The sequence below is a fragment of the Equus przewalskii genome, unplaced genomic scaffold (genome assembly GCF_037783145.1).
Source record: "Equus przewalskii isolate Varuska unplaced genomic scaffold, EquPr2 ChrUn-10, whole genome shotgun sequence".
Taxonomy (NCBI): domain Eukaryota; kingdom Metazoa; phylum Chordata; class Mammalia; order Perissodactyla; family Equidae; genus Equus; species Equus przewalskii.
Window position 1 is genome coordinate 1780743 of NW_027228747.1, and position 64762 is coordinate 1845504.

At 45.4% G+C, this 64762-nt stretch overlaps 2 protein-coding genes across 8 annotated transcripts; both read left to right on the top strand.

Moving 5' to 3' along the window:
- Positions 1-9083: 9083 nt before the first annotated feature.
- Positions 9084-21065, top strand: PGLYRP4 (peptidoglycan recognition protein 4). 4 transcript variants are annotated; one of them, XM_008539505.2, is made up of 9 exons: positions 9084-9469; positions 10031-10125; positions 11068-11175; positions 11593-11794; positions 13151-13269; positions 14563-14715; positions 15946-16144; positions 19109-19227; positions 19809-21065. In XM_008539505.2, exons 2-9 carry the CDS (start codon positions 10077-10079, stop codon positions 19985-19987), a joined length of 1128 nt encoding a protein of 375 aa, XP_008537727.1. In that variant the 5' UTR covers positions 9084-9469; positions 10031-10076; the 3' UTR covers positions 19988-21065. The 4 variants fall into 4 exon arrangements, with proteins under 4 accessions (XP_008537727.1, XP_008537728.1, XP_008537726.1 ...); XM_008539506.2 differs by having other exon boundaries at positions 9097-9480; positions 14563-14670; XM_008539504.2 differs by having other exon boundaries at positions 9125-9480.
- A 6823-nt stretch (positions 21066-27888) lies between these two features.
- On the top strand, positions 27889-41724 carry PGLYRP3 (peptidoglycan recognition protein 3). 4 transcript variants are annotated; one of them, XM_008539509.2, is made up of 9 exons: positions 27889-28400; positions 29655-29725; positions 30355-30450; positions 32688-32889; positions 35042-35160; positions 36108-36260; positions 37535-37733; positions 40159-40277; positions 40945-41724. In XM_008539509.2, the coding sequence occupies exons 3-9, from the start codon at positions 30402-30404 to the stop codon at positions 41121-41123; spliced, it is 1020 nt and encodes a 339-aa protein (XP_008537731.1). In that variant the 5' UTR covers positions 27889-28400; positions 29655-29725; positions 30355-30401; the 3' UTR covers positions 41124-41724. The 4 variants fall into 4 exon arrangements, with proteins under 4 accessions (XP_008537731.1, XP_008537729.1, XP_008537732.1 ...); XM_008539510.2 differs by having other exon boundaries at positions 28044-28336; XM_070607536.1 differs by having other exon boundaries at positions 28072-28388.
- Positions 41725-64762: the final 23038 nt, after the last annotated feature.

Genomic DNA, 64762 nt, shown 5'->3' on the forward strand with positions numbered 1-64762 from the left:
AGCAGACTTCAAGATAAAAATGACCATGAGGGACAAAGAGGGGAAATATATAATGATAAAAGGGACTTTCCACTAAGAGGATATAACACATAGATACAGGTGCACCTAACACAGGAGCACCAAAGTATATAAAGCAACTATTAACAGACCTAAGGGGAGAAATTAACAGCAACACAATAATGATAGAAGACCTCAACATCCTATTTACATCAATGGATAGATTATCCAGACAGAAAGTCATAAGGAAATAGCAGATTTAAATGAAACAATTAATCAGGTGGACTTAATAGATATATATAGAGAGAGCATTCCATCCAAAAAGAGCATAATACACATTCTTCTCAAGTGCACATGCAATATTCTCAAAGATAAACTATATGTTGGGAAACAAACAAAGCAACAATAAATTTAAGAAGATTGAAATCATATCAAGCATCTTTTCTGACCACAGCACTATGAAACTAGAAATCAACTACAAGGAAATAGCTGGGAAATCCACAAATATGTGGAGACTAGACAACATGCTACTGAACAACCATTGGATCAATAAAGAAATCAAAGGAGAAATAAAAAATACCTAGAGACAAGTGAAAATGAAGATACAACATACCAACTCTGTGGGATGCAGCAAAAGTGGTTATAAGAGGGCAATTCATAGCAACACAGGCCCATCTCTACAAACAAAAAAATATTTTAAACTACACCTAACAGAACTAGAAAAAGAAGAACGAACGAAGCCCAAAGTCAGCAGGAGGGAAATAATAAAAATTACAATGGAAATAAATGAAATAGAGACTAAAAAAACAGTAGAAAGGATCAATGAAACTAAGAGTTGATTCTTTGAGAAGATAAACAAAATTGACAAACCTTAAGCCAGACTCACTAAGAAAAAAAGAGAGAAGGCTCAAATAAAATTAGAAATGAAAGAGGTGAAATTACAGCAGATTTTGCAGAAATACAAGGGATTATAAAGAATAGTATGAAAAACTGTATGCCCCCAAATTGGATAACCTAGAAGAAACAGATAAATTCTTAGACTCATACAACCTCCCAAAACTTAACCAAGAAGAAATAGAGATTTCTTCTATATACAAATAGAAAAAGAGATCGAAACAGTAATCCAAAACTTCCCAAAAAACAAAAATCCAGGACCAGGTGGCTTCTCTGTAAAATTCCACCAAAAATTCAAAGAAGATTTAATACCTATCCTTCTCAAACTATTGCAAAAATTGAAGAAGATGGTCTTCTTCCTAACTCATTCTGGGGCCAACATTACCCTGATACCAAAACAGGCAAGGACAGCACAAAGAAGGAAAATTACAGGCCAATATCTCTGATGAACATAGATGCAAAAATCCTCAACAAAATATTGGCAATCCAAATACAGCAATACATTAAAAGGATCATACACCATGATCAAGCGGGATTTATACCAGGGACACAGGGATGGTTCATCATCTGCAAATCAATCAACATGATATACCACATTAACAAAATGAGGAATAAAAATCATATGATCATCTCAAAAGATGCAGAGAAAACATTTGACAAGATACAACATCAATTTATGTTTAAAACTCTCAATAAAAAGGGGGGAAAAGGAAAGTACCTCAACATGACATAATAAAGGCTGTATATGGCAAACCCACAGCCAACATCACACTCAGTGAGGAAAAACTGAAAGCCATCCCCCTGAGAACAAGAATAAGACAAGGGTTCCCACTCTTGCTCTCTTATTCAACATAGCACTGGAAGTTTTGGCCAGAGCAATTAGGCAAGAAAAGGAAATAAAAGTTATCCAACATGAAAGACCTATACACTGAAAACTATAAGACATTATTGAAAGAAGTAGATGATGACATAAAGAGATAGAAAGATATTCCATGCTCATGGATTGGAAGAATAAACATAGTTAGAATGTCCATATTACCAAAAGCAATCTACAGATTCAATGCAATCCCAATGAGAATCCCAATAACGTTCTTCAAAGAAATAGAACAAATAATCCTAAAATTTATCTGGAAAAACAAAAGACTTCAAATAGCCAAAGAAATCCTGAGAAAAAAGAACAAAGCTGGAGGCATCACAATCTTGGACTTCAAAATATACTACAAAGCTATAGTAGTCAAAACAGCATGGTACTGGTACAAAAACAGACACACAGATAAATGGAACAGAATTGAAAGCCCAGAAATAAAACCACACATCTATGGATAGTTAATCTTTGGCAAAGGAACCAAGAAAATACAATGAAGAAAGGAAATTCTCTCAACAAATGGTGTTGGGAAAACTGGACAGCCACATGCAAAAGTATGGAAGTAGACCATTATCTTACACCATACACAAAAATCAACTCAAAATGGATTGAAGACTTGAATGTAAGACCTGAAACTATAAAACTCCTGGAAGAAAATATAGGCAGTATATTCTTTGACATCAGGCTTAGAAGGATCTTTTCGAATACTAGGTCTCCATGCCCTTCCAAGCAAGGGAAACAAATAAAAAATAAACAAGTGGGACTACATCAAATTAAAAAGCTTCTTCAAGGCAAAAGAAACCATGAACAAAACGAAAAAACAACCCACCAACTTGGAGAAAATATCACATATCTTACAAGTGGTTAATTACCAAAATATATAAAGAACTCATACAACTCAACAACAAGAAGAAAACAACCCAATCAAAAAAAATGGGCAGAGGATATGAACAGATATTTCTCCAAACAAGATGGCCAACAGACACATGAAAAGATATTCAAAGTCACTAATTATTAGGGAAATGCACATCAAAACTACAATGAGATATCCTTTTACACCTGTCAGAATGGCTATAGTTACCAAGACAAAAATTAAATGTTGGAGAAGATGTGGAGAAAAGGGAACTGTCATGCACTGCTGGTGAGAGTGCAAACTGGTGCACCTACCATGGAAAACAGTATAGAGATTTCTCAAAAAATTAATAATAGAAATATCATATGATGCAGCTATCCCACTACTGGGTATTTATCCAGAGAATTTGAAGTCAACAATGCAAAGAGATTTATGCACCCCTATGTCCATTGCAGCATTATTCACAATAGCCAAGACATGGAAGCAACCCAAGTGCCCATCAACTGAGGAATACATAAAGAAGATGTGGTATATATACACAATGGAATACTACTCAGCCATAAAAAAGGACAAAATTGTCTCATTTGCAACAACATGGATGGACCTTGAGGGAATTATGTTATGCGACATAAGCCAGACAGAGAAAGACAAACACCACATGATTTCACTCATATGTGGAAGATAAACAAACACAAGGATAAAGAGAACAGAATAGTGGTTACTGGAGGGGACTGGGGTTGAGGGGTGGGCAAAAGCGGTAAAGGGGCATGCATGTATGGTGACGGATAAAAATTAGACTACTGGTGGTGAGCACAATGCAGTCTACATAGAAATTGATAAATAATAATGTACACCTGAAATTACACAATGTTATAAACCTTTCTGATTTCAGTGAAATAATTGAAAAGAATAATATGGGAGTCTGGGTGCAGCTATATGGGAACTGTCTATACTGTCTTCTCAACTTTCCCATGAATCTAAAACTGTTCTAAAAACTAAAGTCTGTGTGTTTAAAAAGTGACCATGTATTGTGTACTCACAACATGCCAGACACTGCTTTACACACACCCACATTTAATCCTACGCCCTGTGGCATGAATACTAATAGGACGTCCATTCTGCACATGAAGAAAATGAGTTTAGAGAGGTTGAGTAACTTTTCTAAGTGTCAAACCCTAATTTGTCTGTTTTCAAAACCTTTGTCTTTATTGTAATTTTTTTTCCCTAAAATGAGGAGAGTTTTTTTGTTATAAAAAAATACATGCTCTTATTTTGTAAAAAACATAATTTTTGGTAAGTGTAGACAATCTTATATCAAACTCTGATCTTTCCTTCTAGTTTTTTCCTAATACAGTCAATTCTTGAGTAGCCTTTTTGAAAATGCACCCCCTCTTGTCCACGCACCCCACCTCCCCTGAAGCACTGTGTGGAAAGCCCTGTGCCAGGCTCAGGAACAGAGAAGTTATCTGCAGGGCCATCCATGGTGACCATAAAGTTCGATTCAGGATGAAAGTAAAATGGGGTGGGGGAGCAGAATAGGATCCGCAGTTGGCAGGAGTGAGAGGCTGGACAGGGCTTCATAAAAAATGGGAGTCTGCGCTTGGGGATCCCATGCTGGCAGTGGGTTCCCTCCCATCAGAAGGCCAAAGCAGGCCCCATGGTCCTAGGCTAGCCCAGGCCTGGGCATGGCCAAGGCTGATCCAGAGCTGACTGTTGCTGTCTTGATACATAGGTGCCCCAACCCCCTCCTAGCCTTCTTAGTGCCAGCCAAGGCCAGAGGTTGGGATGAGGGGTGGTGGGAAGTGGGTTCTTCTCCCTGGAGAAACTCAGAGCCTCCTGCTAGGGCATGAATTAGGGTAATTTTCCCAGTTCTGGACAGTGACCCTGCAGGTTGCCATGGGAAGGAAAGGGTCTGATTTCCTCAGCTGCGTTAACCAATAGGCAAACAAGCAAGCAGGCAGAGGCTCCCACAGCTCCAGTCCTGTCGCCACGCTCCTCCCCCAGGCCCGGGACCAAGGGTGGCTCTGTGTCTGTCCCTTTTTCTGCAGGAGTCCTGCCCTTGTCCTTCAGGGAAGTGTGCCCCTTCTAAGTTGTTGATATTAAGTCAGGCGCTATAACCGGTATTGTACCAGGCACACAGTGGGGCTTCCCCAGTCTCTGTATCCTTTAGTCTATGGGACCCCGGTTGAAAGCTTACAGCGGAGAGAGGGGCCGAGAGCTGGGTTCTAGTTATAGCTCTGCCAGCCTTGCTGGGTGGGCTTTGAAAGTCACTTCCATATCTGGACCTTCATTTTCTTATCCATTAAGTCAGGGGTTTGGATCAGCTGGCTTCTAAGTTATTTCTAGTGCTGACTCCTGGTTTGATGGAACCTTGGAGAGCTCCACAAAGACCACAGCCTGGTGGCTCCAGGGCTCTGACTCTCCATTTACCTGCTACTCCCCCCGCAGATGAAGTCAGGTTCCTCCTCCCCACAGGGCAGCTGGAGCCTGGGGCCCAGCCCCTTCCAGCTACAACCTGCTGCCTCTTCCTCCACTCTCTCCCTTCCTCCTTGCTGCCCTCTTTACTTCTGCCCCGCCAAGAATTCCCAGATGCTCTTCCATGCAGGTTTCTGGAACTGGACTCCTGACCACAGCCCCCCTGGCCTCCCCTGTCCTCCTGCTGCCTAGTCTGTGTCTCTGGTGCATTAGAATGGCTCAGAGAAATTATTCACGGGTAACTTCAGACCACTGTCCTGCACCTTTGGGCTCAGCCTACACCAAGCCTTGACCACCGCTTTGCATCCTCGGGCTTTCACTGACGTCTGTCCTGAGGTCTCTGAGACACCCTGCTCACAGCAGCCGGTTCCCTGCCCCCTGCTGCGCTATTCTGGCATCCACAGTGAGGCCCCTCCAGTAACCTGGCTTCCTAGATCCTTGACCACAGTGTTCCCAAGTCTAACAACTCTTCCTGCCTCCTCCTTGGCTGGCTTCTCCCACAACCCTCATGATTTCTGGGAGACTTTACCTTCCAAACAGAAAAATCTGGTGTTCCATTTTCTGTTCCCTGGTTCTGTTTTCCCAATCCTTCTCCTGTTCTGTCTTTTGCAGAAACTGGTTTTTGTTCTCATTATGTTCCCGAGGTTCCAGATCCTTCCAGAAATTCCTGGAAGAGTATCTCGGTATCTCGCTGTTGGCTTCCTCTGCCTCTCGGGAATCCCTTTGAAGTATTCAGGCCCTTAAAGAAAATAAGGGGCTTTCACATACGTTACCATGCTGGCATTCTAACTCCTAGCCTTTGGGTCCACCTCCCTCACAAGGTTGTTAAGTCTTTGAGAGCGAGGGTTCTGGTGTTTACTCGTCCCTGGATATGAGAGACATCTAATAAACGCTTGCAGCATAATATGTGGGTGACTTGGTTTTGATGGAATCAATGTCTGGACTATTGTTTCCTGTAATTAAGAAGTTGTGCAATAAGGTAGAATGCAGAGAAGGTAAAAAAGGAAGTGAGGAGGTGTGAAGGTGATAGGGAGATGGAGGAAGACTCCTGCGGGTGAAAGGCAGCCCTGGCATTATCAGAGTGCGTGCTGCCCCCTTGTGGCCACCTGCATCAGGACAGCCTGCGGCGTTACTGCCTTCTCAATCTTTTCGTTATGGACTCTTTCACGCTTGAAAAATTATTGAGTATCCACGGAGCTTTTGTTTATGTGGGATACATAAACAAAATAACTGTTACATCTTTTAACATTAACAATATTAGAAATATTAAAATTTTACAGTACTTATTAATTCACTTAAAGTAGTAAACCCATTATATATTAATGCATTTTTTAAACGAAAAATAATTATATGCTCCCAAAAGAAGCTACTGAAAAGAGTGACATAACTTTTAAAATTTTTGCACATCTGTTTAAAAGAAGACAGCTGGGTTTTCATATCTAATTCGGCATTCAGTGTGTTGTATATGTTGTTTCCGTTGAAGAAATGCAAAGAATCCAGCCTCATACAGATACGTAGTTGGAAAGGGGAGGAATATATTAATAGTCTTTAGAAGTCATTGTCGGTAGTCTTCTTTGATAACCCACCAAAACTCAGCAAGTGGAAGTTTTTTAAAGATTAGTTGCAATATAGAATCTGAAACCATATCAAGGAATCCTTGGGGTCTATCACGAAATTTGAAAGCATCTTTTATCCGGGCGTGATTTTATAACTTCACCTATTGGTCATTTGGAAAACACTGTTTAACTGAGTTATCCACATCTTCCAAATGCAGACACATTTCTCTATCTAACATGTACACACAAAATCACATTTATTAACACCACCATTGATCACGTCAGAAAAGTCTTTAAGCATTGGGAGGCTGTCAACTTATGGTAGTAGACACAAATTTTCCAAAATTCTAATCTATGCTTGAAAGCTCCAATTTTATTATGCTAACAAATCTCATTTGTTGTTTTCCTTAAAGTGAAGTTTCACTCTGTTCATTTTTGAGAAGATGTCTGCTACCTGTACCCTAGCATGAATATCCACAGTTGGGCTATTATTTGTTCCTTCAAGTAAAAAGTATGTTCCATGAAAAAAGTAGCTAGTCCAGCTCTGTTGACTCCATCACACAAGTGCTTTTCCTTGAGACGACCATGGTTGAGGTCTAATAAAATGAACACTTTTCACTACTTCATCAAGAACATTCTCAAATAAAACTTTTTTTTCTTTTTGGAAGAATCCACTGTGAGGAATGCAGTGATGGCTTGCACAGTTTGGGGTCACCACCTTGGCTCTTGCTAAGACACTCGCAGTTTTACCCACTGTTGATTTTGTGTCACAGTGTAAGTATCAGCAGTGATGAAGAGGAGGACCCGGGGAGTCTTGGTTTGCAGGGAGCTTCCTGTGGTGGGTGGTTCAGGGTATACTGTTCTGGAAATAGCGTTGACCTCAATGGCCCAGGTTCCCCGGACCACTCTTTGAGAATCACTGCCTTAGGCGATGCATTACTTGAAGCACACATGTGTGCCCACCTGCTTTTCTTTTCCTTTCCTTCTTTTCCACAGGAGACCTCTTGGAAGAAGCCAGCATGCTGTGGAGCCTCAGGCCCGAGTGAGGAGTGAGGTGGGGATGCTCAGGAAGGGAGCTGCTCTGGCAGAAAGAGGTGAGAGAGGGCTGGGGAGGGTGAGCAGGGCCTAGTCATTCATAACCTAGCAGGTCCTGTTAGGATTTTAGTCCTAAGTGCACAGAACCAGAGAGGGACAGCCACACTGAACTCTTCCTCCCTTCTGATGCCCTCATCCAGAACAGGCGTTTGCCTCAGGGAGCCTCTCGGCCTGTTAGTCCCTAAGAATTTGTTGGTCTCGGGATGGGGCCCCAGGTTCTACTTGCTTTCTCTTCACTCAGAAAGCCACCACCCAGTCTCTCCCTGCGCTTCCTATTCTCCAAGCCTCTCTGCAGAAGGGAACCACTCTCCTCAGCTCCCTGACTTGATGCCCCGAAGCCGAGCCCCTAGGCCTTCTCATTGTTAGAGTTTTACTACCAGGCAGGATGGAGAGACCGCAGAGGCATGGAAAAGCAGAGCAAGTCACAAGGTTCGGGAATGCTACATGTGCCTACAGAATTGGTCCCCAGGCTTCAGTTCTTCATCTCATCCATCTCTGTCTCCAGGGCTGCCCCACTTGCACCCTTGCCCCTGGACAAGCTCACGAACCTCCCTGCTCTCCTCACACTGCTCCTGGGCCTTTCTTTCCAGCCCTGGGCCTGGGTGGATCAACTCGAGAGAATAGTAGGCTGAACTGGCATATTCGAGGGGTCCCTTCGAGGGGGCTTTTCTGGGGACTCTGGGGCTGAGGGTGAGACTGAAGCTCCACTCAGGGCACCCTGTGTGGATTTGGGGCATTCCCTCAGAAAGGGCCATCCAGCAGTCTCAGGAGGCTGTCTCCCCCATGCTGGGAGGTGAGAGCCCCGGCAGGTCCCTGTGGAGGCACATGGCCTACTGCACGTGTGGAAAGTGTCATGTGGAGTTTCCCCTGTGGAGATTCAAGGACTCAGGGAGACCAGAGCTGCAGACTGTGGAACATGTTGGGTGATGACGCTAATGTGGCATTGAGCTGGGAGTGGGCAAGGGGCTGGAGATCCTGGTTTGTAGGAAGCATCCTGAGTGGGTGACAGAATGATGCTGAGCTGGGGGTGGAGGATGAATGGGCCAGCCGGCCACAGGGTCAGAATAAGTTCTAGTGGTGACGACACATTGTGTGCTGCCTCCTGGAATGTCCCTTTCTCTTGCTCTGCCTCCATCCTGCCCCTGCTGGTGACCCAGGTGGAAGGGGACGTGTGGGGCAGGGCGTTGGTGAGTGACCTCCACCCACAGTCTTCGCACTCCTAGAGCAGATCTGTCTCCACAGGGAGCAAGTCTCCAGATGTTGGGACACTACCCCAGGTGCCTCAGGCACCTCCAGGTTGGCCGGGCTTCCAGAGGGCTGGGGACGAGGAAGGAGCTCAGGGAGCATTGGGCAATCTCGTCCTTTCCCAGGGAGGAGGTACCTGGGCTTATTCACAGGGCGAGTCCCTTGCTCTCAGCCTGAGTCTGTCTCACTGAGTTCCTCTCGGCGGTGTGGACAACACTGGCTCGGAGCTTCAGAACTCTGCCCTTCTCTTCTTCTCTACCTTTCGTTAGGGATCCTGGGCTTTCCCCTTCTCTCTGGAAAGCCAGAGCCCCAGTGTTCCTTCCCAGGGAGGGAGTGCCCTCCAGTGCGCGGGAGAGTGAAGGCCAGAGGAGGCTGCAACTGGAGAAGGGCAGGGCCAGGGCCAAGTCTGTAAGGGAGGAACTGCCAGCCAATGAGGGGCGAGCCGCCTGCACCCTGACCTTTGAGTCTGGGACAGCACGGGACCCACAGGTACTTCTGGGGTGAGTGTGAGTGTGTTTCTTCTTGAGAAGCCCTCTCCCATCAGAGGGACAGGATTCTGCCAGGTGGGGTGTTAAGATCAGGAAATGTCCTAGGCCCCAGACCTGGGGCACTCCCAGTCCTGTACTCCCTCAGCTCACCCTGTCCCCCCCTGGGAAGGAGTTCTCTGTACTAGACCCATCCATGTGCCTTTGGATTTCTTGGTCCTGGTATTCCTGGATCTTGCAGTCTCCTCTTTAAGAGTGGGGATCAGCGATCCTACATTGCAGGGTTAGTGTGAGGATTAAATAAGACTGAATGTGCCAATGTCCACACAGGCCTTGCACATAGTAGGCACTCAATGAAATCAAGTTGCCCAGGGAAAGAGGATGAGGGTGTTTCCCCATCCGATGACCACCTGAGATGTGCTGGGGACCAGAGAAGCCTGGCCAGGTGCTGGCCTCCAGGAGACCCACAGTGTGGCAGGGAGCCAGACAGGGGTGCTGTGCAGTAAGATGGCTGTCCCATTTGAAGAGTGATCACAGGTGGGTTAACTGTCAGCCTCTCTTCCAGGGCTGTCTCTACACTCTCCCTGTCGGTGTCCTGGGACCACGTGAGGATGCTGCTGTGGCTCCGTGTCTTTTCCGTTCTGGGTCTCGGGGTCTGGGGTAAGTTTTCCTTCTTAGATCAGAGAGTAACTGAGAAGGATCATCCTAAAGTCTCATAATAGGAATTCTTTAAATGCTTGCTCTCTCTCAGGGACAAAGAATAGCTTTGCATTTAGAACTTAGGACTGCGAGTCCATAGACTGGGGTTCAAATCCTTGCCTCTCCTCCAGCAAAGATTTCAAACAAGTTATTCAACTCTTTCACCCCTAATTTTCCCACATGACAATTCAGACAAAGTTATGATCTCCCAAGCTTGTTGTGAGGGTTAAATGCAATAATGCACATGAAAGACTTTGCATTTGGGCAATGGGAACAATGATCTTATTTGTATTATTATCATGTCAACCAGAGTCAGCCTATGACTGGGGTTTGTGCTTGTCACTAAGAAAAAGTTCCTTGGGGGTAGGATGTCATTCCCATGGTCCCTCCCACAGGAGCGTGGGCATAGCAAGTGCCCCCCAAATCTATCCCCTCCAGAACAACTGACTTGGTTTGCGCAAGTTGTTCTGATCCCTTCTGCACATAGTCTCGCCTGTAGCTTCCATTAGGTAAATCCACACGAGAGAGGATGTGGTGGTTGAAGTGTCTGGATGCATTTCCAGGTTGGCTGTTTTTTTTTTTTTTTTTTTTTTTCGCCGATTGTGTGTATAGATACAGCTGATGAGTAAAGGACAATATTTCCGACTCCCTACCCTTGGCTATTTGACTGTATTCCTGGGGGATAACTTAGGGTTGGTGTTGGAGAAAACCACGCCACGTGCTGCTATTGGAGGTGGTCCTCTGGTCAGCCTGGAGGTCAGCCTCCTGAGAGGGCTTGGGGATCTGGGAAGGCAGACGGGTTGTGGAGAGTAGGTGGCCACTTCTGGCCTGAGCCTGTGCCCCTGAGATGGCTCATTCTAGGGCTCTCTGAGGATTGATGCCGAGTGGAATATTCCTTTGCAGGTGATTCCCCCTGGGATGCAACACGAGCTAAACGCATGTCAGAGGGGCTTCGGTACCTGTTTGGCAACATCACCCAGCTCATTGAAAAAGGCAAACTCGGTGTCAATGGTGAGGAGGCCTGAAGACTGGCTGGAGTTTCTCATGTGATCAGAAGTGTTGCTCAGATCTGACAGCCACTTGTGGCTGGGATGGGGGCAGATGGGGCTGAGATGCAGAGAGGTGCACTGGCAAACCACCTGCACAGATGGCCATGGGCCTTGGGGGCTGGAGGTGGTGCTGGGAGGGATCCGAAACCCAGGAAAGGGAGAGGTAGCCTCTGCACTCACAGGTCCCCCAACCTGGGGGCGAGTAGAAGTGAAATGAGGATGTGGAAGTGAGAAGAGGAGGGCTGCCCCCTGGCTGAAGACCTCTTCCTAGGGCTCTCTCACCACCATGGGGCAGACACAGTCTAGAAGGCTTGTATGGCCCAGGGGCCTAATGCGGCAGCAATGGGACAAGATGCACTCCCCTGTGATTCTGCTACAGATATCTCCACTGTGGTCTCTCGCAAGGAGTGGGGGGTGGAAGCTGTTGGCTGTGGCACACACCTGACCTCTCCAGTGAATTTTCTTGTCACGCACCACGTCCCTGGACTGGAGTGTCACAACCAGACTGTCTGTAGTCAGAGGCTGCGGGAACTGCAGGCCCATCATGTGCACAACAACAGCTGGTGTGACGTGGCCTACAAGTAAGAGGCTGGGCTGGAGGCACGTGGAAGCACGTGGTCAAAGCTTCTCCTTAGGGTGTTTCTCTCATTCCTTCTTATCACTGTTTTCCTCATTTTCCAGTTGAGGTTATATGGGGTTTGTAGTGAATAAAACAGTAAAAAACTCTTTAAAATTCCAAATCCTTTGGAATTTTTATGAGGTCCTTGACTCTGAGATCTCCTAAAAGGAAGCAAGGAAGGTTAAGTAATAACTATACTTTCTGCTTGCCTCTCCCCTGCCACACAGCACATGGCAGGTTACCAATGACTTCCATGCGCATGAGTGCGTTTGCTCCACCGACGATGTGTGAGGTTGTAGGGCAGGTGTTACTGTCCCCATGCTGTGGGCGATGGGACCAAGCTCAAAACTGGTTCTTTGCCCATCGCCTGTCCCACTACACTGCACGAAGGCGCTTTCACCTGGGTGAGGCATCTCATACCCCAGAGGTCACTCTCGTAGACCATTTTGGTGCCTAGGACCACATACCCTTGGCCCATCTCTGACTTCCGCTAGGGTGGATAGCTCCTGTGCGTGGTGATGGCTTTCTGCCACAAGTCCCCACTGCATCTCTCTCTTTTCTGCTTCAGGCTTTCATTCAAGACTCTGAGAGTGAAGGGGAGTTAATGCCCCCCGGGGAGCAGGAGTTGTATATAACTTCCTTAGACCCAAGTCCTTCTAAGGGGCAATTCTAAGGTGCATACACACGGTTACTTGGAAGGTCACGTGTCGGCAGAGGGACTGAGACCCAGGTGGCCATGGTGAAGCCAGCTCAGTTCCACCCACTTTGTTCCACTCACTCTCCTTGTTCCCTCACTCTGACTTCAAGGGATCCCTTCCTGAATAAACTTTGGGCATCCGTGTCCTTGTCTGAGGCTCTCCTTCCTGGGAAGTCTATGTAAGACAGTCACCCTGGCAGGGAGAAACCACATGAACAGGCTGCGTGGAGATTACACGGGCAGTATGCATTTTGGAGGAAGGAGGAGGCCATGTTTGAGGAAATGTGAAAGCTGAGAAGAAGCTTACATTGTGTGGTTGGGTTTGTGTTAGTTACTGTGGAGGCTCCAGGACCTCTTCTCCTTCTGAGTGTGCAGGATGACTTATATAAAACCCTGGCATTTGAACAAGGGAGGGAGGTGGGGAGCATAGGGGTGGGTGCTTCTGAATTCTCAGGATGAGTATAAGTGACTTGGTCTTTCCGTCATCTGGGATGAGTCCATGCCAATTCTCTTTAGGGAATGTGGCTGGAGCCCTTCTCCCTTTGGAGGCTGGGTAAGTGGTTCCTCTTGCAGGGATGTGCCATGTGCCAGCCACTAAACCTGTATTACCCTGCCCCACAGCTTCCTGGTTGGGGACGATGGCAGAGTGTATGAAGGTATTGGCTGGGACATCCAAGGCATGCACACCCAGGGCTACAACAACATCTCCCTGGGCTTTGCCTTCTTCGGCACCAAGGAAGGTAATGGTCATCTCAGCTGTCCCTTCTCGGAAGAGTTATCTACTTCTTTGTCTCCAGACTGTCTCCTCACCCTTCTCATACTTCCCTGATGATCCACTCTCTCCTGGAATTCTCCTCTCCCCTGACTTCCATGAATGGCGTTAGTGGTCCTCCTCCTACTGCTCTGGGATCCCTCTGCGGCATCTGTAGCAGAATCCTTTTCCTCTGGCCATCTCACAGTGCAGGTGCTAGCCAGTCTTCTCCCCACAGCCTTATTCTCCTCCCACTCTCATCTTGGAAGGATCACTTCAGCTCTCACTTTTGTGTCAATGACTATCACATATTCCTCTCTAGCTCTATCACTTCTGTAGCGCCAGGCTGTGCTTTCTTATTTCCTGCTAGGAGCCTCTCCTTCCATCTTTCTCACTCCAAGATTTTCTATGCAATTATTAAAAACCACTTGAGGGCTCTGATCCCTGAGTCCCTTCCGCTTTCTTCTAGTCTCATTGTGGCCCCACTCCACCCTCATCCTACATACATACTCCAGGACCATCCATTGACTTTCTGCACCCTTGACTGGTAACAAAGCTCTTGCACATCTAGTTTCTCATTGTCCCCTGACAATACCCTTTGAGATGGTCCAGAGAAATTTCATGGTCACTAAGACACAAAGGTACAGCCTGAGTTTCAGAGAGGTGGGTGACCCAGGTGACACAGCTGTAAGGAGAGGAATCAGAGCATGAGCCTATATCTTCCATTTCCATCTCCAGGGTGGTTTCCAGGACACCAGAAGACTCTTTGTGTTCAGCTTGGTTTGTTTTCATGACCACTCTTTGCCTCCTGGGCATCACCTTGTTAGCTGTGGAACCTTGAGCATGTTATTTCCTAGAGGCTCAAGTTGCTCTTTGTGAGCGATGGGGTTAACAATAGAATCTACCTCAGAGGGTTGTGGTGTAGATTAAAGAAGTTAATGCAGGTAAAGAGACCAGCATGTGCCTGGAAGGGCCTCTACTGATGGGAAACCCTGACCCGGTCAGGTGGGTGCCCTTGAGCATGACACCGCCTTCCAGCTGTTCCACAGAGACAGAGAGAAAGAGGATGAATGAGATCTTGGTGGGTCATTGGGAAAAGTCTTCGCCTTGGGCCACCGAGTCTCTGTCTAAGTCGGTCTTTGACTCTCAGGCTTTCCGACCTGGGGGATGAGCCTATTCCCCTGCAACAGCTATGCAGGGGTTGGCAAGGCATCCCATCCTTTCCCACAGCCCCCTGAAACTCAGGCCAGACCAAGGTTTCCCACAGATCACCTTTTTCCAGGCCACAGTCCCAGCCCTGCTGCCCTGTCAGCCATGGAAGGCCTGATCTCCTCTGCTGTCCGGAAGGGCCACCTGTCATCTCTGTATGTTCAGCCACTTCTTGTGAAAGGTGAGGACTGCCTGGCCCCTCTGCAGAAGGCAAGTCCAAAGAAAGGTAAGGCCTTCAGGCCCGCTGGGCCTCCCTCCAGAGTCCCCGCCACCAACTTCCAAACACCATGGGAGTGACCCTTCCAGTCAGGCTACCATTGGATTCATTTTGACAGGCAAATGGTCACCTAGCTCTCTGAAACTTTAGGACTGGCAAACCTCGAGTGGGACCTTTCAGGTCATGTCTTTATCCTTCATATTCCTAGAATGATAGAGCCATGCACTATCTCTGGTGTAATATATGTGCACTCACTTCTTCAATCATTCAACAATCATCTACTGAGCACCTGCTAGTCACTGAGGATATTCCAAGGAAGGAAAGACACGGGAACAGTGGCCCCATGGAGTTTCAATCTAGAGGGAGAGAAGGACAATAAAGAAATAAACAAGTGAAATATTTGGTATGTTTTATAGTGAAAAGTGCTGTGGAGGAAAAAAGAACCATGGAGAGGGATGGGATATACGAACACACAAGCACAAACGCACATCTTTCTGAACACAAAAACTAGAACAATGCTGATAGACTGAAGTGCTTAAGTCACTGCTTACACTGAATTCAGAGGAAGATTTTAACATAATTTAGGTAATAAAAAGCAGATAAAAGGTAGATTTTGGGTTTAACACGCAGGAACATCAAAATCAGTATAATTAATGAGCACTTACAGCCTTTTCTGGGGCTTAATAAAGTTGTAAAGAAAATTAACTCTATTATATTAAAGCTCTGAGTAAACTTGATCTCTGCCTTTGGATTGGTGCCATCTTTCAATATTAATAACTGCTTACTTTGAAAGAGAATTTTGTGGACTATAAGTAACTTTCAAAGACATGTCTTCAGATGAAAATTCAGCTGATTTCTCCAAAAGGCTCTGTTCCACTTGTACACATGCACACACACACACACACACACACGAGACAATCCTGCAGATAAATAAGCACACCATGCTCTTGGAATAAAGCATCCATGTCCCCTCAGGATCAACATTCCCACTGTCCTCTGGGTTCTATTTTTTGGGTTATAACCCACAGGTTTATGGTTCCTGCCTCTTGAGTCCAATCCCTCTATGCAGACTTACGCTGTTCCCAGATGGGCTGTTCTGAGAGCTGCTGGGATCTCTTGAATTCCACAGTCAGGGTCAGGTCAGGATGCCCAGAGGGTGGTGAGGATGTTCAGTAGTAAGGTGGTGACAAGGGTGGGCAAAATGAATCCTCACGTCCATGTTTTCCTGCCCCACCACAGCTTGCCCCTACATTGTCCCTCGGTCTGATTGGGAGGCCAGGGAGACCCACTGCCCCAAGATGAACCTCCCGGCTAAGTACGTCATCATCATCCACACCTCTGGGAGAGTCTGCAACATGTCTGATGAGTGCCGCCTGCTGGTCCAAGATATCCAGTCCCTCTTGATGGACAGATTCAACTCCTGCGACATTGGGTATAAGTAAGTCAACCTGAGGACATGAGGGCTTCTTTTCCATTGTGGGCAGACCCTGAACCTCTGAAAAGGAGGGGAAAGGGAACTAACATTTACTGAGTGCTCACCATACGAGAGGTGCTCCATGTATAACCACGTTGATTTCTCACACAACCCTGGGTGGGTCCTAGTTAGGATATAGCTAAAGGAGTGGTCATTCCTCTCGAGCATGTTCTCCAGTCGTGTGTCCTTTTTAAAGGTCATATATTGACATGATGGAGGCCAAGGCTCTGCTGAAAAGATATTAGAGGAAGTTGTATGCATGCAAGACTGTTAAACCTGTAGAAAGGATAATCTAAAGGTTGTGCCTTTTTCCTGTAATAGCTTCCCACTACTCAGTGGCTCAGGCTCTGCCCCTCAGTTTGGCCACAACCTGAAGTGTGTCTCCTTGGTGCTAGACTGTTCCTCTGCATCTGGGAGCTCTCAACCTTCTTGGGAGAATATCTTTCCTGTTTCAAGGCAGGGGAGAGACCAGATAATACCTTTTTATTTCTCTAATGCGAAGGCCTGTAATTCTTTAATAGAGAAGGCACTAACCTAATGGGAGAGTAGAAACTTCTTGAAAGATGCTCTCAGAGCTTGTGGATAAGATGTCTGGGATTGGATGCCATCTAATGTACAGAAACAGTCACACTGAATTTTAAGTGTTAGGATGGGCCACCACTGGCCCAGATGGCATAATGGTGCACAACAATCAAAGAAGCCCTTTCCTAGGGCTCTTCACGGCTTAGCTGGTGCAGCTGGACTTTAATCCCTACTTGCCCCAAAGCCAGGCTCCTCTGTGCAGGGTGCAACCACCAACCTGTGCGCAGAGACCCTGCCTTAGATGGATTTACCATTACTTGGCATATGCTTCTGGGCTGACTGCCTCTCCTCTCTCTGTTCCCATTTTAGTAACAACCCTTTGAAGATAGGAGAAAACTTTTTCTCCAGGATCTATCATCTATTGGAGCCTACCACATGCTTTGCTAGATCCTGCTATGCAGAATTTTTGCAGAATTGCTCTCTTCAATTAGAGTGGATACCTGAGAATTGACTATAAATTTGGAAATCCAACACTGGAAAATGATATAGGCTGAGGGAGGTCCTTTCCCTTTTCCCATTCAGGTTTCAGAGGGCAGTTTCCTGTCCCTTGGCTTTGGCCTTTTGTTGTGTCCCCTGTATCATAACTCAGTGACCATGCTGTTTGCTTACCTTGAGATGGTCTGCAGTCAGGAGAAAACACCCACTTGGTATAAATTAACCCACTGAGAACATGATTGAGTGCCTGCTCTGTGTGGACATTAGGCTCTGCTCTGGGGACGCCATCAGGTGTTGCTCAGATATGGTCCTTACCTTCTGGGCTAATAGTCTGGTGAAAGAGAAAGATAATTACACAAATAAATCCTAATAGAGTCCATTAGGGGTTATGATAGAGGATGCACAGGGTGTAAACAGGAAGCGTTTGAAACACTCATTAGGTTTCTGAGGGAATGGATGTAAAGGAAGCGCTAGGGCAGGGAGTAACGTATCAGCTGGGACCTTAGGGATGAGTGGGAGCTGGTCAGAGGACAGAGGAGTGTTTCAGGCAGAGGGAAAGGACCTCTGTGGAAAGGCCTGGATGCAGAACTGAGCATGGTGGCTTTGAGGAGCTGAGAGAATTTTATCATGATAAAAATAGATGCCAAAGAGGGGTATGGTGAGAAGTGAGGCTAGGGAGGAAAACAGGGGCCTTATCATGAAAGATCCTGTCACTTAAGCTGGGGGGTTTGGACTCTGTTACAAGGGCTGAAAGCAGCAGGGTTTGATATAAGATTTGTATTAGAAGGCCACTCACAACTTCAGGAATGGAGAGGAAAAGGGCAAAACTGGTGGTGGGGAGATCAATCCGAGGACTGTGCAGCAATCCAAGCAAGACAGGTGGTGATATGGCTGGGGGCTGGCAGCTGCCATGGAGAGGAGCGGAGGAATCTAAGAGGTCAATGAATGTTGGTGGTTCATGAAGAGGGTGCAGGGGTCAATGAGGGAGAGTGGTTGGGAGAAGCAGTGGGTGAAGCCGGTGGTTGATGCCTGTATTTCTGGCTGGGGCTGATTAGAGGATGGGTGGTGGTGCCTTTCACCAAGATGGGGGTCCCAGAAGGCAGAACAGGTGGGGAAGAAGGTGGGTCCAGATATGGACAAGTGGACTTTCCTGAGTGGCAACTGAAGCAAAGGTAGCGGATGGGTTAGTCCTGGGAGATCGTGTCGAGTGAGAAGAGGAGAGGGCTTAGGGCAGCATCCTGAGGAACCCCACATGTACAGGAAAGGGCACAGGAAGACGAGGTGCAGCGAAGTCTGAGGCGCAGAAGCCAGAGAAGAAGACAGCTGGGAAAGTGCAGTGGATGGGAGCTGAGGGGAGAGAATGCTTGAGAAGCTGCAAGGGAGGGGTCTGCAGGGCACATGTAGAGGGATAAGGTAAGGTACCATCAGAGAAATGTGTTTTATACTTAGTCGTATGGAGGTCACAGGTCACCTTGGGGGAAGCAGTTCCATAGGTGAAGTGTGAAAGGCCAGGTGGCACACTGTCATCCTTTTTTCTTCATAGACTGAGAGCTACTGGGGGCAGCAGTGGTGTTGGAGCCAGATGGGCTCATGAGAGTGGATTGGCGGAGATTCAGGAATTTCGAGAACCAGTTGTTAAATCATTGGTAGCCCGTAATCAGCCATGCTGGGAGTTTTACACCAGAGAAATCAGCAAAGGCTACAAATCTGGGCTTCTTGCTCTTCCATCTCCCCCGTGTGAGCTGGTTTGCTAGCACACTACTGGCAAGGACTCTGTCTTTTTTACAATCCAGTGCTTAGAATTCAATAGCTAATCAACGTTTGATGAGTAAAGGCATGAATGAGTGAAGGAAACAATCCCAGAGTATCTTTCTTTCATGCTGATCTCCATCTCCCCTTGCTGTCCTCTAGCTTCCTCGTGGGCCAGGATGGTGTCCTTTATGAAGGAGTGGGCTGGAATGTCCAAGGCTCCCACACTGCTGGCTACAATGACATTGCCCTGGGCATCGCCTTCATGGGCACCTTCTCAGGTAAGTGGATGCTTTGGGCAGTAGTGGTCATTGTACAGTCACACATCATTTAACCTCAGGGATACGTTCTGAGAAATGCATCCTTAGGCAATTTTGTCCTTGTGTGGACAGCATAGAGTGTACTTACACAAACCTAGATGATATAGCCTACTGCACACCTGGGTTATATGGTACTAATTTATGGGATCACTGTCGTATATGTGGTCCATTGTTGACCGAAATGTCATTATGTGGCTCACGACCATATGGTGTTTGAGGGAGAATATCTGACACGGAAGACAACGATATCAGACTCAGGCATCATTTTAGTGCTTGCAAATGCTGGATTTTCCCAGCTTAAAATTTGATGTAATAATTGTGTATATTATCTCAGGCTCTGCTCTTCTGATTCAGGAAGAACTTTGGTGCAGAGGAATCTGAAATCTTGACTTGGTTTTCTGTCTGTCCCTATAGAGTAGCTGGCAACAGTAGATATGCTATCTTGGTGGTTTGGGTGGGTCGGGGAGGGATCTAGGAGTGTGTCTTGTCCCGGGCAGGGTGCTCTGGAATCCTATAACTGACTGGCCAGCTGTGTTTTGCAGGTACCCCGCCCAATGCTGCAGCCCTGGAGGCAGCCCAGAACCTGATCCAGTGTGCAGTGGATGAGGGATATTTGGATCCCAACTACCTGCTGGTGGCACAGAGTGATCTTATCAAAACCTTGTCTCCTGGGCAGGCTTTGTACAACATCATCAGCTCCTGGCCTCATTTCAAACACTGAGGGAGCCCCTGCTCCTTCTGAGGCTGCTCCCTCTGCCACCCGGCTTCTAGCCGCCCATGCTTTCACCCTCCATCCTAGCTCAACTCCTCGTGTCCCCTCCCTGCCACTACCCCTCCTGTCTTGGGTTAGTATGGTCCTCTCCTGCTGGCATCCTCCAGCATCCTCCAAACCCCATAGCTGGGCATTCCCAGCCCTCTGAGTCTGGGCCCAGCCTTCCTCTCTCCTCATCTTCCTCTCCCCTGGGCACCCACCTCCTCAGCCAGGTGAGAATCTAGGCTGGTCCACGTTTGACTTCTCATTCCCTTTGCTCACACCCCTCTGCCTGGTGTGCCTTCCCCTGCTGTCTGCCTGGCAGCCCCCAACCTCACCCATGAGCCAGGTCAATGCCCAGCCCCTCCTCTCTGCCCACATGCTGACTTGTCATATTTGGATGCAGCCCTGAGTTCAGGGCTCAATTTTTTATAGACGTGTCTGTTCTCGCCACTGGATTGTGAGGTCATCCGGTTTTATTCCTTTCTGTGTCTTCAGTTTTTCAGCAGTATCTAGAAGCCAGTAAGTGTGACAGATGTTTGTTGAAGAAATGGATGACGAAATGAATAAGTGGATCAAGTCCCTTGCCAGTTTCCTCTGTCGTCCCCTCTCTGGGGATGCCTTCCTGGACAGTCCCCCATCCCACCAACATTTTCTCTGTTCCTGTTCCCTCCCAGTCCTGGGCCAGAGCTGGCTTTGGTTCCTTTTCTGGAATGTTTGCTGTGTCTCTAGAGTTCTGTGTCCCTGTCCTCTCTGAGCTTCTGAGGGCAGGGACGTTGCACTCCTCCAGGCCCACGTCCGGGCTGTGTTCACACAAGTCAATCCAGTGCCTGCTGCCTTCTCTTGCCTGCCAAGCCCTCTGGACGTTGGGCTGAGCGAGGACCCAGAGTCATGGGATTCTGCAGCCCTCCCTGCCCGGGCTCTTCAATCTCTTATTGGAAGCAGAAGATGTGTTCTTTGTTTTTTCTGGGTCTTGGTCTGGAAAAAGGGGTAGGAGAGACAGAGGAAAACTGATAGGATAAATAAAAGGAAAAAAATTGTGTATAAAGAGCCATAGATTTTGACCACACTGTGGAAGATCTGTGTTTCTATTCTCCAGTCATGCTGTGATTCCCTATTGAAGGGATTTACTCACATGTTCCCTGAACACTGCTCCTCCATCTATTTCTTCCTGTCCACATGCTCCCCTCTAAATGAGCAGAATTTCAAGCAGTATATGTATTTCTTGCTTTGCCTGCATGATAAGATGTCTCCTATGGGCAGTGGCTAATGGTTTGGCCTGATGACCAAGGACTGGAAAGAGTAAGATTGGACAATCGGTGTCCCACGTGAATGCTCATCAAAAGGTATTTGTTGCAGAGCAGAGTCTTAAAAATCAGGTGAATAAGATGATTTTAGTCTATTTCACTAAACACCTGGGTACTTGCTCAAGGGACTCATGTGGCAGAGATGAAGGCTATACCTGGGCTCAACAACAATGAATATCTATTCGCTAAACTCATCTGGCTACCACTTCTGTTGAATGTCAAACCTGCCAGTGGCAGAGGCCAATGATGAGTTCCCAATTGAGGCTGTTACCTGGGAGGTCCAGCTACCGCCTGGCAATAGGCTGATTACCTTGTGGTAGGTTTAGCGGCCAGGACAGATACTTGATATGGATGTGCCACCTTGCACGCAATGCTTCTGGCAGCACCACCACCTGTGGACTTCTTGAACACCTTATTCACAATGATGGAGTCTCACACACCATTGTTTCTGGCAAAGATAAACGCGTGACAGCAAAAAAGGCATGGTCGAAGATGGTAGCCCTAGAATAAATTTTGAATGTCCCCAAGCCCTCCCATAAAAAGACATAAAGCAACTAGGATAGCAAAACAAATGAAAACCCACAGGCAAAATAAACTCAGCAGAGTGACAAAGTCTCTTCACAAACCGCAAATACAAGCAGGTGGGGACAAACCACCAAGAGCCATAAGATCTATATGGTACCGGCACCTGTGTAGGAGGAAACAGAGGAAACAGCAGGGGGCCCGATGGATCTGAGAACCTCAAATAACCAAGAGGTACTTGCCCAACGGGTTAGACAGCTCAGCGGCTGAGATCAGGATGGGTTTACACACTCCAGCGGTGTGTGCCAACAAGGGTTCTGTGGTGCATCTGCGGGACCTGGAGCAGTTGGTTCCTATGACCCTCGACACCAGCCAGCCAAGGCTCCCTTCTAGAACCAAGTCCCACAGGGGAGAACACCTGGGAGAGAATCTAATACAGGTCATGGATAAGAGATACAGAAGAAAAGAGGAAGATTCAGATAAAAGGCTGGGAGAGTCAAACTCAGAGCTCTCTGAACAGAAGCCGCCACATGCTCGAAGACTTGCTTGACAAGAATGACAAAGAGGGAGCTCTGGAGCGATGAGATTAGGAAAACTATCCCAAACCATACATCCCCTTTAAAAGCTCAGGAAAACTAATTTTTCCTAATTAAAACTAATTAAAATAAGCAAAAGAAAAGAATTGAGGTCCAACCTCATATCAAGTTATTATAAGACAAAAAGAGAGTCAGGCATAGAAGAGGTCATGAGGGTGGGGCCCTCATGCTGGGATTTGTGCCCTTAGAAGAAGAGACACCAGATCGCTTGCTCTCTCTCTTTCCCCGCTGTGTGAGGACACACTGAGGAGGCAATTGTCTACCAGCCAAGAAGGGAGCTTTCATCAGAAACTGACCTTGCTGGCACCTTGATCTTAGACTTCTAGCCTCCAGAATGGTGAGAAAATACATTTCTGTTGTTTAAGTTGCTCAGTCTATGGTATTCTGTTAAGGCAGCCCGAGCTAAGACATCAATATATCTTAATTTTTATTTTTAAAACTCCAGATATTTAAATAATCGTGGCTGATTTAGTGGAAGTACAAAACTAAAAATCATGTGCAGGCCCTGTGAAACGTGTCTCCAAGAAGTCAGGTGCAACCTCTGCTCTGAGGGTAGCTGTTGGGGTGCTGGTCCAGTGTCCCCCTTCTGGCCCTGAGCTTCTTAGGGCGGAGAGCTTGTCTAGTTCATCTCTGTATTCCAAGCACCTAGCCAGAGCTAGGCACTAGGTGGCTTAGTAAGTTTTGTGATTTTTGGAGTCCATTTCAAATATAACCCTCTTGGAGAAGACTTCCCTTCGCGTCCACCTACCCGACCCCTGGACCTGCATCCTTGGCAGAAGACGCCTCCAGCTTCCCTTAACACTGTGCACCTCCTTCTATTAAGCCAGACTGCCTAGCACCTGCTTTATGATAGTTGATGTCTCTGCATCTCCTCCAGATTATGATCTCCTTGAGGCCAGGGCCTTATTCATGGCTCTACCCTCAGTGCTTAGCATGGTGCTGGGCAGTGCCTGGCCCACAGTTGATGCTCAGTGAATAAATGCTGAATAAATAAAGGCATGAATGAGTGAATGAACAAATGAATGAACATCAGGTCTGTTCACCATTGCCCTATGATTTTGCTCAGAGCCACTGACTGTGATTACATATAATCACATGATATATATTATATAATTACATGTAATCACATCATACATATCATTATACATTACGTATGTTATATATGACGTATTTGATTCAGGTGGAAAATAAAATAGAGGGAGGAGAGGGAAGGGAAGAAGGATCAGGAGAAGCCTGGAAAGAGGAGGTAGACTGAAGCCAGGGACTCCACATTTACTGTGTGCCATCCACAGAGAGGAGTCCTCACTGTGGAATCCCCCGTCATTGGTGGGTCCCTTGTTTCTAAGCCCGTGGCAGGCAGATGGTTATTCCAACCTCTGCAGGGCTGAGGGACTCAAAGTTCTCACCCTTAGCCTGACACACAGGAGCGCCTGCCCCCGACAGGCTCCTAGCTAAACCAACGTCCCCAGTTAAGAGTGAGGGGACACAAAGTGTAGGTTCTTCTCCTCAAGGGTACTACTCATCAAAGAGGGAGGCAATTCTGCTGGTGCCTGAATAGAGGCAACTGTCCTGACTGTGTTTTTAGTCACTGGGAGGGAGCCATGGCAGTTTCTTCAGATGGCTATTCAAACATGAAACAAAACAAAGTAGAACAGAGGTGTATTCACACCCAATCAAACCAGCACTCTTTCCCCATCCCCAGGACAGAGAGGCTTTGTCCTCACATCCTGCTGATGCCTTTGGAGCTTTTCTCCTTCTAGAGAGCAGTCAAGGTCATTGTAACTTGATTTTGCCCTCTCCCATCACTAAGATATGGTGCAGGTTGTTCCATCTGATATACAGAATGACAGTTCCAAGTTCTCCTCCTCCCGCTCTGAAGGATCAGAATTCCCCGTGCCCACTAGATGGTGAAGATGAGAGCTGGGTTCTAGATCTTGCTTTGCCTGACTTCTTCTGTGGTCTTACAAAAGTATTTCCGTCTCTGGGCTTTAGTATTCTTTTACATAAAATGAGGAGTTTGGACCACTTCTAGAGCTGAGTAGAGTTTCCAGATTCTGTGTTATCTTGAGCCTCAAGGCTACAGGTCCCTCTTCAGAATCCAGGTTTTCCTGCTGCCCCACCAGCAGAAGACACCCCTGTCCTATCTGTGTACACTGACCTCTCCTCCTCAGAGGGATCTGAGGTCTGGAGAGAGTCTCAGACTCTCAGAAGTGGGCCTTGAGCCTAGCACCTTCCAGAATGAATTCCAATCCTTTGCCTCCCCATTCTCTCCCTTCATCCCAAGTCTCCTTCCAAGGTGCTTTGTGCAGCCATAGTATTATCTGGCAGTATTGTCTGCTAACTTCCTGACACTGTCTAATACATTCACAGTCTACTCACTCCCCTGCATTTTTTTGTGCATTAGGTTTCAGCATACGCTTCCTGTCCCCGAAGTGTCTTCAGACCATGGTCCTGTGCTTTGGCTCAGTCAAGACCAAGACTTGACCACCCCTTTGGCCTCTGGGCTGCTTCGACATTCGTGTTGAGAACACTTCCATTATCTTGGTTCCTTCAACCCTCTCAATTCCAAATGCTTTCCCTTGACTTCATCTCAGTTGTCCCTGATCACAGAAGTCATCATCTCTGGGGAATACCTCACCTCCCAAACTGAGAACCCTGGAAATCCCTTTTATAGTCCCAGTCTCTTATACTTCTGACATTGCTCCCACCATTTCACTCCCTTGCTGAGCTCAAGCATGAAGCCAGGGAATTATGGCTTAATAGCCTATTTAATAGCCTCAATTCTTGACTTAATAATCCATTCCTGGCCTCCCCATTCCTCCTTATAATTCCATTTACAGTATTTCACTTTACAAACAACACGGATTTCCACATTACACCTCATTGTCACAACAATTGTTGCTGTGTCCCACGCTGTATTATTAACTCCTTGAAAGTGAATTAATTCTTGTTTTACTTATCCTTGGATAATGAGCTTCACATAGAGTATACCCTAATAATTGTGTGCAGAGTAATTGAATGAATAAGATGGTTTTGATTTGAAGGATTGGTGTGGCCAGGATAATGCTGCAAATACGTATAGAACACTTACAAGTTCTCCTCAAAAGATACTAAAAAAATTTCTAAAAAAATTCTGTGGTCCTTTTGCCCCGAAACCTTTAAACGTGGTAGTAAATGAAGGAGCTGAAAGTTTTTTTGACTGCCCTAATATTTTTTATGTTGCCCAAGAGCTTAATACCTATCTTTCAGTGTCAATAAAATATGGAAGTATATTGAAGTGAGATTTAACAAAAATTAGCTTAAAACCATCATCTATTTTTGATGGAAAAGTCAAATTAATGCCCTTAATAAAGATACATTCCAGACCTCAACATAAGTTAGATATTTTATAATAACCATTTTTAAATTCATTTGCTCAATACTAACTTGGCATAATGTATTTAATAAAATTATTTTTATGAGCAAAATTACATAGGAATCACAATTCAGTGTTTTTAATGTCCTCGAAAGTAGAGAACTTAAAGAAATTATTTTAAAAGGAGGCAAAAATGTTTATGAAATGTATTAATGATGCCAACAAATTAGGAATCCCTTGACTTTGACAATAACTTCTCCAGTGTAGCAAATATTAGAAAAAAGGAAGAAGGCCCACTTCACTTGTGAGACTCACATCAACCCATCTATGAGTCAACCTAATATTTCAAACTTTTTAATAAAATGGATATGCAGTGTCCTTTTTACAAGAACATTCTACAATATGGATAGAAAATTATTGCCTTTTTGGTATGTAGATTTCATATAAAGTTTGAAAAACTATGATGAACTTGCACTATTACAACCAGGTAAAATTTTACAATTGAAATAAATTGATGACCATAGTAAGGAAAGTGAAATTGATTAGACATCCTTGTGTTAGAGAGAGGAGACTGTTCTTTTCTGTCTAGTTTGAATCCTGTTGAAGTTGAAGCATATTTGCAGCAAAAATATACTAGACATCTTTATGAATACTTTTGTAGCTTTCAAGATGTATTTAACTTGTATATCACTCACTAGTGGAGAATATCACTTCCCAAATTAAAATGTGTTTAAAATGGCCCAAGAAAGACTAGATGGTAATCAGTCTCTCATCTTTAAGAAAATGAGATACTGGATCAAATAAGCGTCAAAATTAGCATAAAGGTTGTTTCTATGAAAGTAAACTACATAACAAATTATTACCTCAATGACTTTGAGTTCTTAATTTTTGTAGTTAAAAGTTTAAAGTGCTATTTTATGTCTAATAATTTTATTTACATGATTTATACGAGGTGACTACCTATCATGATTGTTTTTATTAAGAAATAAATAACATATTAACTACAATTCTTAACTATGGAAGGAGGACCTTTTCTGATTCTCACAACAATACCAAATGGACTATCAGTGGCCTTGCCTCAGATTTTCCACCAGTTAATTCCCAGGTGTCCTTTAATCTCTAGTCAGGGACCACAGGGCTTCACCTAGTTTCCTTTCCCCTTTGGGGTTGCCACCACTCCCTTTATCACTTGGATTTCTTCTTTTACAAGTCTGGGCGTCAGAGTGAGAAGTCTCCTCAGCTCTCCCTAACTGACTGTTCCAAAGATGAGCTCACAAACCATTCTCATTTTAAGGATTTTTCTACTAGTCACAATGGGGAAACATCTGGAGTCATAAACAAAAATTTCAGACATGAGGATGTTGCCAAGATTTAGGAAAACTTGTAAGGTAGTTTCTGTCATTGTCACCAGCTGTAATTCCTGGTCCTTTTGCTAGATGTCTCTCTCTGAGGCCTTCACCCAAGATCCCCCACCTTTATGGAGGATGGAGCTCATTAAACATGTCTCCTTCAGATGCCAACAGGCATATGAAACTCTAGGTTCCAAGAGGGCTCCTCCCAGATCTCGTCCCTGAAGTGTGGTTGGGGCCTGTCAGTGTGTAGAACACAGCAGTATTCAAGTAGCCTCTCATGCAGGCAGCATGCTTTTCAGGACCTCTGGTGTGCACGTGCCCATTTCATGGGGCTGCAACTCAGGTACCCTTGGCAGACCATGACTGGAAAGTCTTTATATTAACCCCCTCAGAAAAGGTATAGGGATTTCGGTAGACCAGAGCTGAAGACTGAGGCCACTGTCAGGAGTGGGTGAAGAGGTGGAGAGCCTTGGTTTGCAGAATGCTTCTTGTGGTGTTTGTTTCAGACAGTTTGACGCTGAGCTGGGGGTGGTGGATGAATGGGCCAGCTGGCTACAGGGTCAGAATAAGTTCTAGTGATGACGACACACTGTGTGCTGCCTCCTGGAATGTCCCTTTCTCTTGCTCTGCCTCCATCCTGCCCCTGCTGGTGACCCAGGTGGAAGGGGACGTGTGGGGCAGGGCGTTGGTGAGTGACCTCCACCCACAGTCTTCGCACTCCTAGAGCAGATCTGTCTCCACAGGGAGCAAGTCTCCAGATGTTGGGACACTACCCCAGGTGCCTCAGGCACCTCCAGGTTGGCCGGGCTTCCAGAGGGCTGGGGACGAGGAAGGAGCTCAGGGAGCATTGGGCAATCTCGTCCTTTCCCAGGGAGGAGGTACCTGGGCTTATTCACAGGGCGAGTCCCTTGCTCTCAGCCTAAGTCTGGTCTCACCAAGTTCCTCTTGGCGTTGTGGATAGAGCCGGCTCAGAGACTCAGAACTCTATCCTCCTCCTCCTCCTCTCCACCTTTCGTTAGGGATCCTGGGCTTTCCCCTTCTCTCTGGAAAACCAGAGCCCCAGAGCTCCTTCCCAAGGAGGGAGCGGCCTCCAGTGCGTGGGAGAGTGAAGGCCAGAGGAGGCTGCAGCTGGAGAAGGGCAGGGCCAGGGCCAAGTCTGGAAGGGAGGAACTGCCAGCTAATGAGGGGTGAGCCTCCTGCACCCTGACTTTTGGGTCTGGGACAACATGGGACCCACAGGTACTTCTGAGGGTGAGTGTGAGTTTTTCTTCTTGAGAAGCCCTCTCCCATGGAACGGACAGGACTCTATCAGGTTAAAATGTTAACATGGTTCTCTTCTTCTACCGAATAAGAAAATTTCTCTGTTCTAAATTCTCCTAAATGACTTTGGTTCTACCACTCTTGAGTCTTCCTTGCCAAGGTCAAGGTCCTAGGGTTAATTCTACCCAATTTCTTCCCTTTCTGTCTAGCCCTGGACCCCTATCTACTATGTCTCCCTTGTCTCCTGTTTTGGTATTTCATCTTTAACTATACAGAATGCATAGTAATGTGAGCCAAGGAGGCTGATTCTTGGCTCCAGCCTATCCTGCCAGCTCAGTGTTTTGCATTGGAGGTGGGGTGGGAGACACCACCAGTCCCTGCCCTGGCATGATTGGAGGCTGGGTTCAAGCCTTGTAATTTCAGCTGTATGATGTGACAAGCTCAGGATTGCTTTCACCACATACACATTCCTGTTTGAGGAAGCACTGTGATCAAACGACCAACGTCCAAACTTTCTGTTGACCAGAACTGATTGCTGGTTTCTAGGTAGCTTTGCAGAAGGCCACCTCTTTTCCTGGGAGGCCAGCCTACAGGGCTTCCATCTTGGATAAGTTAATCCTTGCCTTTCATTTGGCCAATAAGGGAGGCTGAACACATTCCCACATGCTTATTAGGTGCCTGCTCTCCTCTGTGATGGGCTCATTTCATCTTCACTGCGCAGTTTCCCCAAATGAATGGAATCCTGGGTGTTATTTGCTAAGAAATTGCTTGTCCTGATCCAGGAACCTCCTACATGCTCAAATCTCAAATTGTGGTTCTAAACATTTTCCATCTAGGGACTACTGATTATAATACAAAAACTCTGGAGGGCCATGATTTCCCCCATTGTATCTCAAACCTCCTATAGTTTCTCAGTAGGATTATTGGGAGAAAAGTTGTTGTTTTGATTGACATCTCAGGGAGTTGATATTTCATTTTGATTGAGTACGAGCAAGCAATTCATTTCTGCCTGAGAGAGCAGAAGAGGTCCCTGCAGCTGGAAAGGACCATTGACCCTGGAGCCTAACCTCTTGGGCCCACCTTGAGAATCTCCTCCATCAGAAACTCAAGCAGCTGGTGGAGAAGTTCCAGGCAGAGGCCCTGGAGTCAGACAGACCTGAGTATGAATCCTCATCTGCCCCTCCTGGTTGAGTAACTTAAAGTTTGTGAAACCCAGTTTCCTGATGATATTTGTGGGTCTCCTAGGTCATTGTGAGGATTCTTAACGACGTATCTGTGGAGTCCTCAGCAAATACTTGGAACGTAGGATAAAATCAGTAAGTGGTAACTGCTGATGTTGCTATTATTCTCACTCAAGAAGAAGGTAGTTGAGCATCTGTCAGGCATCTTTTCAGGGTGTATGGTCAAACTGGATACTTAATACATCTCTGACTCTCAAACAGTGGTGGGGATGAAGCCCACTCCTGCCTATATTTGTAGTTCACTCCTTCTGAGCCTCAGTGTTCTCACCTATAAATTTGGGGTTACGAATATCTAAGGGGTTATAGGAATTTTCTAAGGATTAAATATAAAATTGCAGCACTAGGTGTGAAAATATCTACATAGAGCTTATTCATAACAGCTACTCAAGGATTTTAAGCATTGTCAACATTATCTACATTGGAAGGCCTAAGGTGAGGCACTGGGCTCTTGTGAGGGACCAGGAGCTCTCAGGGTAGCAGGAGTTTGGGAGGGTGGTGGCTAGACAGAGGTGTTGGCACCCTCACCTTTATTGAGCACCTGCCAAGTGTCAGGCCCTGTGCTGGGGACCCTGAGAAGGCTCACAAGGTGCTGGCCCTAAGGAGCTCCACAGTTTGGTGGGGAGGCAGATAGCAGCAGCATTCAGTCGGGTAGGTGCCCTTTGAAGAGTGGGCACCGTCTGGTTAACTGTCAGTGTCTCTCGCAGGGCTGAGGTTCACACTTTCCCTGTCGGTGTCCTGGGACCACAAGAGGATGCTGCGGTGGCTTCTTGTCTTCTCCACTCTGGGTCTTGGGGCCTGCGGTGAGTTTTCCTGCATTGGTCAGAAATGCTTTTGGCATTATCCCTAGCCTGGTTTCATTTGTAAATCATTCTCTCCAGGCTCATCGCTCCTCCCTGCCAGTCCTATGTCCCACTTCAGAGCCCAGCTCAGGTCCCCTCTCCCCTGATGAGATGGGCTGCCATCCTCTCCAGTCTCTCCAGCCTGCCCAGCATATCTTGGCCTCACTGTTGTGGTCACGTGTCTGCTCCTGATGATTTCACTTAAGAGTAGAATCTCATAACCATGGTGGAGACCCTAAATGACCTGGTCTTACAGAATGAGAAATAAGCCATATGTGGCAGTGACTTGTCCAAGGTCATCTGACAGCTTTGGAGAGGCCACAGTGTATAGTGGCTATGAACATGGCTCTGGGGTCAGACAGCCTGGGTTGGAACTCAAGTCCACTGCTTAAAACCTGTATTATCTTAGACGAGTAACTTAACTTCCCTGGGCCTCAGTTTCTCATCTGTTTAGAAGGAGTAGTTAATTTGATTTGTTTATCTCATAACCTTGTTTTAAGCCACAATTGTTAATGCCCTTGAAAATGTTTTATAAACTACAGAGCTGGCCTGTGGGAGGTGACATTGGTGACTTTGCTCATTCTAGTGGTTATTGCTCCCATGACCTCTGGTGTTGAGCGGGCAGAGGGGGTTAGGCATGCTCGTGGCGAATAATCCTCAATTAATCCTGTCTAGAAAATCTACTTTGTGAAGGCAGTCACAATAGTCTACAAGTTTCTATATTTCAAGAGCCTCTTTTGCATCGATAGGTGCTTAATCTATACATGTTAGCTCAAAATGATGATGACCGTCTTGGTATGTGGCACTCTGATCTATTAATAGGCATGCAGATGAACCTGGAAAGGCAGAGCTGCTCAGATAAGGAGGCAGGAGAGACTGCAGTGTACCTGGCATGGAGGGAGGACTGGAGGAGGTGGGCGAGCACGGAGCCTCACTGGGGCAGACGGGAGAGGCAGAGAGGCAGAGTGAGGCCAGAAACATGTGTGGTTCTCCTCTGCATTGTTTCCTAGAGAAAGTCTGGGGCCTTGGAGAGCCCAAGAGGCTGTGGTCTGTGCAGTGGGGATGTTGAGCCCATTCCTCTGAGCTGGTCCAGGTATTCTCTGAGGACCAGCCCCAAGTGCAGTGTTCGTCTGTAGAGGATTCCCCCCAGTTCTGCTGGAATGAAACTCAGGCCAAAGGACTACCAGACGGGCTTCTGGACCTGTTTGTTGGCATCTCACAGCTCATTCTCAAGGGCCGCGGTAGTGAGGCAGTTTAGGGATTGGCTGGGGCTTCCTAGGTGGCCAGGTTTTTCTCAGGACTTCTTTATGACTGGACTGGGTGGGTGGGGTTGGGTAGAATCCCAAGAAGGCCTCTGCATACTACTTCCATGGATTGTCCTGAGTCCTTAGGCAAAGGTGGGTTCTGGGAAGGAGGGAAAATCCAGGGAGAAAAGACAAGGCCCCCAGTCCCCAGTTCTCTGTAGGAGGGTGGAGACACTCTAATCCCTCAGGGGGCTCCTGGGAGCTCCCAAGATAAGGATAGTGAGGGAGCCCTCTGGGGTCCTGGGGTTCTGTGTGGGGCTTTCACAGCCCTGCCCACGGTGAGTTTTCATCTGAAAGAGAGATATATGTACCCAACCTTCATGGAACTTCCCATGGTCTCTGGAACCAGGGAGCCCCTGATTTGAGGAGAGTAGCAGACGTTTTCTCAGAGTCACTGTTCTGAGGGACGGGACAGACGAAAGACACAGTCAGAGACCTGGGGCAAATGCCTGTGAAGAAAATGCATCTTGAGGCATCCATGCTGAGCTACTTCAAGGGAAGTCATATCAGAACCACCAGGGTTGGGTGTGGGTGTTGCTGGGGCTGCTTTCTGGAGGTGGGGAGCATAAAGCAGGCCAGAGAGGGTTGTGGGTGGGATTTGTCCTCTAGGGAATATGAAGAGGAAGTGTTTGGAGAACAAGGCAACTTGACTTCTGAGGCTGAATGCAGAATCTATGTGGGGATTGTTTTGGCCTAAATGGGATGTGGAGATGCAAAGGGGAGGCTGTTGGGGTCAAGGCCTCCTCCAGGTACCTCTCCCATCACAGTGAAGCAGGCGGGGCCCTGGAGTGAGAGGACTCAGGGCAGGGTGGACCGCTGGCCGCCTGCCGCCTGCCGCCTGCTGGAGGAAATGGGTAGGCCCTGGAGCACACCATCCTGTGGTGCACCCTGCAGGTGCTCCAACCATCGTCTCCCGCAAGGAGTGGAGCGCGAGATCTCTGACCTGCAGGGCCCAGCTGACCCTGCCTGTGGCCTTCGTCATCACGGACCAGCTCATGGGGATGGAGTGCCAGGAGCAGAATGTCTGCAGCCAGAGACTGCGGGGCCTTCAGTCCCATTCTGTCTACACCAAAGGCTGGTGCGACGTGGCCTACAAGTAAGAGGTTGGACAGGTTCCCAGAGCCCACATTCAAGGTACCCCTCTGAGGGGGCCTCCACTTCCCCTTCTCTGTTTTTCCCACTTTCCCATTCACGTTGCTTTATAATGAATAAAAATATTGAAACAAACAAGCAAAATCCAAAATCCTCCAGGGGTCATTAGGAGTGACGGCTCAGAGCATTTATTCATATGTGGTCTTGGATGCTGGGAGCTCCTGGGAAGAAGCAGGGGAAGTCGCGTAATAATGTAAAGGGAGCTGCCGCCTTGGAGTTTGCAGAACTTTACGGTTTACAAAGGTCTTTACAGGTATTGCCCAAGTAGGCCCTCCTGGCCGCTCTGAGAGATGGGCAGGAGAACTGGTACCACCACTGATTCTCAGGTGAGAAGGCCACGGTCTGGGGAGGTTAGAGAATTTGCTCAAAGTCACACGTCTAGGGATTGTGGATCCAGAACTGTTCCCAGACTGCCAGCTAGCCCAGCACTTGTTCCACTTCTCACACAGGCAGGCCTTTCTCCCTGAGGAGCGGTCTCCCACCGGCTACCCTGAAGGGCCACCAGGAGTGAGACCCCGATCCTACAGGAGCAGTGACATTGGGTTTGGAGGGAGGAGTGCCCGTGTTAACACAGTGTGAGGCATGGGGATCCTTATATTGAGTGCTGAGTATCCACTTTGAGGATTACCAGTGGAGGCCCAGAACCTCTTCTTTTCCCCTCAAGAATAAGGAGATATATACATATGGAGAGAGAAAGAGAGTGGGAATGAGGCTTTCTTCCCTGAATTCTAAAGACAAATATAAATGATTTCTGATTTATGCATTTTGGAAAGGATAACCCATGTCTTCTTATTTATTTATTAGCTGCAAATAAGTAAGAACAGCTCTAGGTTTCCATTGTAGCCACCAGAGCCCCGGGGGCCGGGGTCAGGGGCCTTTCTGTCCACACTCTGGATGCGGTCTGCACTCACCACAGCTCAGCTGCTGTCTGTCCACACTGTGTGGATGCGGTCTGTACTCACCACAGCTCAGCTGCTGTCCGTCCACTCTGTGTGGATGCGGTCTGTACTCGCCACAGCTCAGCTGCTGACCGTCCACACTGTGTGGAAGCGGTCTGTACTCGCCACAGCTCAGTTGTTGTCCCTGCCACTTGTGCCTCTATTGTCCCGCTGCTGTCACTGCTGTGTTGCCTACTTCAGCCACAGTATTTCTAAGGGATTTTAGCCACTGTGTCTCTAAATCAGGTTTCTGCAGTGACAATTTAACAGTCTCTAGTTTGTACAACGCAGCTGACTGTAGCCAAGGGACTATTCACATTGGACTAACCAAAGGTGACTGCAGAGTGACAAAGGAACCTGCTGAAAGTAATGGCAGTGGAGCCAGGAACATGGTGGACATGCTGAGGCCCCCACTTCATCCTCAGGCCAATGTGGGCACACTGGGCAAAGTTGACGTGACTCAATTCAGGGGATTTGGGCGACCTCAGGGAAATGTTCTTCCTGTGTTCAGTTTGCTGTAGAAACTCATAGTCTAATAAAAGCTGAATACGGCAAGAGTTGTGAAAACATCAATTCTGAAGACTGATTAGAAAGTGGAGGATGAGAAAGAAAATAAAGAGGCAGAAAGAAAGGAGGAGGTAGAACAAAAGAATAGATACATTTGTTTTAAAAAATAAAATGGAAAAAGGAACATTCTAAACAAATTTCTGTGATAAAGAAGGACTTATGGGAATTCCTAAGGAGAAACTGAAGAAAAATCAATAAGAGGAATTCCTGAATTCAGATTGATTGTTTTAAATGTTCACGTGCTTGGTCCCATAATTTAAAAATGATGAATGAATACTCATGCCCTTGAAAAATGATGAATTACTGTCCTCAGGCCCTTGAGAGTCACGCATTCAAATCCCACTTTGAACCAAATGAGCATTTTTAAAGTGAGGTTCTGGGAAACACATGTAAGCTAAGTCACAAGAAAATTTAAAGTATATTCCCACATCTCTTGAAAGTCCAAAATGAGTTATTCCCCCTCCCTCCAACTGTTACATCATTGAAGCATAGTACATGTTTATGAGCCTCTAGAACCGTTTCCCTTCTGAGGAGGGTGAGAGCTTTTGTTACAGGGATTTGCCATTGAGTCCATATTTCCCTGTCCCATAGCTTCCTGGTTGGGGATGATGGCAGAGTGTATGAAGGTGTCGGCTGGAACGTCCAAGGCGTGCACACCCCAGGCTACAACAACATCTCCCTGGGCCTTGCCTTCTTTGGGAATAAGTTAGGTAACAGTCATCCCCTCTGCCCCTCTGCCAGAGAGTTGTCTACACTCTCTTCTTCCACTCCCTCATCTCAACACTCATCTTTTCAGCCTACATCATACTTGTCCTCTCTTGCAATTGTCCCTCTCTTGAAGTTCTTTTCTCCCTTGGATTCTAGGACATGGCATTCTCTTTGTCCTCTTCCTCCTTTCTGGTCTGCACTCCTGTGAGACTGCTGAAGCCACGACTGACACTGAGCTCACAGTTGTTGTCATCACTTCTGGAGTCTGAAGTTGTGTGACTCTGAGGTTGTGGCTGGCAGAGGCAGAAAAGCGTGGCTTCTCTCTTCCTCCAACATGTCCCATTGGTAGAGCCCAACCAGAAACCAGCAGGCAAGGAAGTCTGGGAAATGTAGTTTCCAGATTTCTAGTCCCAAGGGAAAAAAAGGAGAGCACAGAGCAGGCACAGCATTGAGAGCTAATAGATTAATAACTGGAACCTGCAAGGATCCTTATTTACCAATGGAGTTGGTGATAGCATTTATCTCAGAGGTTTTCTGTGAGAATTATATGAGTTAATGAATGTAAAGAGCACTTGCCACATGCCTGATTGTGGGAGCTACTAAGTAAATACTGTTACCCTTTTCTCCATGCTAGGGCATACGTGACTTGGTCAGGTGGGCCTCCTTTGCATGTAGCTTTTACTACTTCCAAGCTCTTCCACCTAGAGATGGAACAGATAAATAAAGTCTTAGTTTGGTACTCAGAAGGGGTGCCCAACCTTGGCTTCCGAGAGCTCTGTCCAAGTTGTTCCTTGCCTCGTAGGCCCTCTGTTCTGGCTACTGGGCCCGTTTCCTCTCTTGCCATCCATCAGTTATTCAGGCTCAGGTATTCTTCTCATCCTCCCTTCACATCTAGACCTGATTGGAGTTTCTTGCTGACAGTTCTGTGTTCCGTGTCATCGTCTTTCAGGCAGCAGTCCTAGCCTTGCTGCCTTATCAGCTGCAGAGGGCCTGATCTCCTACGCCATCCAGAGGGGCTACCTGTCACCCAGGTATATTCAGCCACTTCTCTTGAAAGAGGAGAGCTGCCTGGCCACTCAACAGCCAGTGATGCCCAGGAAAGGTGAGACCCTCGATCCCACCTCACCCTCCTCCCAGTTACCACCAACCACACGAGAAGGTGTTCTTTCATGTTGGTGTCCATTGGCTTCTTGGACCAAGAACATATATCTCCTGCCTATCACAACTATGTGATCTGGAAAATTCTGAGAAGATAGCTTCCTGACCTCCTCTCCTTCCCACTAGAATGCTATAGCCATGGAACCATTCTTGACATAAACATATACGTACACACATTTTCACCCAATTAACATATATTTACTGAATACTAGGAACTCTTCTCAGTACTGAGGATACAGCTACAAATAAAACAGACAAAACTGCACGTTTCAGTGAAGAAAGAAAATGAAGAAATCAATAAATGAAATATATATGATGTCAGATGGCATGAAGGCTATGGAGAAAAATAAGCATGGAAATGGGGTTGAGTAAACATATATGCATATTTACGTATACTACATGAGTACACACACACACACACACACACACACACACACACATTCATTTCTAAATGCAAAAACCAGCCAACCTGCAACATGATCACAAGACTGAGACAAACTTGAGTTCACAGGTTATACTGTCATAGGAGTGAATATTCCAAGAAGTTCGATAATAAAAAAATGTACACTATTTTGGAGTGAACAAGCAGCAACCTAAAACCAGTACAATTAACAAGCACTTTCAGTAGCTTAACACTTTCTTCTAGAGTTGACCTTTCCTTGGACTCAAGGATATTTTTTATTAAGCTTTTCAAAACTGCAAATCTTTAAATGAAGCTTTTCTTGCTTTCGGACAGGTGCTATCTTCAATAACGATAATTCTTTAACATTTTTAGAGTTTTTGTAGATTTCAGATTATCTCCATGTACATGCAATGAGTTCAGAGAGTCAGCTGATTTCTGCATATTGGCCCTGTTCCATAAGTAGACATGTCTGCATGTATGGGCAGTGAATATTCAAGTATGTAGGTATACTTTGTTTTTTGAATAAAATAATGATGCTCTGTAGGATGAACAGTCCTTTCCCTTCTGCTCACACACTGTTTCCATAGTTGTTATCAGAACTTGTAGATTGTTGCCTCTGTCCCTTGGTTCCAGTCGCATGACCCAGACAATCCCTATCTAGACTTTCCCAGAATCCCACAGCCCAATTCATGTTCGGATGTGCCAAGGGTGCAGAGGTTGGGGAGACTGAAGAGTAGTCCAGCTTGCAGGTGTGAGATTCTCCACATGTGGGCACAGGCACATTCCCATGTCCTTGGTTCTTCCCCTCACCACAGCTTGCCCCAACATCATCACGCGGTCAGCTTGGGAAGCCAGAGAGACACACTGCCCTAAAATGAATCTCCCAGCCAAATATGTCATCATCATCCACACCTCTGGGACAACCTGCAGTGTTTCCATGGACTGCCAGATTCGAGTCCGAGACATACAATCCTTCCACATGGACACACGGAACTTCTGTGACATCGGGTATCAGTAAGTGGGATCGGTGGAAACATGACCCTCCTTTTCCTCAGGGCTGTAGGAAGGATGGCTGTGGGAGGGAACCAATATTTACTGAGCCCTTCCTTTGTGCCCGGTGCTTGACATAAGACATCATATTTTATGCACTGAGTATCATTCAGAGCACAGCTAAGCGTCAGTTATCTTTCCTGGGCACATTCTCTGCAAGTTGTTGGGAAGACTCTGAAAAAACAACATTGAAAGCAACAGTAATAAAAGCAAGACTATGAGACCCTCATGGAAGGACATCAAAGGACTGTGCCTTTTTTATGCAATCCCTTCCAACCACTCAGAGACACAGGCCCTGCTCACCCACCACTGCAGTCTGGCTCCATCCCAAACTTGCTCTCTCTGACGCTAGAATCTTGTGATACCTCTGGTATTGCTTACTCCATTTTACAGACACAGGAAGTTTTAACCTCTCTGGGCTCTTTTGCCTCATCCCTGCAATTTGGATAATAATACCTTGTCTATCTGAAGATAGAGAATGAAATAAAAATGTTCCTTTAATGCCAGGTCTATAATAAAGAAGCACATTAAGCTAATGGAAGAGCAGAAGCTACTTAGAAGATGCCTTGGAATTTTCTTAGAAGAGATTTAGGGTTAGATCACTATAAATTTCAATTATTCATCGGTGACATAATCACAACAAATTTCACAAAGTCTCAGGTGGATTTGCTTTGGCATATGTCTCCTTCTGGGCTGGCTGCCTCTCTTCTCTTAATAACCACTTTAAAAGCAACGTTTGCAAAAAGGAGACAACTGTCGCTGCACTTTGCAGGATTTTTACAGTCTCGCCATGATTATTTAACACAGATAATAGAGAATTGACTATAAATTTGGAAATTCCGAATGGAAAATTCCAGAAGCTGAGGCAGTGTTAGTTTTCCTTTTCGTTCACTCTTCAGGAGCTCGATCCCTATTCCTTGGCTTTTGAAACCTGTTATGGCGTCCCCTGCCACTCTAGCCTCATGATGCATTATCTCTAACTCCCATATGGACTCTAGTCAGAGCACAGCACCCACTCACTCACCATTTTCTAACTTTTTAACCAATATTTATTGGGTATCTGCTATGTGCCTGGTGCTTGGTAAGATAGTTACGGTTCCTTCCCTTGTGGAGTAGAGAGAGAAGATAGTAAACAAGCAGTGACAATTCAGAATGTTAGGTACTGTGACAGGTGAAGAACAGGATATGCACAGGATGAGCCTCTAACAGACTTTGGGGGAGTGAATGCGTCAGGGAAGGGCTTCCGGAGGGAGGGGCATCCAACTGGGACATGGATAAGGAGCGGGGGTTAGTCAGGCAAAGAAGGACAAGGAGTGTTCCAGGTAAGAGAGCAGCATACACGAGGCCCCAGGATCCAGACAAAGTACATATCTTTGAGGAACTGGAAGAAGTTTAACTCAGATCCAAAAATAGATTTCAAAGAGGGACATGGTAAGAGGTAAGGCAGGAGAGGCTGACAGGAGCCGCATCATGGAGGACCATGGGGTTGGTCCTTACAGATTGACTCTATCTGAAAGGCAAATGGAAGGTCATGCCTTATGGCAGGGTTTGTATTTTAGCAAAACCACTCTGGGTGCTATTTTAAGAATGGATTGGAAGGAGGCAAAACTCGGGCTGGGGGCTATTGCAGTAATCCAGACAGGAGGGGATGGTGACCTGGAGTAGCACAGTGGCAGTCAGCATGGAGAGATGTGGAGGAATTTAAAATAGGAAATACATGTACATTAACCATGACTAAGGGTTGGATGGGACTGGAGAGCGAGAGGGAGGCATTCAGGATGATGCCCAATTTTCTGGCTGAGGAAATTACAGAAGAAGATGGGGTTTTTAAGCCATGTTGGTTTTTATAGCTAGTGAATGAAAACTGTGGGACTGGATGGTTGTCCAGGGAGAATATGTTGAATAAGAAGAGAGAAGGGCCTAGACCAGAGTCCCAAGGAGCACCACATTTGAGGAAAGGAAGGTTGGAAGGCAGAGGGACCTGCGGAAGAGCTGTAGAGTTGAGCAAAATCAGGAGGATGCCCAGGGAAGAGAACATGTCGAGAAGAGAGTGGGCAACAGAATCACTGTAACCCAGAAGAAAAATGTTTCCACTGTTCCAGCATCAAGGCAGTCCCTGGTCACCTTGGAGGGGTCAGATTCAGTGGAGTTGTGGGGACAAAGGCTGTGTTGCAATGGGTTGAAGTTCCTGATATTGTTTGTCACTGTAAGTCTTCATTTCTTAGGTTCAGGAATTGCTCTTGTTATGTTTTTTGTCTGTGCACACATTGACATACAGAAATGTTCAGTCAATATCTAATAAATGCATGAAAGAATAGATTAATGATCCAAGGAGTGGATGAAGCCAATTCCCTTTCCAGGAGTGACTTTCTCCATTTTCCAATCCTAGCTTCCTGGTGGGCCAGGATGGTGGTGTGTATGAAGGAGTCGGCTGGCATATCCAAGGCTCTCACACCTATGGATACAATGATATTGCCCTAGGAATTGCCTTCATAGGCAACTTTGTAGGTAAGGGGTGAGCATGGGGCAGAGGGTTCTGCATGATGAAGTATCCTGCGGAATGTCTGGGAAGCATGGAAGAAAAGGCAATGCTGTGGTGCCTGGCAGTGTCAGGGAAACATTTTAGCTTTAAAGTGGACTCTCAGTACAGGATGCAGGTCACCAGGAGTCCCTCCTTGGCAGAACATTTCCCCAAATCCACCCATCCCCATCCCCACCTCCAACTCTCTTTCTAGCCATACCTAAGGCAAGCATGGAGCAAGACAGAACAAAATCTTTTGCAAACATTGGTGCTTTTATGGCAAATGCATCCTCTTCCTTGGTAGCCACGGCAACAATATGGGGGAGCATCGCTACCTGTAATGGCAAGGCAGTTGGATGGCCCAGTGGTGCCACGTCTGCCTTGTGGTGCCCACTGAGAAGTGGTGCGTTGTGCTGCAGTTCTCTTCCAGAGCAGTTTTGAATTTTCTGGAAGAAGCTTTGCAAGGAGGAATCAGGGAACACAATGATTGTTTTCTCTTTGTGGGTGGGTGCCATCATTTATGTGAATTTGTTGGCTATGGTAGTGGTGGTGGTGGTGGGGGCGGGCAGAGGGAGACTGGACTAGGTGCTTGTCCCTACCCTAAGAAAGTATCCTTGAAACCCTAATGATTGATGGAGTAAATGTGTTTTGCAGAAAAGCCACCAAATGCTGCAGCTCTGGAGGCAGCCCAGAATCTGATCCAGTGTGCCGTGGTCAAGGGGTACCTGAGTCCCAACTACCTGCTGGTGGGGCACAGTGATGTTACCAATACTCTGTCTCCTGGGAAGGCTTTGTACAACATCATTAAGACATGGCCTCATTTCAAACACTGAGGGAACCCTTGCTCCTTCCGAGGCTACTCCCCCCGCCACCCCTGTCCTCACCCTCCATTCTGGCTCAACACCCTGTGTCCTCTCCCTGCCAGCCCCATCAAGTTCCTCCTGTCTTGGGTTAGTATGATCCTCTCCTGCTGGCATCCTCCAGCATCCTCCAAACCCCATAGCTGGGCATTCCCAGCCCTCTGAGTCTGGGCCCAGCCTTCCTCTCTCCTCATCTTCCTCTCCCCTGGGCACCCACCTCCTCAGCCCGGTGAGACTCCAGGCTGGTCCTTGTTTGACTTCTCATTTCCTTTGCACAAGCCCCTCTGCCTGGTGTGCCTTCCCCTGCTGTCTGCCCGGCAGCCCCCAACCTCACCCATGAGCCAGGTCAATGCCCAGCCCCTCCTCTCTGCCCACATGTTGACTTGTCATAATTTGACGCAGCCCTGAGTTCAGGGCTCAGTTTTTTATAGACATGTCTGTTCTCTCCGCTGGGTGTGAGATTGTCCAGTTTTACTCCTCTCGGTGTCCTCAGTTCCTCAGCAGTGTCTGGAAGCCTGTAGATGCGACAGATGTTTGTTGAAAAAATGGATGAATAAATGAATAAGTAAATCAAGTCCCTTAGCAGTTTGCTCCGTCACCCCTTCTCTGCGATGCCTTCCTGGACAGTTCCCCATCCCACCAGCATTTTCTCTGTTCCTGTCTCCTTCCAGTCTGGGGTCAGAGCTGGCTCTTCTTGCTTGTCTGTAATGGCTGCTGCGTCTCTAGGGTCCATGTCCCTGTCCTTCCAGAACTCCTGGAGGGCAGGGACTGTCCACACAAGCTGCCCGGTGCCTGCTCCCTGTGCAGGGCTGAGCATGGACCCAGAGCGTGGAGCTCTGCAGCCCTCCCCGCCTGGCTCCTGTGCCTAGAGGGAAGCCCACCCTTTCAGATGGGGAGACAACATACTGCTGTTGACTGGAAGCACACGAGCTGTCTCTTGTTTTCCTGATCTGGAAACAAAAGGAGGAGGAGGAAGGGGAAGACGACATAGAAGGAGCCAGACACAATGACTTTTTTCCCCTATACCTTTGGTGTTCATCTTGTGTCTTTGCTTTTAGAGTGTTTTACATCTTTTACAACAAGGCAGATTTTAACAGCCTCACATTTTTATACCCTTTGTGCTTTTCAAAGACTGTCTCTGATCTGATTGGATTCACTCTGTCCATATATCACTTACCCTCAAGCTACCTGGAATGTGAGCAGGGGAAGGAATGGTTTTCCCAGAGGGTCAAGTAGGCCCAGGGGGACTCAGCAGCCCTTCCTGACTACACAGCGAGGGGGAGGCGGCTCTGAGAGGACAGCCACCTGGGATGGATGTCACTCTGTGGGAGGATGAACCTGGTCCTTTCTGTGGGATGGGGGCTGGGCACATTCTTCCCAGAGGAACCGTCCCAACTTGCTCATGTATTTCCCCTTCTCTTACAACACCCAAGTGAGCTTAATAGCCCCTCACGCAGGAAGTAGCTAAAGAGGTGGACGTGAGATGCTGAGAAATAGTCTAATGAAAAAAGACGTCCTTCAGATTTCTTGGCCTTCCTTATAATCCTGCGAAGCAGAGGGTCTCCTTGCCCTGATTCAAACCATATTTCCAGGCTTCAGGGTCTCCTTCCATGCTCCCCTCTCCGGCCAAGTCCTGTGGACTCCTTCACCTACGTCAGCACTCATCCACGTTTCCTCAAATCAACATGATTGCATGGTCTGGATTATTGTCTTCTCAAAATTGTTTACTTTTATTCATCTTAATGATACAATCTAACTAAAATCAGAGCACTCAGCTGGCAAATGCTTTTTTAAGGCTAATGCTGAGGCAGCCCATTCCATGCAGTTCGCCTCTTCTGAGTCCTGAGTATAGAGAAATTCTTCCCAGCTCCCCCTTGATCATTTAAAGTGGGGTTCATGCTAACACCCCCCTCAGAGGGGTGTTGTGAGGATTAAGTGAATTAAACGTGTTAGAGTCTTTAGATCTCATGGCTGGCATAAATAATGGTTCCATTAAAGTTAGGGGAGGTATTGTTATTGTTGTTGCTATTATTGTGATTGTTGCTATCTATTACTCCGGTTTGACTAGGGCAGGCAGGCTGTGCCTTTGTGGGCACCAGCCTCAGCTGCCCTGGGGGTGTTTGGCACAGGCTGGTGAGCGCAGGCAGAGCCCAGACCTTGTGACGAGCAGGGAGGAGCCAGATGTGCCGCAGGTTGGGCAGGTCTGAAAGAGCCCACGGTGAAGGAGGGACACGTCTTTCATGGCCCCCTGGACTGGTGAGTGGGAGGGACTTGAGAGCTCATCTTGTCAGTTATTTTCCACAATTGTAAGCTGGACAGAAAAAAAAAAGCCACCAAATGAACTTTTCTTTGGTTCCAGAATAGAATACCAATCTGGTTAAAACCCCCTATTTTACAGAAAACTCAACTCAAAGGGGACAGATGACCTGTTCAAGTTCCCCCAGTGAGTTAAATAAAGGAAGAAACAGAGATGTTGAGCAAGGCGCTGTTCCTATTGTCGATGAAAATAATCCACAACCAATCTATAAATGAAAATTTGGGTGAGTTTATGATGAGCCAAATGTGAAGACCATATAGCCCAGGGCCTTTCTTCCTGGAGGAAGGAAGGGCACCAAAGAAGTGGGGTGTACAGAGTGGTTATATACCCTCAAAGAGCATGTCTCACATGTGATTGAAATGTTGCTTTTACAATAGTCACGAGACCGCTCTGTCGGCACAGTGATTGATGGACACAGCAGGTAGCAGGTTTGCTGTCTTGGAGGACACAGCAGGGTGGCAGGTCTGCTGTCTTGACCTGGGTGGTCACAGATGAGCACACCAATCAGTTCCCAGCATAGGAGAGATGCTTATCCTTAAGGAAATGCCAATGTGGGGGGAAGTTGCATCTTTATCTGAAGGCCATTTGTTCCGGTCCTTGGGACATAGCAAATGCTTAAGCAGATATACAAGGCATGCTCTACGGCCAGGTCAGCCCCTTTTGGAAAAACAAGGTCAGGCCGAATTAGGTTTACACCAAATGGCTTCCTCATATACTCCAATATATCCTATTGCTTGCCGTTTATTTGTCACTATCACCCCTCAGGTCAAAATCATTTTATGTCCCCTCCTTTCTGACAGAGTAAAGTAAAACACCTTAGCACGGCAATTAGGGCTTTCCAGAACGTCATTCCAACCTACTTTTTTCCACAGAATGAGCCCACATGGGCAATATACAGGCTCACCTCCTGGGCTTGGAGCCTTTGCCCACACTGTCCCGCTCTCCTCTTGATCTCTCCAGTTCCACCAGGTTTTAAGATACGTATGAAAGCTAGCTTTTAGAAGGCTTCCTGCTTCTCCATACCAGCAAAGGACATCTCCCTCCACCATGTGCCTGTGGATTTCACCTGGGCTTCTCGGTGGTTCATCATTGCTGCCCTCCCCCCACCAAACCTGGACTCCAGAGGCTGCACCTGCATCTCCCTAGTCTCTGTATCTCCAGGGTCCAGCGCGAGGCCTGGCACACTGAGGGGCCACCTCATGTCTGTGGAAGGGAAGGGTAACAGCCACGCCCGGGCAGGGCAGTTGAGTAGAGGCAGCGTTCCCAGCCTGGGAGGGTGGCAGCTCTTCCCCTGGCTGGTCTTGGGACGTTTGTCATAGAGTGGAAAGTCCCAGTGTCTTCATGCTGCCTGAAACCCTCCCGCTATCATAGCATGTCAGATTTCTCACAGGTTAATTCCATCTTAATTCCAGGCCACACATTTGTCCTGTCCTCTGGTGGCCTCCCCATCAGTGCGAGATTTGGAGGAAGACATTCTCCAGCACCAAGGGTCCCCCGCTATCCTTGGAGGCTTCTGTGACCTTCTTGCTGGTGGCTGCAGTCTGGGGGGAACCGTGTTGTGGGCTCCTGTGGCTGCTCCCTCCTAGCTTGCCCATCAGGAAAAGGTTTCTCCCCAAGGTCCCTGCCCACCCTCTCCCTGTGCTCCCTGGCTCTTCCTCTGTCTCTCTGGCTTCTTTCTTCCCACACATTGTTTCTTTTTCTCTAGCGTCTCTTTGTCTCTGTCTCTGTCTCCCTCTCACCTCTTTGCCTGTTTCCCTCCCTTTCATTCTTTCTCTCACATTGCCTCCCTGTCTAGTCCTCAATGCTGCTGCTTTTTTCTCCTTCTGTCCTTCTGCTTCTGTGTCTGTCCCTGCCTTTGCTATTTCTCTTTAGCTTTCACCAACATCAAGAACATGTCAGTGTGCAGAATTATTGAGAAAAGGGCGTCTGAGCCTCAGCACTGCAGACTCCCACCAGTGGGCGCCCTGACCGAGCCCTACTCTGCCCTAGGGCTGCCAGGAATGCCAGGGACTGGGAGGAGGGGGCAGAAAGCCAAGGGTGGGGTGGCCATGGGGAACGTACACGTGTTCCAGAAGCTTAGAGCCATCCAGAAGCGAGACAGGTGTGTTTCTGGCCCAGCAGGTTCTACCAGGCAGGGCTGACTAAGAACAGGGCCTTAATTAGAAGAGCCGGCTCTGAAGCGGGAAGGTGTTATTAGTTGGGAGGAGTGGTGGGGGGGGGGGGGGGTGGGAGCTCCTGGGAAGTGTGGCAGGGAGCTTTGGGGGACTTTCTGCAGTGGGCTGGAGTAAGAAGTGCTTCTCCATGAGTAGGGAGCTGGGGGTTCCCTCTCAGGGTGGACAAGAGCCCTTTGGTCCCCACGAGTGATGCAGCTGCCTGCATGGGAGGGGAGCTGGGGAACTTCTTACTCATCCTCTGGTGCTCAGCTCACATGTCCCTTCTTCTAAGAGTCCATGTCTTGAGGCCCCCAAATTAGCATTCCTCTATTCTGTTCTTCTTTGGTGCTCTGTTCATGTGTAATTATTATTTATGTGTTTCTGTGTGTGTGTGTGTGTGTGTATGTGTATACATGTTTTATTGTCTAACTTTCCCACTAGAATATAAGGGCCATGAGAGTGGGGAGCACGCTGACCCATTCCTGTCTGCACCTGCTTCTGGTACACAGCAGGTGCTCAGTAAACATTTTAGACATGGAATCCCGAAGTCTGGGAAACAGGTACTGTGGTTGTCTATTGACTTGTCTTGGAGCAGGTGGCAAGTATGGTTGGTTTGTCTAGTCTGTCCCTGCTGGGCTCCCACTGGCTCATCATATGGGGTTGGTGGAGGAGGAGAGGGAAGGGGCCCAGGGTGTGAAGATGGAGGGATAAAAAGGAAACTGACCTGGGATCAAACCAGGTTACAGCTGACCCACAGCATGGACGCCCATACGTGGATAACTGAGAAGGCTGACTGCCTAATAACCTTCAGAGGTCTTCCCTCTGTGCAGACCTGTGCTGGGCACAGGATGTATGTGATTTCATTTAATCCTCAAGACCGCTCTGTAGGGCAGGAGCTGTCATTCCTATCTCATAGCTGAGGAAACTGAGGCTCCACTTGGAGAGGTGAAGTCCTTTTCTTAAGGTCACACAGCTGGTGCATGCTGCTGCTGAGCTGGGTTTCTGTTCCTTTGTCTACACAACATCAGGCTGTCCTCCAGATCGCTCACAGTCCTTTTACAATCGGTGACCAGATGTGGACAAGATACCCAGGGGTCTCCTGACTCAGAGTTCACTGGAGTAATTACTTCCCTTAATCCAATTATATGCTTCACTTATAAGGGGGTACGTGTACAAACCCTGTGTAAATGGTCTAGCTCTGAATTCATGTTGTAACAATCATAACAGCAATGCAATCCAAGATTGCCTTACCTTTTGGTCACACCGTCAGCCCTGCTGGCCCAGTGGGTTTTTCCACGACAACTGCTATTGAACCACCTATCTGCACATCATGCCCTCACCAGGACTGTTTTTCAACCCAAGTGAAGGACTCCGGTTTATCTTGATTTAGGGTCGTGTTAGGAGTGTTTCCTCATAGTTAAGAACTATTGAAATCTTTTTGAATTTTGATTTTGTCATCCTCTATGAGCCATCACTCACTTCTTCATCTTCAGCATTTTTATTCATATCGTTCCTTATCATCCCCTAAACATCCACATGTATTGCGCACTGAGCACCAGGCACTCCTATATAGATCATCCCATTTGATCTTCACAAGACCCCATGAGGAGGGCATTGTGATGCCCATTTCACAGACGAATAACTGAGAACTTAGACTGAGTACCCATTTCCCTGCACCTTCATTGCCCTGTGTGCTTTTTCCAGAAATCTAACTCTAGAATGACAGTAATCCATTTGCCACAAGTCTCTGCTGTTCCTTGCACCAACCAAGCTGACAGGTCCTATGTATTATTCAATCCTTGTAATTCTGTGACTGCTGGAGGGAGAGAGGAATTGTGGCAAGACACGTGTGTGTGTGTGTGTGGTGTACCAACAGCACTCTTCATTAGTATCGGTTAGTCCATTTTCATTATTGAACACCCACAGTCATCGTTTCATTTATCACCAATCTTCTTATGAATCCCAAATCTGGAATTTTTCTTCTTGCTTTTCACTGAAAGACGAACATATCCCTTAACTCCTGTCTTACTTACTCTCTCTCTTTTTGCATACATGTAATGAGGTGTACGTTTCACGTGTGCATCTTCTGGTATTGCGGCAACTGACCTGGACATGGCCCCTTGACCCTTCAAGGTAACTTTGGACACACTAGCCTGTTACTGAACCAGGTACATAAAGGGTGGTATTGTATTTATACAGTATACCAAATATGACAAGTGTAGGGACTTTTCTGATTGATGCGTGGCTTGTGGAGTGTGGATGGAGCTTCATGATCCATAGACCTAGTGTTTGAAGAGGTTGAAGCTGTGTTTCTGCTTAAAATCACAGAGAATCTTGGTTTCGATTCTTGTTTCAGTAAAACCAAGGATACCTCTTCAACCCTCTTGGTTTGTTATTTTGCCAAATTTAAGTTATAATGAAATTCTCTGGGTTGGTATTTAAAGGAAAAAGAGAGGAAGAACTTGCAATATTACAAATAAGTTGAAGTATAAAATACCCACATTCTTACACTGAGTAAACTAAAGACAATCAATATTGCCTTCTCTTAATGAGGTTTTCATCTGGAGATGAGTGGGAACGAAGAAAGGGAGGGGACCCACCGGGGAGCCAACATGAGTGAGACCAAGCCCCACTGGTCAAGGACTGTGGACCTCAGGGCTTCTCTGTCTGGAATGTTCTCCCTACTCCCTCCGTTTCTTTGCTTGGTCAATTTCTAGTCATCCTTCGATTCCCAGTCTAACTGCTATGTGTTCAGAGAGGAACTCTCTCCCTCCCCCCATTCAGAAACTTGCCCCTTTCCAACACTGAGAGATTTGGAAATGTATCCTTAATTCTGTGGTTATTTATTTTATGTCTGTTTTCCTTACTAGACTGTTAGCTTTAAGAGGGCAGGAATCTCCCCTGTGTATCCTTAGCTGCTGAGATGGCGTCAGGTACACTAGCGCATAATGGTAGCCCAATAAATATTTGTGGAATGAACAAATGTCCTCAGTATCTGCAACAGTGTGGTGGAAACAGATGACCTGGGCATTTTCCAGGTTTGAGATGCTCTGGGAACCAAGGGTTCAAAGGTGGGCTCTGACTCCAGCAGCTGTTGGGGTGGAAGGTAGTTAGGGAACTGTCACAGAAGGGAGCTGAGTCCTGCTCTGCCTTGCCCAGTAGGTGGTGCAGATGAACTGGCTTCCTAGCCAGGGCCTGGGGGCTGGGCAAGCCCTGGTGGGTGTGGAGTTTGAGCACCTGGCCAGGGGTGACTGCCTGGACATGCTGAGTGAGGAGGTGGGGCACCCAGCTGGTGTAGGCACAGGAAGGAAAGGGGAATGGTTGGAGATGCAAACCTGCTGGGGCACTTCCTGCAGGGGTGTGTCGGGTGTTGGCGTCCTGGTAGTTCTGGCCACAAAACTGCTCTTGGCACGTCAGGATCCAGAGTCCTAAGATTGGAGGTCAGTGAGGAGTCCTGCCCCGCCTTTCACAAGGGTCACCAGCGCTGCCTTGGGACAAGTCTCCACTTGCCCTTGGTCAGCTCCTGCTCCCACTGTCCTCACAAATATCCCCACATTTCACTTTATTCCCCAGGCTTCTGTCCTAACCCTCTTACTCTGAGCAGAGAAAATGGAGGCCCATCCAGGAGGACCTCTCTCAGCTTCCCGTGACCTTGCAAATGTTCCTTCAGCCACATCCCCAAAGCTTTCCTCGCATCAGCCTCAGAGGGTGAGGAGTCCTCCCTCTGTAAACGTCCAACTTCCTACTCCGTCTCCTCATCTGCTCCTGTTCACACTCTTTTGGGATCTCTCTTTCTAACTCATCACTTTTACTTCCCAAATGTATGTTTACAGCTAAAACACCTTTTCTTAACACTAGGTTCAAATTCTAAGTGTGTGCTTGTCTCCACTTGGATGTCTAGTAGGCATCTAAAATGTTCATGTCCAACGCTGAGCTCCTGATCTTTCCTCTAAAACTGCTCCCACTGCAGTCTTCCCCAGCTCAGTAGATGGCAATGCCACCGTGTTTCCAGCTGCTTAGGCCAAAGACCTTGGGGCCATCACTGAGCTCCTTTCCTTCTGTCATTCTCCTCCTCCGCTGGCTCTATCTTCAAGATATACTCAGAATTCAGCCACTTCTCAGCACCTCCCTTGCTACCATGATCCATCACTTGAAGTGCTGTAATGGCCTCCTAATTAGTCTCACTAATTCTGCTGTCTCCCAGCCTGTGAGTCTATTCCTCCCCTCTCTCACGGCACTCCAGCTTCACTGGCCCCTCCCCCTCCACTCCCTTCAGTGAGATCATTTCATATATTTGTAATACAGCTAGATTAAAAAAAATGCATTCTGGAAAAAACAAAAAAGCATTCTGCATTCTATCTTGGAATTCTTCCTACCTCTTAAATGAATTTTTTCATATTGCATACATTTAGGATCATTCTTGGTGCTGTACGGTTCAACGGGTTTTGACAAACGCACAGTCATGTTTCACAACTGCAATGTCATACAGGATAGTTTCACTTCCCTAAAAACTCCTCTGTCGTCTTCCTATTCAACGCTCACCCCACACCCTGAACCCATGGCAACCACTGATCTTTTTACTGTCTCTAGAGTTTTAGCTTTTTCAGAAGGTGATACAATTGGAATCATACACTGTAGCTCTTTCCAACTGGCTTCTTTCCATTATCAGTATTCACTTATAGGCCACTCACGTTTTTTCCTGAATGATAGTTCATTTCTTTCTAATTGCTGAATAATATTCCACTGTATGGATGTGCCACAGTTTGTTTATTGATTCACCTATCGAGGGGCATCTTAGTTCCTTCCAGTTTTTGGTGATTATGAATAAACCTGCTATAAACATTTGCATGCAAGTTTTTGTGTGGACATACATTTCAGATCAGTTGGATCTGAAGCAAGCATGATTGCTAGGTAATATGGTAAGACTATGTTTAACTTTGTAGGAAACTGCCAAACTGTCTTCCAAAAGAGCTGCATCACGTTGTGCTCCCAATCTGTTTAGCAATGAATGAAAGTTTCTGCTGTGCCGCCTCTTCACCAGCTCAGCTCGTTTGGCTTTTAGGCATTCCAATGCATGTGCAGTGGTATCTCAGTATGGTTTTAGTTCGTAATTCCCTAAAGACAAATGCTGTTGAGCATCTTTTCATGTGCATATTTGCCATCTGTATGTCTTTTTTGGTGAGATAGCTGTTCAGATATTTTGCCCATTTTCAATTGGGTTGTTGTTTTATTGTTGAGTTTTAAGAGTTCTTTGCATATTTTGGATATGGGTCCTTTATTAGATATGTGTTTTGCAAATATTATCTCCCAGTGTGTGGCTTGTCTTTTCATTCTCTTGTCATTGTCGTTCACAGAGCAGAAGTTTTTAATTTTAATGAAGTTCAATGTATCAATTTTTCTTTCATGAATTGTGCTTCTGATGTTTGTCTAAAAACTCACCACCAAACCCAAGGTCACATAGATTTTCTCCTATGTTTTCTTCTAGAAGCTTTATAGTTTTGCATTTTGCATTTACATCTATGATCCATTTTGAGTTGTTTTTGTGAAAGATGTAAGGTCTGTGTCTAGGTTCATTTCTTTTTCTGTTTTTTTGCTGAGGAAGATTCGCCCTGAGCTAACATCTGTGCCAATCTTCCTCCATTTTGTATGTGGGTCACCATAACAGCATGACCGCTGATGAGTGGTGTAGGTCTGTGCCCAGGAACTGAATCTGGGCCACCAAAGTGGAGTGCACCAAGCTTGACCATTAGGCCATGGGGCTGGCCCCTCATTTCTCTCTCTCTCTCTTTTTTTTTTTTTTGCATAGAAACTGTCCAATGGTTCTAGCACAATTTCCTAAAAAGACTATCTTTTCTTCATTGTGATGCCTTTATTCTCTTGTTAAAGATAAGTTGACTAAATCTGTGTGAGTCTACTTCTGGGCTCTCTATTCTGTTCTATTGATTTATGTGTCTACTCTTTTGCCAATACTACAGAGTCTTGAGCACTGTAGTTTTGTAACAAGTCTTGAAGTCAGGTAGTGTAAATCTTCCAACTTCCTTCATTTCTTTTGGCATAGTGTTGGCTCTTCTAGGTCTTTTGTTTTCTGCATAAACTTTAAAATCAGTTTGGCAATCTTTATGAAACAGCTCGCTGGAATTTTGATTGGAATTGCATTAAATCTATAGGTCAAATTGAAAAGAATTGACATTTTAACAATGTTGAGTCTTCCAATCTGTGAACAGATACCTATGAATATCTCTCCATTTATTTAGATCTCCTTTGATTTATTTCATCAGAGTTTTGTAGTTTTCTGCATATACATCCTATACACACATATTTCAGTTTATACCTAAATAATTTTATTGATTTTGGTGCATTGTAAATTATATTATTTTAAATTTTACACTCCAATTGTTCATTTCTGGTATATAAGAATGCAATTGACTTTTGCATATTAACCTGGTATCCTGCAACTTTGCTATGCTTATTGGTTCCAGGAGTTTTTTTGTCAATTCTTTGGGATTGTTTACATAGACAATCCTGCCATTTGTGAACACAGACAGTTGTATTTCTTCATCACCAAGCTGCATACTCCTGTATTTCTGTGGCTCTCATTTGTGGCTCACATTGTATTTCTAGTGGACATGACTGATCTAGACCATCCCATAGCTGAGATATGTGATTGGTGATCGACAGGGCTGGGGAAAGTGCAAAATGGCGTCTGTGAGGGGAAACCAGCTTGTCTCACTTATCAGAGCATTCTGAAGGGGTGAATATGCAAGCCTGTTTGGACTTTGAAACACATTTTGACAGCATTCTACACCAGTGACTTAATGTGGCACTGAGGGAGACTGTCTTGTCTTTTGCAGGGGTCTGTCCTAAGAACACAAATAAAAGTGTAAAAAGTAGCATTTCTGAGACATCAGCACTAGACTGGTGTAATTTCACTGTTTTCATTGAAATTTTATCTTGGGGGTAACAGAGAAGCATCAAGGGGCTGACGGGTCAAATGTGGTTTTTGTTTGTTTGATTGATAGTTGGAGTTGCATTCTGAAACCCAGGTTTGCAGCTCTTGAGATCCAGGTTACGCCAAGCTTTCCTTGACAGAGAAAACTCAAACCAGCAGAAGCTCCTGGGGGCACATGTTACTCTTGGTTTTCTTCTTCCCGCTTTGGCTGCCTCTTATCACTCTCCTCCCTAAGTTCTTTTCCTCCAGCCGCTTGGAATATCAGAATTCCCCAGAGCTCTGTCCTTGTCCTTCTTCTCTTTTCCCTCTACTCTTCCACAGATTATCTCATCCACTGCCATACTTTTAACCTCCCATCTATTGCAAATGCTTAAGTCTACAGATCCAGCCAAGATCCTTCTCTGAGCTTCAGATCCACTCGTGCAACGGGCTGTCCGATGGCCATCTCAGCTCTCGCAAGCCCAGCAGTAAATGTACCTCCTTTCCCCAAAAGCCTTTTCCAAACTGGAAAACTCCATGTCACTCTTCCGTGCTCTTCTTCATCCACATCCAATGTGGGTGGCAGTATTGTTACTGGCTCAGTGTTTATAGTTTGGAGCTGAACAGAACTGGGACCAAATCTAAGCCTCTGTTTCCAGGTCTGCAAATTGGGATATACAAGTACCTAACTTATCAGGTCATTGTGAGGACTGAATGAGATAATGCAGATGAAGTGCCTAACATAACCAAGAGCATAGTAGACTTCAATAAATATTCACTCTTATTTACAAGCAATTGGCTGCAAGTTTTATGGTTTTGAGCTCAGAAATGTCTCCTGACTAATCTCTTCCTTCCTTTCCCACGCCTTGGCCTGAGTTAATGTCGTCACCATTTCTCACCCAAGTACTTCATTAGTCACATGATTGGCTCTTCATTTTCCATACTGCTGATGGTGTAATCTTAAAACAAAAGAAAACAATCAAACAAACAAAAAACATGCCTGACCTGTTAGGTCCTTGCTGGTTTCTTGTTACCCATAGGATACAATGGAAGCTTCTTGCCTTGGCACACCAGGCCCTTTACTCACCGTGCTCGGACCCCTAGGCTGCATCCACTCCCTTCGTCATTCCCGCGATTCTCTCCTGACTCAGCCAATACACCTGTTCCCTGCACACACCAGACCTGTTCTCAGATCAGCCTTTGAACGTGCCTGTCCATCTCCTTGGGCGTTCCTTCCCTTGCTCCTCAGCCTGACAACCTAATGGTTCTTAAAAACTCAGCACAAACATCACATCTTCTGTTTATCCCTCTTTAATCCTCCAAGACAGAGGTCCTAATTTGAGACCCCAAGAATTCTTGCTTTTCTCACTGGGATTTTTGATTTGCTTTTCTCGCTGTGTTGGAATGTTGGCTTGTTTCTCTATGTCACCCGTGAGGTTGTGAGCTTTGGGGAGGCTGACATTCTGTCTTATTTTGAGAGGTACTCCCAACTCCCAGGGAATCAATAAACATTTGTGGCCTGGCTAATGAACTAATGGTGTTGTTGGTTTATCTCTCCTACTAGAACTTTGAGCTCCGGGAGGGCTAGGACCTGTGTGCTGTTCGTCTTTGTGTCTTGGTGTCTAGCCTGATTCCTGAGTGTGATAGTTGCTTAACAGTTTTGTGAGAGATGAATTTCACCACGAATAATGTCAGAAGGATGCCCTCAGGTTAAAATCGCTGGGATGATCCTTTGGGCGGTGGCGCTTAGGTTGAGTTAGACCCCCGCAAGGGATCAAGAAGTCTCTGCTGGGGGTTCCTTGAAGCAGAGTTACCTTCTTCCATGGGAAATTCCTAGTTTCTCCCTCCACTCCTATCCCTGAACCTATCCAGTTTTCCTCTAGCATAATGGGTTTTTCCTTTAGTTTAAGGTGATGACCACCATTAAAATAAACAACAATAGCATTAGAAATAAAAGTAAACCTGGTGCCTCTGGATAAATTAACTAATCTCTCTGAACCTCAATTTCTTCACCTCTACCTATCAGATTGCTATGAAAAATTTGTTCTGTTTCCCACAGTGATGGAGTGACAATCTCTTTAGTAATATGACATTGTTTGTTGGTCTCAGCTAACATATTTTATTTCTCTTAATATTTATATTTTCTTAAATGATTAAGTGGCTTCAGAAAGGTGAGAACCAAGTGGTTCTTGATAAATGCCAGTTAGGAACCCAAGGTGGCCTAGCTGGTCAGGGCACAGAGTAGGGTCTGCAAACTCAAGCCTGTCCGACTTCACAGCCAGTGCACTTTCCTCTAGTCTAATGTCCATAAGGGACACAGGGACACTTCACCCCTCTTTCCTGGAAACTGTGATTGAGCCAGTGAGTTCTTGTCCCAGAAGACTACCTGTACAGCTCTGAGACTGAGTGAGGCAAATGCTTGCTAGAGTGGGAAGGAAATCTTAAACCTTTGGGTTGGAGAGGCTCCTGTGAAAGATGACATGAGTGGAGCCATATTAAAATAGAGCCGGAGCAGTCATTTCAGAGGAATTGCCTTGCACGTTTGTTTTCTTTATCTTCCAAACTGGATCAAACTGCCAACATTCCAAGAAGTCAGTAAGGACAAGAATATCCTGTTTGTAAAGACTGATGAAACTGGACTTTGTTGGTGCCTGAATTGCTAACCAATCAATGAAGGACAAGTCTAGGTTTCTGCCTGATGACTGAATTTCAAGCCATTCTATGAAGTACAAACCTAGCCTCACCTCATCTAGCACCAACAAACTCTTCCCTCATACAACTCACCTCATCTTCCTGCCTTTTTTCTGTAAAAACCCTAAGCCCCTCTCCTGTAATCAGAGCATGGTGAAGTTTCTATTTGAATCTGTGTCTCCTGAATTGCATTTCTTGAGACCCCAAATGAACTTTTTGCTTCTCTTGCAGTTTATACCTCATTTGTTGACGCTCCAAATGACACGGATAGGGTGCAGTGCTGCTGCTTACCAGCAGGGGGCAGGCGAGTCCACGCGTGCTCACCGGGTGTGGGCTATAGTGGCCCTGGGACACTCTGAGTCAGAGCTTCAAGCAGGGTGAGATTGCAAAGCACCAACAATGACTTCTTCCAACTGGACGAGGCTCTATAGATGTGAACTCCACAGCGGCCCAGTGAGCTGGACTTTACTGTTCCCATTTTACAGAGGCTGGGACAGGGTGAGTAGTCTGTCCAAGGTCACATAGCCTTGCAAACCCTAGGTCCCCAAGTCTAGTTATTTTACTGCACATCTTGGGCTCTTTCTGTCACATCACACTGGCTCTTTGGTAGGGCTGACAATTCTACAAATATATATAAATATACACGACATTTCCATATACTTAACTCTACCTCCTATTTAACTGCCAGCCCACCAAAGGACCATCTGGCCTCTTCTAAAATTCCTGGCAACAAGGAACTCACCATTTCCAAACGCTTTTTTCAGGAGCAGAGGGAGCAGCTTTGTAGGGAATAGTCTGGTGCTACTTCTCCTGGGTCTGGCTGCAGAATTTAGGGAAGGTTTTTATTTATTCGTTTATGAAATATATGCTAATTATCTATTAAGTAGCCACAAAGATCATGTCTTTGGGGTTACCATAACAAACACTGTAGATTGGGTGACTTAAACCACCGGTGTTTATTTCTCACAGTTCTAGAGGCTGAAAGTCTACCAGGGTGCCAGCAGGGCTGGGTTCTGGTGAGAGACCTCTTCCTGGTTTGCAGACAGTTGCTGTCTTGTTGTGACAGAGAGAGAGACACACACACACACACACACACAGAGACACAGAGAGAGAGACAGAGAGAGGGAGCATATCTCTTATTATAAGGACACTAATCCCGTCATGAGGGCTCCATTCTCACAATCTCATCTAAATGTAATTATCTCCCAAAGGCCCCCTCTCCAAAAACCATCACCGTGGGGGTTAGGGCTTCAGCATATGAATTTGGGGGGCATACAATTCAGTCCATAGCAGTCCAGATGCCAGTTAGTGTAAAGTTATATTCTGTGATATTGTGATTTATAAAAAAATATATATTTGTTCCTGTTCCTGGCACAGAGCTCCTCAAATCCTTGGAATTTCCTCTGATGAGAGCTATAGAGACGTCTTTTGTTATGTTAATGAGGTGACTTTTGGAAAGCTCCTTAGGGTGGAGGCTGGTTGCCAGGAGAATCAAGCTTGTGATTAGAGAGGGTTGAGCTTTGGGTCTGACTCCAGCCCTAGGGAGTGACTTTAGATAGACAAGTTTAGCCACTCTGGGCCTCAGTTTCTTCATTTATAAAATGGCAATAATTTCCACTCTGCCTGCATCACAGGAGTGAAGAGTCAAATAGAATGCAGCTATGACGGTGTTTTGAAAATTGTGTCATTATTGTTACTACATTGTTATGTATCTGAAATCAGAACTCTGGACCTGGGAAGAGACCAAGAGAAGAGTAGCCAAAAGTATAAAAGCGTTTGAATGGATAAACAGGAAAGAAAAGAAAATGACTACAGAGCTACATTTCAGCTGTGTGAATGTGCGTATGTATGTGTGTGTACGTGTGTGTGCATGTGTGAGTGTGTATGACCTCTCTTTTATCCATAGTCAGTGAATTTGATTTTCCTTTCAGCAGAGAGTGGGGGCAAAACAGATGGAGTCAGAGGCCATTGCTTCAGAAGAGATGTGTGGAGTAGAATTGGCACAATTCGGAAAGAATGTCTAAGTGAGCCTCTCTCCTGAGTTGGAAAACTCCAGCAGCCATGTTATCTAAGAACCAAGTTCCTGCGTAAGTTTTTCTAAAAGTCTTTAGCTCTGATCTGACTCCAACAGCCAATGAAGTGAGAGAGATCAGAGGGTCTTTAAAAGAGGAAACTAACTGGTTCAAAAAAAGAAGCTGTTTTAACTAAATAATGGGAGGACTGAACTTCTAAATGAGAATTAGCATTGCCTTGAAAGGCCAGAAGAATAAAATGTTTTGAATGTTGACTTTATAGGACTCTTCCTCTCCAATAAACATTACCACTCTCTCAAAATAAGCTGGATATACACAGGAGCCCCTGAGGTCCTCATTAACAAACATTAAATAGTATCAGCCATGGTCTCTCTGCAGCAACTCATCATCAATGAGGATGTTGAGACTAGGTGGCAGAGCTCCATTTGGAACCACCTGCTCCAACCACAGACCTAGTGCTCCTCTTTCTTTTTACTCATCCTGATAGAAGTCATCTCATACTTTTTTTGTGATTGTTAATTTCTCAACCAGACAAACATACTTAGTGGTTAAATATGCAGGCTCTGGGTGTATATTTAGGGAGATTAGTCTTTTAAGTCTCAGATTCCCTGACACACCTATAACAGCATCCAATAGACTTCCATATCTGTCAGTATATCAGACTGTATATTCTGAGTGGCCCTTCTGATTGAACCAACTAAGATGCTTGTTACAATTTAAAAAAAATTGAAATGCATTAGTGAACTGGTATAAAACCAAGAAACCTGCCGGATATTAAAAAGCAAGTGAAAGCAGGAACTGGAAGAAAGTTAAGTGCCAAGGCTAGCTCTTGCCCTAAGGCTTTCTGCTCAACCCTAGAGGCCCAGAGCATCTGCTTTGACAACAGCATGGATGTACCAGTTAGAGTTCTCCAGAGAAAGAGGACTGGGGGTGGGTGGGGAGTGGGAGGTGGGTGGGGTAAGGGGAGGGAGAAAAGTATTTATTTTAAGGATTGGTTCACATGATTGTCAGGGCTGGAAAGTACGAAATCCACAGGACAGCCTGGCTGGCTGGCAACTCAGGCAAAAGTTGAAGTTGCAATCTTGAATCTGAAATCTGTAGGGCAGGTCAGCTGGCTGGAAATTCAGGCAGGATTTCTATGTTACAATCTTAAGGCAGAATTCCTTCTTCCCCAGGAAACCTCAGTTTTTGCAATTAAGGCTTTCAACTGATTAGATGAGGCCCATCCATATTATTGAGGGTCATCTCCTGTACTTTAAGTCAACTGATTGTAGCTGATGACCGCATCTACAATATACCTTTACAACAATACATGGATTAGTGTTTGATTAAATAATTGGGTACTCTAGCCTGGCCAAGGACACACATCAAACTAACCATCACAGATCCCAAAAGGCTACTCCCTCAGTGTAAGGGTGAATGAGAACTAAATCCATCCTGCAGAAGAGGACAGAATAAGAGTCTGTTTATTGAAAATCAGCAGTAGGTGTCAGGAAAAAAGGCCCTTCAGAATTTGTAAGTCCAGCTAGAATTCATGTGAGTTTGTGATCTGAATGCATGCTACTAATATGATGCGAAAAATCTAAAATGATTGCATGTTGGTACCCCTGAGGCTACTGGAAGAACTAAGCAAAAATTCTTTCTAGAGGAACTCAACTTCACCCTAGGTCTCAAAGAATTCCCACAGATTAAAGCTCCTGGTAAATTGAATGAGACACGGTAAAAAAATCACAAGGCACAGAAAGATCCTAGATTCAACAAATAAGAGGAGAAACCAGAGACAGGAGAATCAGATCCACAAAGATATCAGATACTAAAATTGTCAGACATGCAATAAAAAACGACAATGATTATTTATGTTAAAATAAGTTTAAAAACTCTTCCAAATCAATAGGAAAAAGACAATTCAATAGAAGAATGGGCAAAAGATTAAAACAGACATATCACAAAGAAGGACATCTAGATATAGAATACATATATGAGAATATGCTTAACTTCATTTTTCATCAGAGAGATGTAAATTAAAACTATAATGAGATATTGCTACACCATAATCAGAATGGCTAAAACTCAAAAAAAAAGAAAAAAGCCAATTTTTGTCAGGGATGTTGGCAAAAATGTGGAGAAACTAAAAATTTTGTAACGTTAGTGACAGTGTAGAACCACTTTGGAAAACTGTTTGACAGCTTCTACTAAAGTTGGTATGCTAATATGCTATTATCTGTTGAATTGTGTCCCCCAAAAAGGTATGTTGAAGTCCTAAACTCTGGTTCCTGTGAATGTGACCTTATTTGGAAGCAGGGTCTTTGCAGATGTAATCAAGTTAACACGAGGTCATTAGGGTGGGCTGGCATCCAATATGACTGGTGTCCTGATAAGAAGAGAAGATAGAGACACAGAGAGGGAAGTCAGCCATGTGAGGATGAAGACAGAGATTGGAGCTGTGCTACCAGAAGCTGGGAGAAGCAGGGAAAGATTCACTTTCAAGGACTTCTGAGAGAGCATGGCCCTGCTAACACCTTGATTTTGGACTTCTAGTCTCTAGAATTGTGAGAAAATAATTTTATGTTGTTTTAAGCCACCCTGTTTGTGGTACTTTGTTATAGCAACCCTAGAAAATGAATACATATGCATATACTATGACCCAACAATTCTTGTGCTGGAGTGGCCAGTGATGAGGTGCTGAATACATGATCTCTGTTGGGGCCATGCAGGACTCTGCGGAGGATCTCATCCTGGCAGCCCAGCAACTCCTGGGCCAGCATGCCAATGTCAGCCACTGAGAACATCTTCTTCTGGGTGGTATAGCCCCTTTCCATGGCCACCTGAATGAGTCTATTCAGGGAGATTCCACTGGCAGGGGGAGGGCTAGAAAGTACTTGCTTTCCACAAAGCCACCAGCCTACACTGGCAATCTTCTTAGATGAGGAGGGGCAGGTAAGGACAGAAGAACTACTCCAGGTTATTTTTGAAGAGGCCTTGGAGACTCTTAGAAGCCACTTGGTATCCTTGTGTTCTCTCTGCCCTGGGGACCCTTCTGCCTTCTCCATGGTGTCCTTCAGGCCAAAGATGTGTGGGGGGAGTGTCCCATAGTGGGGGTGGAGGCATCAGTGGGGTGGTAAAGCAAGAAGGACTTGCTGGCTTGCAGTAGTCGGGGTGAAGAGGCTTGGAGACAAAGGAAGAGATGGAAGAATCATGGCCTGGGAGTCACGGTAATGGGTCTGAAATGTGAAGGCTCTTGGAGGAGGGAACGAGGGTTGTAGAGGAGAGTAGCAATAAACAACAATTTTAGGGTCCATTGGAAATTATGAAGACCAAGATAGGAAAGGGAAGGTGCCTCCCTATGAAGATTTGTATTTGAGGGTATGGACCTGGATGGGGCTCAGGATTTTGAAAGTCTGAAAGCTGAGGCCTAGAATATGGGAGCTGAGCAGTGGGATTGCAAGGGCTAGGGCTGAAATCTGGAAGCACGGGAGCATACATTGGAGCTGAGTCTATGTCATGGCAGGTCTGGTGGTTGATGGGGTGGGTCTGGATGTGGTAACCTCAGCATCTGGGATCTCATTTTATGGTGATGGTGGGAGTGGATTTGGAGTTTGAGACTTAGGAAGTGGCCTGGGGAAAGTTACTCTGATGGCCATGGGGAGTCTGGGGACTTACAGGTAGAATTTAGGATAGGGAATCAGACTTGTGGGATGGCCAATGACTGGTGAAATTTGGGGGCCTAGGGCTAAGACCTGGGGACTTCTCAGGTGCCTCAGAATTGGGGAACTTCAACCTCAATGGGAGTTAGAGGCCAAGAAGACAAAGGACACTGACAGGGAAAATGGCAGAATTGTGGGATCAGAAGGCAGCTGGAAAGCCTGCGGGTTGGGAGAGACTGGAGGCTGGAGGATGCTGAGTCCTCATGGGGGTAGGGAATAGAGTTGCAGAGCGAGGGGTGCCTCCGCCTCCCAGAAAAGGGCCAGCCACCCATTCTCCTTTTATTCATAAAATTGTAATACATGTTTATTACATTCTCTTGTATGTATAACTTATAATAAAACCCAAAAAGATTAAAAATTTGAGATAAATGTTAATAGATTTGGAGATAGAGAGAAAAGATCAAGAAAGTTTAATATCTGTTTCACAGAACTTCTAGAGGAATGAAAGATAGGACAACTAAACAAAGACCTAATAGAAGAAAATTTTCTTGGGTTGAAGAAAGGGGCAATTCTTCAGCTTGAATGGGCCAATTGGACGTTAAGTAAAATAATAAAAAGACCTCTACCTGCACAAAAAAATTCAGAATTCCCAGGATCAAGGAAAACTCCAAAAAGCTTTCCAGAGAGCGGTTTATCTACAAAGCAGTTTTTGGAAGGGAATATAAAAGCCTTAAATGCTTATATTAGTAAAGAAGATGAAAATAATCAAGCTAAATATATGACTTAAGAAGTCTGAAGAAGAACAGCAGAATAAACCTAAAGAAAATAGGGGGTAAATGGTAAAGAGAACACAAATTAATGAAATAAAAAACCAAAGATACGAGAGAAGATCTAAAAAGAATCCTAAAATTGGTTCTTTGAAATGACTAATGAAATAGACTAATCTTTAGTAAAATAAATAAAAAAGAGAAAAGGCATAAATAAGATGATTATAAATGAAAAGGAGATATAATTAGAGATGCAGCAAAGATCAAAAATGTCTGTGTATATTAAGAACAATTTTATGTTAACAAATATAAAAACAAGTAAAAGGAAAAATGTTCTAAGAAAAATGTAAATTTTCAAAATACAATTCAGAAGAATAGAAAATTTGCATGGTTATAAACCATGAAGAATTTAAAATCTTCCCATGAAACAAAACATCAAATTCAGACAGTTTTACCTGCAAGTTCCACTAGGGTTCTAGAAATATATTTTTCTAGATGTATAAAAATTCTTACAGAGTATAAAAAGAAGGGGTCATGTGCCAATGCATTTTGTAAAGCTAGATTATTTCTGACACCAAAACCAGAGATGGACAGTAAAATGAAAAATTGCAAACCAGTGTCTCCTACGTATGCAAATGCAAAATTCTAAACAAAATTATTAGTAACCTAAGTCCAGAAATGCATAAAAATGACATGCAATAACTTGACTTCCACTCCAGGAATGCAAAGTTGATTCAACATGAAAAAGAATGTATTAATACAATTCACTCCATTAATAGATTAAAGAAGAAAACCCTTGGAATCATCTCAATTTCAACTATATAAGAACTCTTGACAACTTAATAAAAGAAGGAAATTTTAAAATACAAAATTGGTATGTATAAAAAATCCAGAGCAACCACTATACTCAATGATATGGTGTTAAATGTATTTTTTCAAAAATGAAAAATGAGCCAGAGATGCCCACTATTGGTATATATTCGACTAGTTCAGTAAGACAAGAAAAAGACATTCAAATCCTAATGATTGGAAAGGAATAAACCAAACTGACACAACTCTCAGAAAATATGACTGTCTATACAGAAAACCTGAAAGAATCTTATGAAATTTTAAAATTTGGAAGAGATGTTAGAAAATTTGTTAAACTTAACATTGGAGGCTTGTGAATGGACTCCAGGCAGCACACTTACCCATTCTTGGTCCTAATATGAGAAATCAGTGTTTGAAAGAAAAAGGGGCTCTTTTTTGTTTTCGTGACTAACTCATATTTACTTTCAGTAAACATAGCCTACCTGTTGTGAATTCAAAAAATTATGAATACCATAAAGCCAGAAAAGATAAGCCAGAAACAAGGAGAAACATTTGCAATACACGTAACTGACAAAGGATTATTATTCATGATATGTTGAGAATTCTTATGATTCAATAAGAAAAATACAGTCAGCCTAATAGAAAAATGGGCAAAATATATGAATAGACATTTTGTGACAGAGAAAATATGACTGTCCAATAAATGTATGAAAAATGCTTAGACTCAGTGATCATGATGATAATCGAGGTAACTATGTAACTGAAGAAATCTAAAAAAGAATAGCAGAATAAACCTAAAGTTCAAGTTAAAACCATAATAAGGTATCTTCAAATCAGTAAAAATTAAAATATTTGACAACACCAAGTACCGGTTAGGATGTGGAGGAACAGGAACTCTTATGTAATGCTAGTGGAGATGCTGATGTAACAGCCACTTTGGAAAATAAATGGCATTGGCAGTGAAGATGTACATAGCCTTGAACCTGGCAATTCTGCTAATTCCACAGACACTCTTGCACATGTCCACAAAGAAATATGTAGAAAAATGTTCTTGGTCGCGTGGTAAAACCTGAAAACAGTTCAATATCATCAACAGTACAATGATGAAATATACTGTACTGTGGTCACAAGGAAAATACTACACAACAGTGGAAACTAATGAACATAGTTTTATGCTTCAAAACTGATGAATCTCAAAAACTTAATGTTGAGTGTAATAAGCATTATCATAGATGATAAGATAAAGTATGAATCCACTTATATAAACATAAAAATGTGGTAAAAAGAAAACATTATATGATTTAGGTGTATATACCTATGTTGTAAAACTTAAGGAAACAATTTTCACAAATTAGGGTAAGGTGAGATTGGAGGTTGTGATTGGGAAAAGGCACCCAATAGACTTCTAAACGACTGGTAATTACCTGTTTCTCAAAATATGTGTTGAGTGCATCTTAAGTGTTGAGGCATTCATTTTATTATTGTTTTTAGACTATAACTCTACAATATATACTATATGAGATATTTAACAATTTTTAAAAAGAAAGCAAAACTATGGATATGTTTTCCCCATAAAGAAATAACTGCAATGCAAGGAAGAGTTCTACAGGCTTAAAGTGATCAGCTAGTAGTAATGCTTCCTGCCAGAACAAAAACCAACAGTCTTCCAGAGGGAGAAAGCAGAACCCAAACTCTCAACACTGCAATGTACCGAAAAAAAAAAAGGCAGATCAAACTTACAGTTAACAATATGTTAAAGAATTGATAGGAAGAATGGTCAAAATAGGTAATCTGATGTGGAATCTCAGGAGTGAAATGGGCACCTTACAAAAGAACTGAATGGACATTCTTTACATAAAAAGCACAATATTTGAAATGAAAACTTCATTAGATCAGCTTCACAAAAGGCTGAACTCAGCAGAAGAATCAGTGAACTTGAAAAAAGGTAAATACAAGTTACCCAAACTGAAACAGGAGAGGAAAAGAGAGTGAACAAAACAGGAGAGCGTCTAAGACTGTGGGACAATATCAAATCATCTAACAAATGTGTGATTAGAGTCCCAGAAAAAGAGGGAAAGAGGCAGGGGAGAAGGAGTAGACTAAATCTTTGAGGAGATAATGTTAAAAAAATAAAAAGTTAATGAAAGACATCAAACCATAGATAAAAGAAACTTGGAGAATGCCAGTCAGAATAAATGCAAAGGAGACCATACCTAGGCCTATTTTAGTCAAACTACTGAAAACCAAAGATGAAAAGATAGGGTTTAAA

What these genes read in the sequence shown, in the direction of transcription:
- PGLYRP4 (XM_008539505.2), top strand. Translation starts at nt 10,077, where the DNA reads ATGCTGCTGTGGCTCCGTGTCTTTTCCGTTCTGGGTCTCGGGGTCTGG. An exon ending in AGGCAAACTCGGTGTCAATG is followed by an intron (nt 11,176 to 11,592) that starts GTGAGGAGGCCT and finishes ATTCTGCTACAG; the next exon opens with ATATCTCCACTGTGGTCTCT. An exon ending in TGGTGTGACGTGGCCTACAA is followed by an intron (nt 11,795 to 13,150) that starts GTAAGAGGCTGG and finishes CCTGCCCCACAG; the next exon opens with CTTCCTGGTTGGGGACGATG.
- PGLYRP3 (XM_008539507.2), top strand. Translation starts at nt 28,376, where the DNA reads ATGGGACCCACAGGTACTTCTGAGG. An exon ending in CTTCTTTGGGAATAAGTTAG is followed by an intron (nt 35,161 to 36,107) that starts GTAACAGTCATC and finishes ATCGTCTTTCAG; the next exon opens with GCAGCAGTCCTAGCCTTGCT. An exon ending in GCCAGTGATGCCCAGGAAAG is followed by an intron (nt 36,261 to 37,534) that starts GTGAGACCCTCG and finishes CCCTCACCACAG; the next exon opens with CTTGCCCCAACATCATCACG.